This window comes from Dryas octopetala, chromosome 2 (assembly GCF_963921425.1).
Source record: "Dryas octopetala chromosome 2, drDryOcto1.1, whole genome shotgun sequence".
In the NCBI taxonomy this organism is placed as follows: Eukaryota; Viridiplantae; Streptophyta; class Magnoliopsida; order Rosales; family Rosaceae; genus Dryas; species Dryas octopetala.
In genome coordinates, this window is record NC_141367.1 from 5,564,964 (window position 1) to 5,637,052 (window position 72,089).

The 72,089-nt window shown below is 35.1% G+C and overlaps 3 protein-coding genes across 5 annotated transcripts; 2 read left to right on the forward strand and 1 right to left on the reverse strand.

The window, feature by feature from the left end:
* Positions 1 to 1,622: 1,622 nt before the first annotated feature.
* On the reverse strand, positions 1,623 to 9,517 carry LOC147292690 (wall-associated receptor kinase 2-like). The gene is made up of 3 exons (XM_086232301.1): positions 8,614 to 9,517; positions 5,601 to 5,762; positions 1,623 to 2,961 (listed from the first exon to the last, which is right to left on the reverse strand). The coding sequence occupies exons 1-3, from the start codon at positions 9,515 to 9,517 to the stop codon at positions 1,697 to 1,699; spliced, it is 2,331 nt and encodes a 776-aa protein (XP_086088427.1). The 3' UTR covers positions 1,623 to 1,696.
* Positions 9,518 to 16,009: 6,492 nt separating this feature from the next.
* On the forward strand, positions 16,010 to 19,440 carry EMB1692 (Ubiquitin carboxyl-terminal hydrolase family protein). 3 transcript variants are annotated; one of them, XM_086232684.1, is made up of 2 exons: positions 16,010 to 16,138; positions 17,587 to 19,440. In XM_086232684.1, exon 2 carries the CDS (start codon positions 17,882 to 17,884, stop codon positions 19,328 to 19,330), a length of 1,449 nt encoding a protein of 482 aa, XP_086088810.1. In that variant the 5' UTR covers positions 16,010 to 16,138; positions 17,587 to 17,881; the 3' UTR covers positions 19,331 to 19,440. The 3 variants fall into 3 exon arrangements, with proteins under 3 accessions (XP_086088810.1, XP_086088811.1, XP_086088812.1); XM_086232685.1 differs by having other exon boundaries at positions 16,013 to 16,138; positions 17,857 to 19,440; XM_086232686.1 differs by having other exon boundaries at positions 16,022 to 16,138; positions 17,852 to 19,440.
* A 31,864-nt stretch (positions 19,441 to 51,304) lies between these two features.
* On the forward strand, positions 51,305 to 62,995 carry LOC147292692 (zinc ion binding/nucleic acid binding/hydrolase). The gene is made up of 15 exons (XM_086233592.1): positions 51,305 to 51,603; positions 51,699 to 51,888; positions 53,113 to 53,612; positions 53,748 to 53,852; positions 54,681 to 54,945; positions 55,039 to 55,101; positions 55,920 to 55,994; positions 56,086 to 56,204; positions 57,358 to 57,428; positions 57,528 to 57,615; positions 57,720 to 57,860; positions 57,953 to 58,170; positions 60,934 to 61,207; positions 61,344 to 61,574; positions 62,040 to 62,995. Exons 1-15 carry the CDS (start codon positions 51,508 to 51,510, stop codon positions 62,475 to 62,477), a joined length of 2,874 nt encoding a protein of 957 aa, XP_086089718.1. The 5' UTR covers positions 51,305 to 51,507; the 3' UTR covers positions 62,478 to 62,995.
* Positions 62,996 to 72,089: the final 9,094 nt, after the last annotated feature.

Consider the following 72,089-nt stretch of genomic DNA (forward strand, 5'->3'; position numbering starts at 1 on the left):
AATTAGTAAGTTAGATAGTTGGATAGTTGGATAAATTAGTAAGTTAGTTATAGTAAGTTAGTTTAACAAGCAGTAATGATTTGTTGATCTATAATGATTTAGTAAGTTTACAAGCAGGAGGCCAGCCATCAAAGGCTGGATATTTTACAAGCAGGAGGCCAGCCATCAAAGGCTATGTTAAAAAAAAACATGTTTTAAAATTTTTTTGGCCCAAAAATTTAATTGGGCTAAGGCCCAAATAGTGAGCCCAGTCTGAAACAGTAAACTGGACTGAACTGGAACTGTTCCAGTTCAGTTCGGTCCAGTTCTGAGCCAAAAAATCAGTTCTATAGTACTGGACTGGACTGGATTAATTATACAGTCCAATTTACAGTTTGGGGTGAGCACTGGACCGTGCCCACCCCTACTAGCTCAAGTCCGGATCATTTTAAAACGAGCCAAATCGAGTCCAGTTCTAGCTTGAGAAAAATCACAAGCGAAGCTTGAGGTGAGCTAGAGCTCGATAGAAAATTTACAAGCTGAGTTTGACCAGCAGCTTGGCATTATGTTCGGCTCAACTCATTTACCCTCCTACTCAAGCTAAATGAGCCAAGCAAAGCTCATTTAAAAAAACGAGCCAAACCAAACCAAGTTCAAACTTGGAAAAAAAATCAAATGAGCCACCCTAGCTTGAGGCTTGAGCTTATAAACAATCATCGGAGCTTGAGCTTGATAGAAAATATACAAATTAATCAAGCTTGATCACTTTGGAATTCAACTTGGCTCGGCTCATTTACACTGCTTATCTACATCAAAGAAATTAAAAAAAAAATTAAATTAGGAATTTCCATTCCTTCTCTGCCATCAATTACAAAATGCTAAAATAAACCCATAAGGTATATATGCAGCACTTTGAATTATCATAGAATATTAGCACATGGGATGAGGGCCAAAACATTTAGAAGCCTCTGATCATTTGATCAATTTGCTTCATTGCATTATTGAAAATTCTTGGTGCTTTTGTTTCTTATCCATCAAGTGCTCACGTCTTTCATGCTCATATATTATACGTACACTCTGCCTACGGAGCACCAACAATCCCTCTTCCAACCCCTCATCCATGAAGGACCAGCAAAAACAAAAACAACCCATCTCTCCACATCATCATCATCATCCGTTTCCTTTCACTCATCGTCGTTCGTTGGAGTAATCTCATTGTGGGCAAACCACAAAGCATCCAAAGGCTTCGACGAATATCAATATCATAAATGACCCAAAACGCTTTGCCCTCTTCTATGTCTCCAGCGACAAAGCCACCCGAATAATCCTCAACACCAGCAATTTCATCGAACACCTTCTGTACCCTGTTGACAGTGACCACCCCAAGAAGCACGGCAACCATGTCGCTCTCATGCTTCTTAGCCTCAACTTGACCGACGACAACAATGGGGGTCGTCGTGCACTCCTGCAATGAAGAACCTTACAAACTCGATCATAACATAAGTATATAAGAGCAACTTTAAATGACATACAAGCAAAAAATACATACACAACTTTATTTCATCAAGAAAAAAAATATCACACAACGTTTACGATCCACATTACAGCAGTACGTATGTATGCTTACATAGTTTTATTTTAGGAGACACACCAACTCAAATGAAATAAATTAACTACAATTCAATACGAGATCCTTAGTAAGGGATAAATGAACTAATTATCGGCCAGCATCATTAGGCTTTAATGTTTGGACCTGAGTTTGCATGCTTCTGTCGTACTCGAGAGTACCGGTTGGAATACTACTCGAACCACCAACATCCCCTTCACCTTTCACATCCACAACGTAAGCATTTAAATTAGGTGATCCAAGCAAGTGGTCAGTCTCTTTGGGAGATCGTTTGTAATCAATCTTTTCTGCATACTTCTCCATATCTTCAATTAATCCCTCGAGCTCCATGGATACTACTTTCATGGAAGGCCTTTCCCCTCCTTTTAACCTCAAACATCTTTTTGTCAAATCCGCCACTTTTTGCACCAACTCAAAGTTCCCCTCATTGACTATTTCAGCGTCAAGAATTTTACCCAAATTACCCTCTTCCACCGAACAAACAAAGAAGTTTGCTAGGTTTCTCTCTGCCTCAGGCTTTTGGAAAGAAAGTGCCTGTGTGCTTGTTAGTAGCTCCGCTAGCACAACTCCAAAGCTATAGACATCACTTTTTTCTGTTAGAGTGTTTGACTGAAGATATTCAGGGTCTAAATATCCGAGTGTCCCTTGCACTAAAGTTGATAGTTGATCTTGATCTTCAGGAACCAATCGTGAAGCTCCAAAGTCTGCCACTTTCGCCGTGTAATCCTTTTCTAATAGTATGTTTGTTGCTTTCACATCTCGGTGTATGATTTGCAAGGAAGTAGAGTAGTGTAAGTATGCTAGTGCATCTGCAGTACCTGCTGCTATATTCAATCGTTTCTCCAATGAGAGTGGTGGCCGTGGTCCGTCTTTGCCCACTTTTTTATGAATGTGATCATAAAGTGTCCCATTGCTGACGTATTGGTAAACCAATATGGGCGTTGGAGTCTCCAAACAACAACCCAAAAGCCTCACCACATTTCTGTGGTTGATTTCTGAAAGAACAATCAACTCATTAACAAACTGATTACTTTGGGCTGGGGGGGCATTAACTTTGGACTTCTTTATGGCAACATCTGTTCCATCCGACAGTTTTCCTTTGTAAATTGTTCCATACGCTCCTTCACCAATTTTTTCTTGGTAATTGTGTGTGGCCTTCTTAAGTTCTTCTTCAGTAAAGATACTGGCTTTGGACTTCGCAACAGTTCCATTGTAACCAGCTAGATGTTGTTTTAATAGTAAGCCACCATTTTGTTTAAAGTACATGTCTTTGAGTCTTAGGAACTTTCTTCTCTTCATTCCGCAATATATCCAAAAAATTACAATCAGTAAAACAAAGAAGCTCGCAAGGACACCTGCACAAATTGAAATCATAACGAAATTTGATTTTGTAGATCGATTAACTATTTATGTAAGAGCATAGCTAGGGATTGCAAATTTGTATTCCAAATTTAGATTCCAAATTACTTGTCAGTATTTTATTGATTAATATATATATATGACTCAACTTAAGAATTATTTATTTCACAACAAGTAATTAAAACACTAATATGTGTAATAACACATCATTCGAGATTCAAATTTATGATATAATTCGAGATCCATAACATTATTATTTATGTAATTCTATATAATATCCTGGGGTTGGATGTCAGAAGTAGATTATTTTTAAAAGAGACACATATCTTGGCTTTGTTATCTAGTGTTTTTTTTTTTTTTTTTCGGTACAAATCTAGTGTTTTCTTTTTGAGCTTCAAAGGTTTGAAAAGTGATATATATAGACGTACTAAATATAAATGAATATATGTATTTCAGTGAAATTTTCTATTCACACTTGGGTACGGCTTTCTTAATCGATGGTAATTAAATGTAACTTGTAATGCATTCTTTTCGTTATTTCATTGTAAGAGAATAGAAATTTAGTTATTTGGCCCCAACTTATTTATCAATATATATCGATATCTCTAGCACTTTAATTAAAATATAATTTTATATTCTACTATAATGTAAATTGACCAATAGAGACATATTAATTAATAAATAAAAAATCTCTTTTCAGCCAAACCCAGCCTCCATCCCCACAAGCAGCAATAGCCCAGCCCCCGCCAATGGACAATGTTTTTCTTTTCACTCTTTCCTGTATTGAACCTTTAAGTAAGTATTGTAAATAAATTAATACACCAAGATTATATGGCTTTCAGGTTATATGGCTTTTAGTGCAGCAAATAGATTATATGGCTTTCAGGTTTCTGATTCCTTTGTTGAGAGTAATCGAAAAATTAGAGCTTAGCATATGTGCTTATAATTGCCAATTGATTTTGGGTTGGATACTCTAATTCTATCATGGTATCAGAGCTTGGTTATCCGCGTGTAAGGCCCAATGACCACATGTGCTCTCACGTCACCCAATACAATTTGTTCACGTCTAAGGCTCAAAATATTGCCACACGTGTAGGGGCATGTTGAGAGTAATCAGAAAACTAGAGCTTAGCATGTGTGCTTATAAGTTTTGGGCCTCTCCACCCATTGCTAATTGGTTTTGGGTTGCATCCTTCATAAGATTAATACAAAGAAAATGAGGGTGGAGCGATCTGCAGATCGTAGAATTATGATGTTTGGCTGTTTTTTTAATTTTTAATGTATCAGGAAAGGGAAAAAAAAAAAAAAAGGAAGAAGGAGGAACGAGGAACGAGGAGGATGATGTATTTAATTTATTTAATGAAAGTACCTTAATGTTGGGTGGTCATGGTGATCGTGGTGGTGATGGTGATGGTGATAGTGTTAGCCTATTAGGTGTGCTTGTTGGGTATAGAGAGTAAAAATAAGTTGGGTATAATGTGGGTTTTAATAAGGGTATTTTTGGAAAAGTTGTCGGATGTAGTAATAAATTTTTATAATTTTAATTTTGAAATTGGGTGTAAAAAGTGTAGTGGGGATATAAATAAATTAATTGGGTTTAAATAGCGGCACTCAATTTAGATTGTCATCCGATAATAAGATGTAATTTTAATCAACAATGCTACACTTACCATATTTTTATACCACAATTTCATACCATCTTACATGGCATTCATACATTGGACACTAAAAAATAAAAAATAAAACATAAAAAAGAAAAAGGAAATACCCTTCCAATAAAGTAATGACACATCAGATTGGATACAAATGTGAGAAAAAAAAAATGTGGGACAACTAGCATTATTGAATTTTAATTAGACCCAAGCATTAATTAGATTGGCTATAATTTTTGTTTTGGCCCATTTATTTCATATATTTGTAGGTAATTATTAGTTTATGAATATACATGTCTGTGGATTAATATTTACCTACATATTTGTAGGTACACTAATTAATATGATATTATGAACATGTTTGTACGTAGGTATATTAATTTTAAATTATGTGCATTACAACAATGTTCATATTTGTAAGGATGTTAATGTACCTAGTTATGTGCTAAGAATTTAACAATATTGTACCTACAAATATATTAAACTGAAGGACCGCAAAATTAACAAGCAATTTAACACCTGGTTTAATGAAAATCTAATCTTATGGAAAGATGGAAATATAATTTTGCTTTCTAGAAAAGAGCTTACGAGAATTTTGGGTTCTTATTTTTTTTGTTAAAACAAAAACATTTTGTTAGAATTATGGAGTGCAAATAAAAAATAATGGAGTTTTAGACGCAGGCCTTTTGTATTCAATGGCATATATCGTATTACTGTTTTTTCTTAGACAAACTGTTTGACCTTTTCTCATTTAGATCTGTTTTAACGTAAAAGCAGGCAAGTACTCATCTATTTCAGTTCCTTTATTATTTTTTGCCTACTTCTTGTTTTGAAAATCATGAATATATAACTATACATGTAGTACGACTTGTGTGCTGTATATTTCTCATGGTTTCGATCGGTGTTCAATTAATTAGCTGTAATGATATATAGGGTGCATATATGCATGTTAATATGCAAACAATTAGGTAGCTAGTACATACCCAATGAAATCTTCAGCTTCTTTGATCCCTCATATTTGCTGCATTTCCTCGGGTCATCCTCTTCCTTTCTGTACCCACTTTTACATGAACAGGTGTAATTTCCGGGTGTATTTTCGCAGACTCCATTCTCGCATAAGTTTTTAGACAGGCACTCATCTTCATCTGAAAATTAAGAAAGGAAAACTCATATAAATCTATATATCACACATCAATCAGATTAATTAAATCCTTATTTTTGAACCTTAATTTCCAGCTGCAACAACAACAAATATATGTGTTTAACATATCGTATGCATATATATATATATATAGAACATAGCACCAAGTGTTTAGTGACCATTACAGACCACTCAGTAGTGTAAAATTTCTTAGCGCCAAGCAATTTGATCTGGTTTGTCGGCCTTTATGTTAGCGTTTAACTCTGAGTTGTTAAACTCAAACATAAATGCCTCCTAAGATGTGTTTATATAAAGAATATAGATCAACTTGGCAACCATTTGGGAGATATGGGTTTCCTTAATAATTAATCATTTCGATTTGGGGGGTTGACACACTTGTTATTTTCCTTGCATACAAAATTAGAAAAATCGAAAACCATTAATACATTTAATTGTGATTGAATAAATAGATTGTGCATAGTGATTCCGTAAACACTTGAAATGATTGACCTTTAATCAAATGGTTAAACGATTTCTGGTTTGTCTAATTTTTTGCAAGAATGATACTTGTATAAAGACTTAGAAAATAGACTATTTCGATCATCGAATTACAATACAGAGTAGATCCCACAAGTACATCATACCTCATTAATTATGTTTAAGATAAAATATACTTTAACGAAATGAAACTCTATATATATATATATATATATATATACACAAGAATGCTCTAAAACTAACTGGTTAGTAAGTTAATACAAAACTAATCACCTTGTTGGGCCCACCACACAATGTAAACTCAAAATTTGAACCGTCTATTTTTTAGGCCCTACTTCAACGATCATTCTTGTAAAAAATCTCCAAAATCAGAAGTCATTTAGTCATTTGATTATAATAACAACTATTTCTATGCTTTTATCGAAAATACTGATCGTCTATTTATTTGATCTCAATTAGATGACAAAATGATTTCCGATTTAGTTGATTTTTTATAATGATAATCTTTGAAGTATGACCTAAATAATTAATTATTCGGATTATGAGATTAGTTATGTGGTGGGCCCAAAAGTATGGTTAGCTTCGTATTAACTTACTAACTGGTTAGTTTTAGAGCACTCTTATATAAATATATATAAACATATATAGAACCACGTACACATTTTGACCCACTCTTTAGACCCCTGGATCTTTAATGTATTAGATGTGCATGTAATATGTAATATATATATAGGGGTCTTTCAATAAGGGATCCCTCATTTAGTATTAAATGAGGGATTCCCATGTGGGATCCACATCGGTTGTTTTGTGTCAATCGAAATTATCTATTTTCTACATCTTCATTGATATATCATCTCTATAAAAAATCAGCCAAATCGGAGACCGTTAAGATATCTAATCTGGATCAAACAAATAGACGAACAACAATTTTGTCTATCAACACCTAAACTTTGACCGCTTAATCAAATGAGTAAACGGTTTCTGATTTGGCTGATTTTTACAAAGATGATCTATCAATGGAGATATAATAAATGGAAGGTTCAGATCAACACAAAACGACCCGTGTAGGCCCCACAGGGAGATCCCTCATTTAACACTAAATGAGTAATCCCTTATTGGAAGCCCTCTGTATATATATAAAGGGAGAAAGGGGAATAAGGTTAAATTTTTAAATAGTCAATTAGAAAAAATCCCTTTCAAATTCATTTTTTCTACACTAAAACCCATGACATTATTTTTTCGTGTGTTAACCCTTTTGACCACTTGCCAACTCATCATTCTTTATATTTTTAGATTTTTTAATCAGTATTTTTTAAATTTAAACTTTGTAAATTCCTCATATGCCCTCATTCCTATTTAAGACGTTTTTTCCTTAGTTGACTTTTTATTTTTGGTAGTGTCTGTATTTACTCTTTACAATTTTTTTGTGCTTTAAATGTTAATGATTTATTGTTGGAAATTTTTTTGGAATGTCAATCATGAATGCCCATATATACTTTTTTTGAATAATATTAATAATTAAAAACAAATAAATAACCTACAAATAATTCTCATAAATATATAATGAACCTTAAAAAATTATATATAAATTTAATGAATATACACACAATTCTAATGAACTAAATCATTAACAAATTAATGAATTACCTACAACAACTAATTAATGAACCTACATACAATTTTTTTTAGTGATAAATAACCTACACAAATTAGAGAACCTATATGAATTAAAATACCTACATTATAATGAACTTACATATAATTCTTGTTGTAGCTTTCTTATTTGACTCAATCATGGTCTGAAGAAGATATATATTGATCAAAGTAGAAAATATATCTATTTATATATATCACACCATAAAAAGTGTCTTAAATTAAGTATTTTAATAAATTTAAGGAGATTCATTTTCTAATGGGAGAATTAATGACAATTAAAGAGTGACACAATTTGAAAAAAAAAAATTAAATAGTGGCACAATTTGTAAATAGTAGAAATCTAATGAAATATTGTTATCCTACGTGGAGCATAATTTTAAATATGGGCTGTAACTATTAAAAGAAAATTAATGGTGTTAGACTCTAAAAAAAAAAAAAATTAATGGACTTATATCGAAATCACCAATTTTTAAATACCCCCACTTAAAAAAATAGGTACTAATAATATCATTTATTAATTCATGACAAAAAGATAAAATAGAATAATTAAAAATAAAAAATAAATATAAATATAAAATTACACCCTTTATCTTTATTTTAAGACAAATAAACTATTAAAAATTTTAATTGCACGTTTAAAAAGGTGAATTGCACACGTGGCCAAGAGACCAGTATATATGTACAAAGATAAAACACATTACCTTGGCAACCGCCTGGGAGATATGGGTTTCCTTGGTAACCCAGCAAGCACTGGCAAATATAGCCATTCCGATCGGTGGACTTGACACACTTGCTATTTGCTTTGCATGCATAATCCTCCTTCTCTTTTGCTGCATCACATGGGTCAGTTGGGCCGTCTGGGTCATCCCCAATTGCCCAATTGAGAACCAGTGGAAGCACCTCTATCTTTTCCAGTTGTTCAAAACTTTTGTTGGAGAATTTGAACTGGGTTTCTTCCACAAGGAGGGCGTAGCTACATGGGTTAAAGTCCCATACATATTTATGATTGTAATAGCTACTCAAATTGATAGTACCATTTTGGAGTCCTTTGGGGATGGAAGTTTGGCAGCACCCAGCGCCAGAGCAGGAGTCCTCAATCTGACCAAAGCTTTCACGGGTGTCACAGAAGGATATGCATCCTGTTACGAGCCTGTTTTCGCCTCTGTAACCTTCAATAAATGTGTTAGTGTCACAACCCATGGCAATGAACTTGTTTTTGGTGCTAGAGATGGTGTAGGGAGGAACGACCCACAACCAGGGTTTGTTGTGGTCAGAACGTTCGCCCGAGCGCGTATAGCAATCTCTGGCCACATAGTTCTGTATTTGCAGCTCACCCTCATCAAGGGATATGTTAGTAACACGGAGGTTGCCTTTCATCAAATATGCCGATCCGTCAGCCGTACAATTGATGAAAAATGTATCATTCAGGTAACAACCTTCATCCATGCCAAATGGATATGGAATTGTAAGATTACCACAGTGGGTTGGGCAGCCAGGCTTGGCTTGAGGAGGCAGGGCTTGAGCTGCTGCTGTTGTAGTTGCAGCTGCTAATATTAGCAAAGAGAGTTGCATGATAATTAGCATAATCCTCCCATGTAAGGCCATGATCGACAACCACTTAATTCCTTCTGGTGACAATAATAGTGTGAGCCTACTATATATAGTATTGGCCAAGTTTTATGAGTAAAGTAAGTGGTACCAACTAGCAAGCAAACCTGGCCATTGGTCAAGCACAAGCTGTCAGCTAGGGAGATCATTATTTAATTCCAATGTTCCTGTCCAGTGTTCACATCACCAGGTCGTCTCTAATCTCTATTAATTACTTAATTATTTCCTATTTATAAGTAAATGCAATGGAACATTACCACTTGGTAATACACTAATAATATTCAACAACCCTACAACCCCACTTGGTAATAGTCAATAAGCCAAGGAGCAAAGTCTTTCTTTTTTCTTGGTAAATAGGCGCAAAGTCAAGCACAAGCTGTCAGCTAGGGAGATCATTAATTAATTCCAATGTTCCTGTCCAGTGTTCACATCACCAGGTCGTCTCTAATCTATATTAATTACTTAATTATTTCCTGTTTATAAGTACATGCAATGGAACATTACCACTTGGTAATACACTAATAATATTCAACAACCCTGCAACCCCACTTGGTAATAGTCAATAAGCCAAGGAGCAAAGTCTTTCTTTTTTCTTGAACAAGCTGTCAGCTGTCAGCTAGCATAGTCAATAAGCCAAGGAGCAAAGTCTTTCTTTTTTCTTGGTAAATAGACGCAAAGTCAAGCACTAGCTGTCAGCTAGGGAGATCATTAATTAATGTTTTAACTAAAGATTATTAGTTCACATGCCAAATTGCCCATGGCGACGATCGGTCCTTTTTTATGCCATAATCTAATTTATTCTACTTGAGAGGCAGTGACGAATCAAAATGATGTCACCAATTCAAGATTTATGACATCTATAGAACATATATATTTTCGTGTCTCAGCCCTCCTAAAATACATAGACCAATAGTTATTATTGGGAATAAAAATACTACAAAATTTATAGCAGCCGGTGATTAACTGCTTGGTAAATTGTACCAGGTCAATATATACTCTTCAATATTTAAAGAGCATTGCTATTATACTTTTTAAATTAAGCATCAAATGATGTGAATGTTTCGTTTAATCAAATAAGGACTCGATCTTTATGTAATTTATTAATTTTTAATAAGTAACTTATTAGAAAAATAAATCTGATAAATATGATGGATCATGTATGAATCATTGTCCATGAACGCCCAATTTAAACTATAAAAAATAAAAAATTTCTTCTTGGATATTAGATATACTCATATACATATAAAGACGCCCTCATCATCATAAAATTAAACCCCAGTCTCTTGCTTTCAGTATCCGTTTCTCTTTGCTGTCAAATAAGAATGGAGGGTTTTTGATACGTCGCTTTGGATTCCACAATCTCCATTGTTGGAAACTCAAGCCCATAGTGGGTATGCAGGGTAGCCGACGAGGATTTGCTGATGTCACGGCCAACGATGAGGGGGTGAAGAACAAGCTGTGTCAGCTGTCAGCTAGCATAGTCAATAAGCCAAGGAGCAAAGTCTTTCTTTTTTCTTGAACAAGCTGGACAGCTGTCAGCTAGCATAGTCAATAAGGCAAGGAGCAAAGTCTTTCTTTTTTCTTGGACAAGCTGTCAGCTGTTATTCGACAAAAAAAAAAAAAGCTGTCAGCTGTGAGCTAGCACTACAAGAAATCTGAGCTAGGGAGATCACTAATCAATGTTTTAACTAAAGATTATTAGTTCACACGCCAAATTGCCCACAACGACGATCGGTCCTTTTTATTCCACTTGATAGGTAGTGACGAATCAAAATGATGTCACCAATTCAAGATTTAGGACATCTATAGAACATATATATTTTCGTGTCTCAGCCCTCCTAAAATACGTACATATACCTAGGGCTAGGTTGATTTAACCGAAAAACCGAGATTATATCCAAAATTGCTTTAACCGATGCCGAAAATAAAAATACCGGAGAGAAACCGTACCGACATCTCGGTTTGTCAACCGAACTGGTATGTTCGGTTTCGGTTCCGATTCTCAGATCCTAGAACCGCTGATTTACCAAACCGAATCGAGTATATATAATATTTAATTTAAATATTACATTTTTATACATTTCTATATCCTAAAATACCTTTCTATAATACATTTATATAAATTTCTATAATTTATATAAAAAATTATATAAATTTATAAACCCTAAACCCTTTCTATACCTTAAACCCCATAATTAATAATTTATATGTTTTTTAATTTATATAATACATTTCTATATAAAAACTAATTACAAATACCCTAAACTAATATTATACCATATTCTAAACAATTTATATCATATAACTATAAACTAAATACTAAACTCTATATCCTATTCCTATATCTCATACCCTAAACCTTAAACCCTATTGTGTATTTTAAAATTTTTAAATCATATACATTATAAGGCTTATTATATCCTATACCTATATACCATATACCCTAAGACTATAATTGATAATAATTCAATAATTTATAGTTGGTATATAACTAATAACTATAGTCTATAGAAATGTTTAGTATGGTATAATATGATAATAGTCTATAACTAATAACTATAGTCTATATAAATGTTTAGGGTTTAGAAATGCATTATATAAAATATTTTATATAAATTATAAAACATATGTAATACAAAGTAAAAACTCTAAACCCCAAAGTCCAAACCCCAAAATACCCTATTGTTTAAATTTTTAATGAATTTTTAAAATATTTTATTTTTAGTTTTTAATCATCTCTTCCCTCTCCTACCAACATTCCCCATTTCTCTCTCATTTCTCACTTTCCCTTTCTCTCTCCCCGACGTCGCGTTCTCTCTCTCTCGCCATGCCTTTGATCGGCGATACACTGTCGTCCGGCAGCTAATGGAGGCGAGACCACCTCCGAAATGCTCGCCTCTCCCTCCTCTCTTAGCCCATGTGTTTTGTTATTCCAGAAAGGTAAGGATTGCGGCAACCTGAGCTGGGGCAGAGCCGATCCCTTTGCCGGCAATCTTTGTGCTCCGACGGCTTCGCGACTTCCCACCACCCAAAACTCATTCCTCTCATCGAGCTGGTCATTTTGGTACCTTTCCCTCACGTCGACGACTCCCCAAGGTGGCGAATCGAAGCCACCCAGTTCGACCTCCGATGGCATCTCTCTATTCCCTTGCTCTTCTCCCTCTCTCTCTCTTTCTCTCTTTCTCTCTCTCTCTTTCTCTTAACTCAAGCCGGTCAAGGCCCATACCGAGCTGAATCGACCCGAAATGCCGGTCCGACCGAGTGCCGGTTTACCGGCATTTCGGTTCCGAGCTCAGTAACCAAAAGGGGCATCCGAGGGGGGTCCGGTCGGTTGCCGGTTTGGGATTCTCGGTCCGGTAACTGGACCGAACCCACCCCTACATAGACCAATAGTAATTATTGGGAATAAAAATACTACAAAATTTATAGCAACTGGTGATTAACTGCTTGGTAAATTGTACCAGGTCAATATATACTCTTTAATAATTGAATAATGCTATACTTACCACATTTCTTATACCATCTCATGTGTCATTACTTTATTGGACAGAGTTTTTCTTTTTCTTTTTGGGTTTTTCTTTTTATTTTTTAGTATCCAATGTATGAATGCCATGTAAGTTGCCACATAAGGTGGTATGAAATTATGGTATAAAAATGTGGTATATCTAGCACTACTGTTAATAATTAAAGAGCATTGTTATTTATACCTTTTAAATTTAACCATCAAATGATGTGAATGTTTCGTTTAATCAAATAAGGACTCGATCTTTATGTAATTTGTTTATTTTTAATAAGTAACTTATTAGAAAAATAAATTTGATAAGTATGATGGATCATGTATGAATCAATGTCCATGAACGTGAAATTTAAACTAAAAAAAATTTCTTCCTGGAAATTAGATATACATATATATATAAACGCCCTTATCATCATAAAATTAAACCTCAGTCTCTTGCTTTCAGTATCCGTTTCTCTTTGCTGTCAGGTATGAATATAGTACATATAATTTTCAATTTAAGTCAATTCACCCATTGTCAAATTTAGTTTAGGTTGATCGTTTGATCAACTGTTAAGTAGTGACACGGCATGCATGAGGTCATTAATTTTTTTCTTATGTGAGAACCCAGTTGGCACTATGAGGATAATAACAACAGATAATAATCTAGAAATAAATTGAAGGAAGGTTTGAGCAAGAGTACGTGGATTTGCAAAAGAATGAGAGAGCTAGAGAGAGAGAGTGAGTGATCGAAGAAGAAGAAGGGATTGAGGGGTGTGGATCAGGCCAGAGAAGAAGAATGAGAGAGAGAGAGAGAGAGAGAGAGAGAGTAAAAAGAATAAGAAGGGTTTGATGGGGGTGTGGATATTCAAAAGAAGAGGGGAATGAGAGAGATTCAATCTTATGTATTGAGTCTACATGAGCTGAGAGGCGGACCCACAAAGAGACACCTATTAACGGTTGATTAACCGGTCAAACTTTACGAAAGGGTTGCATTGGCCGCGTACATTGACTTAAATTGAAAAAATTGAAACCTTAAAAATGAAGGCAAATTTGGGAAGGGTTTGTAATTAGCCCTAAAATTAAATACTAAAAAGAAAGAAAAAAAGGGACGATGCAAAACCCTTCCCCCACACCTGACCCTTCCCACCCCCACTCCAGTTGGCGACCCCCCGGCCCCTCCCCCCTCGATCAGGCTGTTGGTGACGTTCCCCTATGCCATCTACCTTTCCCCACTTCTCTCTAGCTATATATCTCTCTCGTTGGCACCCCTTTGGTTCGCCATTGGCACAAGGTAGAGAAAAGTAGAGAAAGAGAAAGAAAGAGAGAGGAGGGAAGAGGGATCGCCGACACAAGGTGAGGGGGGTTGCTAGCCGGAGTGGAGCAGTGACTCAGTGAGGTGGAGTGGGGGTGGGGAGGGTTGGGTGTAGGGGAGGGGTTCTGCGTCCTCCCCATTTTTTTTAAGTTTTATTTTTCAATGTTTTTATAACTAATTTTTATACTAAATAAATGACACTTTTATCCTTAATAATTGTAATGGATTTAACTGTCTATCCTTATTTGAGTCAAAACTAAAGTTTAAGTCATAATTGAAGTCAAAATGAAAGCCGTATCCTAAACTGTGAGTAACATATAAGTTGTAGTCCCATTGATAAAAATTTCCCTAAATCCTATTGGTTTGGACACGAATCCTCTCCTTTTGATGTGCTGATCCTGTGATGATAAAAGAGACTGCGCGCCATTTTGTTTAGTTACTGAATAACACTTTGGTTTCATTTATATTATATCGTGCCTCTGGCTTGGTTAATTAATTTCTAGAAGAATAAGAAATAGTGACGACCATGACTTCACTAATACATCTTAAAAAAAAAAAAAAAATCAATAATAACCTACAAGTTGTTTATGCCATATATGAATGCATATTTTATAAATTAAACTTGGTGAACAAACATTCATGTCAGTATTTTCAAACATATTTAGATTTTCATACATATGTAAAAAATATTATCCTTCAATTAAATTTTATTAGGCCTTAAATCAACATTTTTATAAATCTTCTGAATATTTTATAACCTTTTAGCACCTGCGGCATCACGTGGGCACGATTTCTAGTCAATAGCTGTAGCCTAAGTGGTATACATCCTATGAAATGCCTCTGCCTATACATAGCAATTGAGGCATGGGATATGTCTGCATGTTTTATTGACTTGTTTCTTAAAAATGTGTAGCCGATCAGACATACTACACAATTTGAATGTTGTCTCTTCTTTTAGCAAATAATCACCATTTATCAAAGAAACCATTTAGAGCCATACAAATGTGTTTTTTATATGACAAATAAGTTCCAGACCTTGAAGAATCACTATAGATAATAGAGATACAGTTGAAAGTTCATATCTTGTTAGAACTGTTTAGACTTGAGCAGTTAGGTTTCATTGCAAGTGCATAGAAAGCTACATATTACATCCTTATACTTTTGGATATAACACATTAACACAACCTTCTAATATGGACATACAGTTGTATAAATCATCATGTAAAATATCAAAAGTGGTTCCTTGATAAGCCAACTTTCCTTATGAATCCTTTTACTCCCATTAAATCTAAAATATGTTTAAAGATGTAAAATTTATGTTGTCTCTTCTTCAAATAAATAGCAAACTGTGGAAATCAATAAATCACCACATCCTGAAAAGAAAATCCCCAAAAACAAAATGCAGTCACCCATAAGGTATATATTTCATCTGGTGTTTCTTATAAGATGAATTTTTAAGCTTCCTATGAAGAATAAAAAGTTCAAGCAGGGTCCACCATCTAGTGTAAAGTGGATTTATTAATTATTTTCTGAAAATAAAAAACGAAAAGTAATTAGGGCATTGAGAAAAGAAAGTCCTAAAATCCTAGAATTATTGTGAAAAATGCTGAACACGTGGCGTATCCCAAGCCTTCAGCACAGCCCAAATTAAAAAAAGAAAATTCAAATCAAATCCATCTCTCTCGCTCTGTCTCACGCTTTACTCTCAGTTCTCACTTCTCAGTCTTCGGCTCCAAGTCCAACCAGTGAACCAGGGCTTTCAAATCATCTTCTATTCTTCTTCAATCTTCATCTTGAGCATGAGCAGGTATGTCTCTTCCCTTTGTTCTTGTTTTTAAGTTTAATTTATGTTGTCAATTAGGGGTTGAATTTAGGGGTTTAATGTAAGATTAAATTTTGGTGGTTTAAGCTTGGTTTAAATTTTGGGGTTTAACTTAACAAATACAAAAACCAATTTGGGGTTGTGTCATTTTTAGGTTAATTTATGTTTAAACTATTTGGATTTTGGGCTGATTATGGAGAATTGGAGATGCTCATTTGGTAGGGCAGATCAATTTTCTTTCTTTAGCACTTCTTTGGTTGATTATACTGCCAATCATTTTGTAAGAGTATGTTTTGGATTTTAGAGAGTGTGTTTCGGATCAATTTGCTTTTATTTGGTCAATTGTTTCTTAATTAGCAGATTAAATATGAGAAAAAAGAAGAGAAGAGAAGATAAAATGTAGGAGAAATTAGAAGAGATGAGTGTGATTCGAGTTGTATAGAGAGCAGTAGAGTACAATATGATTCTTTTTTATTTTTTAATAGAAGCACAATATTAGTCAATGGTCTAATGATTTCTTTTTCCCCTTTGTGAGAGTTGTAACCTGTGATTTTTTTATTAATAAAATTGAATTTCCAAAAAAAAAAATTATGTTTTAATAGAAGCACAATATTATTCTGCTTTTTTCCTTAACTGTCATTTTGTTTTCCTTGACAACCTAATCTCAATTAATAAAAATAGTTTTCTCCCTGATTTCTGCAAGTACTCTTTGAATATTAGGTTTTGTTTTTCTCAATTGCAACAATTTGGTTAAGATACCTAATCATTATATATTTCTTTTTTTTTTCCCAATACAGAAAGTTTTGGGATAAAGAAGTACTTGGTTTCAAATACCCACACATTAACCTACTGTTGAAGCTGAGGAAAAACGAACAAATCCGTTTTTTAGTGTCACAAATTTTATTTTTCTGGAGTTCTTATGTATATGTCAAAGTACCCTTTTGATTAATCTTTATTTGGTGGCCTTTCTTGTTTGTACTCTGTATAAGTGGAGCATGACAATTTGATGGTTGGGTGATGGCTGGGATTGAAGCTTAAGACCTAGAAGCAATTTCAAATTTAGTGTAGATAAATCCTTGCCTAGTTTTGGTTTCATTTCCAATGAAAAATGTTCTGGATTTCAATAGGGAAGTAGGTTCCTTTACAGAGAAGAATTCTGTCTTCTGGTGCTTAGGTTGAGTGCAATGTGAAGTAAAGTATTGCCAATTGAGAGTTCTAATTTTGCTACACATACTGTTTTTTCTCTTTCTAAATGCGGCGCATGCCGTGTTCATTTTTTCATAGATATCAGTTTCCTAAGCACACTTTGCTATTTCCACTTTTGGTTTACATTGTGTTTTCTTATATTTGTGACTGAACTTAAGTAGATGCATGTAAGGTGAACCTTTATCCATGATCTTATTATGTGACGCAAAAAAAAAATTTGTTTATAGGTATGACATATATGTTCCAGTAAAGATGATAAAAAAAAGTTGCAACAAGATCTAGAATGGTGCTGGCACACTATTATCTATGGTAGATAAAGTGGGTAGCATCTATACATACTTGGATGGTTGTGCTTCTTGGTGACAGTTTTGCTTCATTCGGCTCATAAGAAACCATTGCGGGAAAAGCTTTATTCTACTCTCATGTGGATAATAGTGAGACTGATGGTATTGTTATACTCATCATAATCTTACCACAAAATACATTGGTCAGTGCAGGGTTTAAAGCTTGTGATTGTGAAAAATGGAGTTGTCTTTGCCTTTATCATCGCAAAGGAATTGTCCCATCACTTCTCTCAGTTCCAACTTCCTCCCTTCGAGTCCTCCTTGCTTATTTGGTAAAGTCAACAGAAACTATAAAAATAGTAAGATCTCGAAAACTATCTCTTTTACAATTTCATGCTTGTCTGTCAAAACTGTCCGTAGTCCTTCACTAGACAGGCATGTCATGAAGCAGAACAAGATTCGTTTTGTCCTAAAGCTACAAACACTGCTCCTTTCCAAACCAAAATGCTATATTCCAGTTCATATTCTTTATAAATGTCGATCCTATCTTTCCCTGTCAAAGCCTCGGTCTATCCTCTCGATGATCCATCGTTACCCTACCATTTTTGAACTCTTCTCAATCCCAACAGCACCCCTGCCATTCAATGCAACTAAGTCATTATCCCAACTCTGTGTCCGTCTAACCCCAGCTGCAGCTGCCCTTGCTGCTGAGGATTTGAGTCTCAAATCAGCCATCTCTGACTCCTTGGCCACCAAACTCCAGAAACTTCTTATGCTCTCTTCTCATCACCGGCTACTTCTGTCAAAGTTGGTTCACCTTGCTCCAGATCTTGGTCTTCCCCCTAATTTTCGGTCACGTCTCTGCAATGGCCATCCGGACAAATTCAAGACTATTGACACCTCATACGGCCGTGCACTTGAGCTCGTCCAGTGGGACCAAGACTTGGCAAAGCCTTTACCCTCTCCAGAAGTTCAATCACTTGGGCTGATAGTAGACAGGCCATTGAAATTCAAGCATTTGAAACTTCGAAAGGGGCTGAATTTGAAGAGGCATCACCAAGAATTTTTAATCAAATTTAAAGAAATTCCAGATGTGTGCCCATATAATACCCCTGTCTCGGAATTGCCTAAAGAGTCGATTGAGGCAGAGAAGAGAGCTTGTTTGGTGGTGAGAGAGGTGCTAGGGATGATGGTTGAAAAGAGAACTTTGATAGATCACTTGACTCATTTTAGGAAAGAGTTTTGGTTGCCCAACAAGTTGAGAGGGATGATAGTGAGGCACCCAGAATTATTCTATGTGAGCTTGAAAGGGCAGAGGGATTCTGTGTTCTTGGTGGAGGGTTTTGATGAGAAGGGTAAGCTTTTGGAGAAGAAAGAGACTTTGGTGATAAAAGAAAAGTTGATGAAGTTGGTCAGAGAAAGCAAGATACTAAGAAGAGAGAGGAGGAAAGCTCGCAATAACAACAATGAGATTGGTGACTGTAATAATGATTTTGAGTCTGATGACAACGATGATGATTATGATGATGTTTTTGAGATTTTGTTCGAGTCTGAAGATTTGTATTTGGATGATGACGTTGATGTGAAGAGGGAGCCGTTGGACTACAGGAAGAATGGGCAGTTTTGGACTGTAGATGCCCACCATGTTTTTAGCGGCAGGGATGGGCAACATATGGAACCTTGGTAGCAGAGAATGTCAATATTGTACATATCTTCCCAGAAAATGATCAAACTGAGGACTGTTTTTTGCAGTGATATAAAATTATGAATGAATGGAAAGAGAAGTATTATTATGTATATATATATATACCACTTATGGGCCATTCAGGTCATGAAGTTGCATGCCCATCTATTTGATAACACATTAAGTGAATCAGATTTCTCCAAAACAAGCAGTCAAGAGTGCTTATAAAGCTATACAGGCCATGAGATTTTGAAAAGGGTATTTGATTGAGTAATTTTATTGAATATACTCTTTTAATACCCCTCTAATTATTTTGACTCTCCAGTCTAAAATAACTTTTATGACCCTTTTGCATATAAAATGTCTATAATGCCCTTCATATAAAAACTAAATTTGTTGTGCCTGTTGCAATTGTTTTTTCTCCCTCCCTCCCTCCCTCCCTCCCTCCCTCCCTCTCTCTGCTATGCCAAAGCTCCAACCAGAACATGTTTGAAGATATTTTGAAGATATCAACTAGGGCTCACCAAATAGCCCAAGGCCCGAAGCCCACCCGAAGCCCGCCCAGCCCATTGGGCCCGAAGCCCGATTTGGCCCGACATTTGGGCCGGCCTGGCCCGGCCCGAAAATTTCTTGGGTTGGGCTTGGGCCATCCCCTTGAAGCCCACGGCCCGCCCAAAGCCCGGCCCGAAGCCCAAAGCCCGTTTAATATCTTCAATAAAAAAAAATATAGGATTTTGGCTATGTTATGAATTGAACTTGAGACCTCATAGAACAAATTTCAACTCTCAACCAACTGAGCTAACTAGTTTATTTGTCTAATTTGTGAATCATAACATATTTAATTGGTTTTTCGTTTGTTTACTCTAATAAATTATTAATATGCTTATTAAGTTATTATATAATTCTATAATATTAGTAAATAGTAATAGTGTAAAGTGTAAACTATACTATAGTATATAATACCATAAATAATAAACTTTGAAAATTATATACAACATTACAAATTTACAACTATAATAAAACATAAATGTATATGTATATATACAACTTTTATAATACAACTATAATTAAAGTTATTAAACCATGATTGTTCATTAATTTAATAATTTGAACCGTTTATTTTATATGTTGATAGTCAAAGATTATCCTTACAAAAAATTGGCCAAATCAGAATTCATTTACCCATTCGATTATCATTAAAAAAACCATGATCATTCATTAATTCGACCATCGTTACGTCACTTTTACATATAAATACACTTGAAGAGTTGAAGAGTATAATTCTAATAACTTTCTCGTTGAAACCTTATTGTTTTCATAATTGTGAAGACCACAACGTGATTTCAACAATCTGAGCCGTTCATTTTCTATATTCATTGTCAAAGATCATCCTTACAAAAAATCAGCAAAATCAGAACTCATCTACCCATTCGATTATCATTAGAAAAATCACGATCGTTCATAAGTTGGACCACCATTATCTAATTTCTACATTTCCAATTGAACTAATTTTTTGCAGGGATGATCTTTGAGTGAAAAACTAAAAAATGAACGGTTCGGATCATTGAAAACTTGGAAACACGATCGAGATGTGAGTTTCTACATATAAATACACTTGAAGAGTTGAAGAATATAAATCTAATAACTTTCCGGTTGAAACATTGTCGTTTCCATAATTGTGAAGACCACAACGTGATTTTAACAATCTTAGCCGTTCATTTTTTATGTTAATAGTCAAAGATCATCCTTACAAAAAATTGGCTATATCGGAATTCATCTACCCATTCGATTATCATTAGAAAAACCACAATCGTTCATTAATTCGACCACCGTTATGTCACTTTTACATCTCCGATTAAGCTAATTTTTTGCAAGAATTCTCTTTGAGTGGGGAACTAAAACTTGAACGATTCGGATCGTTGAAAACACGATCGATATGTGAACTTCTACATATAAATACACTTGAAGAGTATAATTCTAATAACTTTCCCGTTGAAACCTTGTTGTTTCCATAATTATGAAGACCACAACGTGATTTCAACAATTTGACCCGTTCATTTTCTATGTTCATAGTCAAAGATCATCCGTACAAAAAATCGGCCATTCATCTACCCATTCGATCATCATTAGAAAAACCACGATCGTTCCTTAATTCAACCACCATTATGTCACTTTTACATCTCCGATTAAGCTAATTTTTTGCACGAATTATCTTTGAGTGAGGAACTAAAATTTGAATGGTTCGGATCGTTGACAACACAATTGCATCGTTTGTTTATAAAAATATGTAATAAAATATATAATAAAACATATGTACATTTATGTTTTATTATAGTTGTAATGTTGTATATAATTTTAAAAGTTTATTATTTATGGTATTACACTATTACTAACATAATAGTATTATAGAATAACTTAATAAGCATATTAATAATTTATTGAAGTAAACAAACGAAAAAGCTATTAAATATGTTATGATTCACAAACTTAACAAATAAACTGGTCAGCTCAGTTGGTTGAGAGTTGAAGTTTGTTATGTGAGGTCTCATGTTCAAATCACAACATAGCCAAAATCCTATATTTTTTTTTAACATATATATGTGTCTAAACAGGCTTTGGGCCTATTTGGGCCGCCCGTTTGGGCCTAGCCCGGCCCGGCCCTCCAAGCCCGCAAGCCAAAGCCCGATGGGCGGGCCTTGGGCTTGTGTATTAAAGCCCAAGCCCGGCCCGGCCCGGCCCGAAAGCCCTATTGGGCTTCTATCATTCAAGCCCGAGCCCGGCCCGAACCCGAAAAATTTGGGCCGGGTACCCCTAATATCAACCTAGAACACGTTGCTTTTTGAAGATATTTGCATCAGATAACATATCCAACATAAGGGAGTGGATTGCATGAAGATATTTGCAGACAGATCCAGTCACGCTCTCGAGTCTCAAACTTCCGAATTCGCATGCCATGCCCAAAAGACCCACTGGTCGGCCACTGCTACCCACGATCCAGGTGCTTGCTGATCGGAAACCTTTCCCGAGAAAGATCATTGAAGGGCTCTTCTACTTCATTTTTATTTACTTATTTTTTTATTATTTTTCCCTCTGTTCTTTTATTATTTTATTCCCTTCCATCATTCCTTAAGTCCCATACGTTTGATCCTGTAGAATCTGATCCACGTTTCTGAAAGGAAATTTTAGAATATAACCCAACATCAATATACTACAGTTATTAATATAGAGATATGAAGGCAAATCCAAAGCAAAGAACAGCGCCAAAGCCAATCCCAATTTTTTGCAGATTAAAGTGGTATAATTTTTTGTGCTTTGCAACAAATCCAAAGATCCACCACTTCACACATCTGTGAGGATGGGACTCCTCTCTTTTTTGCACCAAAGATTTGCAATCAAATCTCTGCTAAAACATTTTCAATTTCAGATCTGATGGAGAGAGATAAGAGAGAAGAAATGAAAAACCTAGAAACACGGTGGTGCTATAGCACATGATTGAATTTGTGAAATTTGTGGTCGACACATTGTGAAATTTGTGGTTGACACAAATTGACTCGTGGCCACCATGTGGCGATCATGTGGCAACATTTTCACATAAAGGGGTATTTTGGTCTGAAAAAAAAAAAGTTATATTTTAGGCTGGGGGGTCAAAATAGTTTATGGGGTATTAACATGGTATATTGAATAAAATTACTCTATTTGATTCATAAGTTATGTGTATTAAATAATACCAAACAAGAAATAAATGAATTCACATAATTCAAACACATTGAACACTTGAATAAATTTGGCAAAAAAAAAAAGAACAATTGAATAAACCCAAAATTAGTCTTATGTTTTATGCACTTTCTTAGCAACCAAACGAGAAAAGAAATATACTTTTGATACTTTCTCAGCAACCAAACAAGAAAAAGAAAAGTAAATTTACAGGAAAAGATGTATGATTCCGACCAAAGATCACCAATGAGAGATGTGAAATCAGCTCTGCATATTGAAGATGAGAACAACACACTACCATGTAAATATGAAAGGTTATAGAAGCCCTAAACCAAGTAAAAGACTAAACTATCCTTAAAGAACATAAATAAGTAAGATAATAATACAATATACTATTCACAAGAGATCGGAAGGAAACCTCGCATCTATAGTGAACAGAGCTCAAAGCTAGAAAAGCTATATCTAGTAAATGGATCATAACAAAAAGTGGTAAAAGAATGGTATTTTCAATTCCCACTTATTTAGGGACCGATTTGTGGCTAAACCATTTTATGGTTATCCTTACACTAAAACCATAATGGTATATAAATTTTGAGTGAGGCTCAAAAATATTGTCCAGGCATTTTTATTTCAAAACTACCCTATTATTATCCTAAAATTAATGAGATTTAATTTCTACATATAATGATTATAAAGTTTACTTTTAGACTTTTAATGATAAAGTAACCCATCTATTTTACCCATATGATAAAAAAGAGGTTCATCTAATTAGTTTTAAACCCACCTTTTAAAAAAATAGGTTGTCCTCTCTCTCTCTCTCTCTCTCTCTCTCTCTCTCTCTCTCTCTCTCTCTCTCTCTTTTCCCTATCACCCATCGTCGGAGGCTTGAAGGAGGCCGGCGAACTCCAGATCAGAGTTTTTTGACCACCGATCTGGAAGTGTGGAGGTCGGGGTTTGTGAATCGTGCGATTTGGAGGTACTGTAGCGATTGTTACTGTCCAACAGTAACTATTGTCATCCTAGATAGTTACTGTTGGACAGTGGCAATGATTTGTTACTATTGAAATTAGGATTTTTGACTCCATAAGCTTAAATTTTTGTATTATATGTTTGTTTATGATTTTTTGACATGTTTATAGAAGAAAAAGATAAATGATGTCATGTTTATGCATTGTAAGAATAGTCACCGTTCAACAATAACTATAATTGACACTGTTTAATAGTCGCAATCATGTAAAACTGTGGCCAGGGTTTTCATATTGTTATTGGGAATTTTCATATTGGGTTTGATTGCGACTATTGAACAGTGGCAATCAAACCCTAAATTATAATATTATCCTAATATTATCATATTATATTGGGAATTTTTTTCCTTCATGACACATACTTATGTGTCAATCGTAATTTAGGACACATATTTAGAGGTACATTAAAGTAGGACACATACTTAAATAGTGTATTAAAATAGGACATTTGGTGGATTCCGTCCTGACATACGTTAAAAAATAACACGTGCCAAGCACGCGACCTTTATGCATGGGCTAAAAGGTTATTTCCCTTGTGCAAACCCATTTGCCTAACACCTGCACATCATCTTCGCGCCACTCCTCACAAGTTCCCTCCATTTTTATGGGTATTCCCACATAATCTCTCTATAAGATCACAGTTAATGGGAAACCCATGTCCTAGATGTGATTGGAAGAAGGAAAATAATAGGGGTTAGGGTTTGAAGAATACACCTTGGTGTGGGACGATGGAACTAGTGGGTCAGATGCAGTACGTGCTATTGTGATGTTCCGGCAAAGAGGGTCATTTCATGGACTGATGCAAACCCTGGATGAAGGTTCGAGGGTGTTCCAGGGTAAGTTTGTTATAATCTATGTGTTTGCCTTTTTTTTGTTTTAAAACATATATATTGCTTTGTTTTTTATGCAGGGAGCTAGGGGAGTAGGATACGGCTTCTTTCGATGGGTTTATCCTCCCATTTGTGTCAGGGAAAGACAAGTGATACCTGGATTGCTAATGACACAAAAATTGCTGGAAACAGAATTCAATGTGCTTCAAGCAAAGGTGAAGAAGTTGCGGATGTGGTTGATCATGTCTTGGGTGTACGTTTTTTTTGTCTTTTTGGGTTAATGGCAATTAAGGTGTAATGAACATGGTTGGCTTGTTTTGTGTTGATTCCTACGAGAAATGTAAAATATTTGGGTAAGGTTGGTTTCGGGTTGTCTCTTTAGGGTGAAATTATATTGAGATGACTTTAAGTGTAGTGGAAGTGTTTATGTGAAATGAAATGAATATGGCTTTTTTTATGTTGAATATGGCCTTGTTTATGTGATGTCACTCTCGTATTGCCCTCTGTATTCAATATGTCATTTTTTGTTGAATTTTTATCATTGGCAATTTAAAATGGGAAAATGGAAATTTGGCATGTAAACAAGCCATGAATTTTTAGTCTAAAAAATGGGAAAATTGGTCATGTAAATTGGATACTTGTTTTGCAATAAATACAACATAAATCCAAATGCATCATAAGACAAAAAATGGTCCAAATAAACTTAGATAAATACCATCAATTTCAATTCAATCTACACACCTAAACATGACACTTAATCCTTTTTCGTTACATTATGCATATCACAAAAAAGAGGACAACTCAAAAACACCATGCAGATGTCCTATTCTCTGCAGATGCACAAAAAACTCTGCTTCCAACAGAATAAACTCAAAAAGAGTTTGAAGCAATTTAATACACAATCAGAGTTTGAAGCAATTTAAACCTGCAAAACAACTACAATTGCCCTTCTCCCAATTAATATGCAAAACACAAAAGCTTCTGCATTGGCTTCATAGGAACCTCCAAGGTTTTTTCTTCTTGGCAGGTGATTTGAATCTTTTGTTGGGAATAGTTGATGCATATGGCTGTGTTAATAACATGGGTCTCACTTGTGGCATGATGAATGTTGGCTGAGAGATCCAACAACTGGAGGCTGAGATGACACTATTCTAGGCTGAGATTATGGTGGAGGTTGAGCCCTGCAGAAGGTCTAACAAAGTTTGCAGGCTGAGATGGCCCTTAGTTTGACCTAAGAGAATCCCTCATTGATCTTTCCAATGCATGCCTTGACTTTAGTTTTTGAAATCCTGGCTTCCTTTTCACCTGCAAATAAATCTCAAGTACATACTCAGTTGGATATTCATATTTCCAATCAAACATAGAACAAAATTCTTATGGCAAAAACAGTTTAGATTACCTTCTTGGCTGGCTGATCAGGGTGCTGGCCTTGCTCTTGTGCAACACAACCTTTATCATTTCCCCTTTTTTGCAAACAAAAAACCACATAGTTAGATTTCAGTTAAAGTACATCTTGATCACTTAGTCTACATATCACTGAGTTACACATATTCACATTGGTACCTTTTCTGGTGCACTTTTCTCCTTCCCACGGGTCCTTGAATTGTGGCCTTCTTTTTCACATTTCTTGTATTTAATGACTATGTCAAACCTTGGGAGTTTTGTTACTCTAAACCATTATCCACATTTCGTTTCCACAATGCATTTAATGACTGTTGATCATCTAAACCATTATCCACAGGAGCACGACAAATGTACACAACAGCCACTCTCTGGGGTGTCTGGAAACCTACCAACCTCAAATACAATCATCACTTACTGATCGCATTCACCCCGTGTATTGTGGATGTCCCGGTTCTTTGTAGTAGTACACAAGTTTCTCATTGTACCCCAACAACTTGGCAAGACCATCCATTTTCAATAAAGACATGTAATCGATGCTGGCATAATCCCCCCAAGTGACATTTCCACCAATATAGTCCTTTCTACTGCCATCTTCATTTAAGATGATTAGCTTTCCACCATGGTGAAATTCAAGAGGGAAATGGTCTGGATACCTGCCCAAAATAAAGCTCACATGAGTGGTTACATAATTGTAACAGTAGCTTACAAATGCAATTGCACAATTAACATAGTGTGTGGGAGATTATTTTCTTGACCTAGCTCATGTATAAATTCAAATATTGAAGCCCAATCAATCAAATTACATTTGGACTAAACCCATAGGAATAATTTAATCAAGTTTGAGTTTGTGAGAATTATCTTGGCGAAAGGTCCAAAATGAGGTTGAGTTATCCTAGTGACTGAATTCAATTGAGAACGTGGGCGTGAAGCGTAAGAAACATCACACGAACATCATAATGAAAGATGCACGGAAGGAGATACTTGCGCATCCACTACAACAAATCTAAGCAAAGGGCATGTCTTTTTTTTTTTTAAACTAATTTGGAAGCCATTGCTATTGTTGTGTTTTTTGGTCAAAATTCACTGTTCATACTTTGACTGACTAATGTAACCCCTAAACCACTGCTCATTAAGTAACTAATCCTTAATGGTATTGCTTTATTCGTTTCAGCTCTGTTCAGCAACAAAAAACCCCCAAAGTTGCAAGCTGTGTCACTTATTCAGATATCCCTTAAAGGGAAGGTAATCGAAAATTGTCAAAGGCAGCTAATCCCATGCCATTACAGTCACCGATCTTCAAGCTGTTGTTGCCTACACCGACGGAAATAGTGTGGCTGGGCACATCCTCCAACCTCCATCAAATTGAAAACCCCAATCCACCTCCTCTGCATCTGGGTTGCTTGGGTATAATGGTTAAATTAATATTGTGAGGTCTGACAATTGTCTTGCTGACGACTAAATTGAAATGTTTGAAGGTTAGTATCTCATCTCCTTGCACCAGTATGCCTAATTAGTTGAAGTTATTTTAATGCATTTTTCTGTCTATATTGCAGTGGTTGGTTTTTCAGTTATTTAGACATTCATCTGGCACCTCATCTGCTCGTGGGTTAAGAAGGAACTTGAATTGCTCTGCACATTATGGCTTAAACAACCACTCAAATGTGAGTTACTTAAAAACTTGCTCTTCAAATTATAGAATTTCTAGTTTGGATGATGTGTATAAACCCAATGAGCTTGATGGAGATGAAAATTGTGATTCATAAATTTTATCTTCTGCGGGTGTGAATTTTTATCACTTATTAATAGAATTCTTATGAAGTAGATATCATATCCAATATGCAGGTGTAGTAAAGTTTAAGCTATTTGGTGACTTTGATATGAGTTTTGATATATATGAGTCTTATATGGGCCAAATCCATATTCTAGATTGAGCTTCTAAGAATTTTGGGTGAATTTCATATAATTTATTAACATGACATGAGCATGAAAGTAGACAATATTGGATATATATTTATATAGATATCACTATTGTAGTTTAGCAGTGATATATTTGCAGGAATATCACTTATGTATTTAACAAAGAAGATATATATAATATCACTGATATATTTGCAAGAATATCACTGCAAATACCACTTATATATTTGCAGGAATATCGCTTATGTATATTGGCAGTGATATATTTGCTGTAGTTTAGCAATGATATTTATATAAATATCACTTATGTATTTAACAAGCACAATAGCCAACTCATATATTTGCAAATCTATAAGTTTGCTTGTATTAAATTAGAATTGCGAGCAAACAGGTAGGTTAGATTTGAACTTTCAGTTTGTTTATTTCCTTTACAAAGTTGGAACGCATTGTAGGAATATTTGCACTTTTATATAAAAAATTAAGGCTTAATTACAAATACACCCACCAACTATAGGGCGTATTTCAGATTGGTCCATGAACATAGAAATTTACAAATTACCACATCCGTTACAAATTTCGTTAATAAGGACGTGAAATGCCAGTGTAGACAATGCTGACGTGGATTTTTTAATGATGTGGACACCAAATTTAAACCACATGGATTAATGATGTCATATTTAATTATATTTTTAGAGGGTTTAAAAGTTTTGTTAGTTTTTATTTTTTATTTTTTAATCAATATGACATTATTAATACATGTAGAGCAAATTTGGTGTCCACATCATTCAAAAAATTCACATCATCATTGTCCAAAGTGGCCTTTAACTATCGTTTTTGATGAAATTCATAATTGATGTACTATTTTGTAGCTTTCTATTAGTTAGTGGACCAATATGAAATAATTTTTTGTTCATGGACCAATCTGAAATACCACCTTTAGTTAGTGGGTACATTTTGTAATTAAGCCAAAAATTAATTATACAACCAGCAAATAATTGTGCTTTTTGTTGTTGTTTTTTGTAGGCTTTTTTTTCAAAGGTAACTATCATAGAATAATTGAAAAGGAGATAAACCCACTTGCTTTCTACCATAATGTGCTACCACTTGGAAGATTGTACAATGCCAGACATCATAGATAAGAGTTGGGTTCGACTAGATAGAAATACTGAAGAGTACCAGACCCACATATGTCATTTATTGGATCACAGTTTCGAGCATATGTTGCAATTGGTAACACAGTTAAGTGTCCGTGTTGATTGTGCTACAATCATTTTTGGAGGAATTGAACTGATATTTACAACCATATGATACTTGATGGTATGGACACCCGTTAAATGGACTTGCCATGAAAAAATCATGGGGAGACCATTTTAAATCCAACGATTGATCAAGGTTAAACAGATTGAATTAAGTCCATTACATGATTACCATACTGGCCCTGACATGCACTGCTTGCTGGATGACCTATTCTGGAATGCCAATATTGAGATTGAGCAAGACAACATTACCAATCCACCATCCAATACTGGATGCACAGTTGAAGCTGAGAGGTTTTTCAACTTCATATGGGACGTTGATGCCCTACTTTGGCTAAGCTGTGAATCCATGAAGAAACTCCAATTCATTGTGGAGCTATATCATATCAAGTGCTTGCATGGGTGGACTGATCGTGGTGTTTCTGACCTACTATCCCTGCTGAAACGATTATTTCTTGAGGGGGAGACTCTGTCGGCCATTTTCTACTACACTAGGAAGCTTATTAGTGATCTCGGGTTGTCATATGTGAAGATAGATGCTTGTCAAAATGATTGAATGTTATATTTCAATGATCGTGCAGCTAATATTTTTTGTAGAAAGTGTGGTGCAAACCGATACACAGAAGAAGGCAGTTTAAATGGTCGCAAAGTTGCAGCTAAGGTGTTATGCAACTTTCCACTTGTGCCTAGATTACAAAGGCTTTTTATGTCAAGGCACACAGCAGACCATATGACCTGGTATGCCACAAGCCGTGTCAACAATGGAGTAATGAGACATCCGGCTGATTCACCTGCCTGGTTGGAGTTAGACACCAAATATCCTGAGTTTCCAAGTGATCCACGAAATGTTAGATTGGGTCTTGCGAGCGACGGTTTCAATCTATTCGGTCATATAAGCAGTGCACACAGTACATGACCCGTAGTTATGTCAATTTACAACCTTCTCCCATGGATGTGCATAAAGAAGTCTAATTTGTATTCCAGGGCCCAAGGCTCCGGGAAATGACATAAATATATACCTGGAGCCATTGGTGGAAGAGCTTGGTAAACTATGGGAAAGTGGCGTTCGAACTTATGACGTTGCCAAATCCGAAAGCTTCAATATGCAGGCTGCTTTGTTATGGATGATTAATGATTTTCTCGCCTATGCCAATTTATCCGGGTGGAGCACCAAAGGCAAATTTGCATGTTCATAGTGCCATGGACTTACAGAGTCTCAATACTTGTCTAAGGGTCACAAATACTATTATTTGAGTCATCGTCGGTTCCTTCCTACAAACCATCATTTCCGGAGGAAGAGGTATGCATTTAATGGGGAGGGTGAACATAGGACAACACTAGTTCCCTTATTAGGCTCTTAGTGTTTGGATCAATTATCCACTCTTTCCTTTAAGTTTGGGAAGAAACAAAGAAAACCAGTGGCTCGAAAATGAATGAGTGATGGCACTTTGATTGAGTATTCGGGTCCTTGGAAAAAACAAAGTATTTTTTTCAAGTTACCCTATTGGAAATACAACCTTCTCCAGCATAATTTAGATGTGATGCGCATCGAAAAACATGTGTGTGACAGCCTTGTTGGAACCCTTCTTAGCCTAGACGGAAAAAATAAGGATGACATCAATGCTAGAGCGGACTTAGAGTTGCTACAATTGAAGCCCAACCTTCATCTAGTGAGACATGGCAATAAAACTTTTCTGCCATCTTTGCCTTCACCTTGAATAAGTAAGAAAAAGAGTTGTTTTGTCAGGTTTTAAAGACGGCTAAGATCCCAGATGGGCTATTCATCCAACATTGCAAGTTGCATATCTGTCAAGGAAAGGAAAATCATGGGGCAAAAGAGTCATGACTGTCACGTTCTCTTACAGCACTTGGTTCCACTAGTTGTTAGACGCATTCTGCCAAAAGGGGTGACTTCAATTATTCTTGAGCTATGTAGTTTTTTCAAGAATGTTTGTGCCAAGTCATCCACTAAAGATGACTTCCTCGGTTTGAATTAGCACATCACTCTAACATTGTGTCTATTGGAGCGTATCATGCCACCTACATTTTTAGACGTCATGGTCCATTTGCCGATCCACCTTGCCAATGAAGTTGCTATTGGGGGCCTGTACAATATAGGTGGATGTATCCGATAGAACGGTAATGCAAATCTCTCACTTTTAACTCACTACTAAATATGCATCATGCTGAAATAGGGTGTTGTTATGGATACTTTACACTCACAACCTCATAATATATTTCCAGGTATTTGTAAACATTAAAGAATTATGTTAGGAACAAGAGCCGATCAGAAGGTAGCATAGCTGATGGTTACCTTGTCGATGAATGCTTATCATTTTCCTCTATGTACTTAAAAGACGTAGACACACGTCGCAACTGTGTGAGTAGAAACACTTATGATGGTGAGAATATGGTGCGTGAAGGGTTTGCTATATTTCATAGCCAAGGTGAAAGCAGGGGTTCTGGGGCACCTTTTTACATGGACCATGCCTTGTGGGAGCGTGCCCATCGTTGCACCTTGTTTAATTGTCATGAAGTAGATTCATATGTGAGGTATATAATATACTCGGTTAATACACACTAACTGTCTTTGCATAATCTGAGGCTTTTATTTATCTTATTTATTTTTGCCATCTCCAGAGAACATCGAGCTACTGTCCGTGCTACAAGATCTCGACGAACAACACAATATGAAGCCGACTGCCATGCAGATAACTCTTTCACCACACATTTCCAAGACCATGTAAGTGTGATCAAACTTGAGTGTTGTCTATTACACTGAATCACTTGTTGCTGATCTATAGTTCTAGTTATTCTTTAGATCAAGCAGTTGTTGGATAGTGGTGAGCAGATTTCTGCGGATTTGGTTGCACTCTCAATTGGTCCAAGTCAATGGGCGGCAATGTATAAGAGTTTTTTTGTCAATTGTTTTCGTTTTCGAATTAAGGAGGTAGATGTACGTAAGAAGAACCAAAATAGTGGAGTTTTTGTGGTGGCTGACACTAATAGCTATGCTAGTCCTCGGGACCGCAATCCTAGAATAGAACCTGTTAGATATTACGGTGTGTTGATTGACATTATAGAGCTACACTATGGTGACGATCGAAAGGTTGTGTTATTTGATTGTGAGTGGGCTGACACGACTACTGGGGTTAAAACAGATGAATTTGGCTTCAAATTGGTCAACTTTGATAAACTTATGGAAATCATTGACACATTTTTTCCCGCCCCTAATGCTTTGCAAGTATTTTACGTTCTTGATCCAATTGACAGTGTTTGGCAAGTAGCCGTTAAAACTCAGCCGCGTGACATGTATAACATGAATACTGTCAATGCTGGAGACGTTTGTACTGACCAGAGATTGGATGTTGGTGTCGAGGAATCATCAATCCAACCTCGGGTTGACATTGAGGGAACAACAATTGATCATCCATTATCCCTACTTCATACCACTTTATGATTTGCCCCTCTAGTATTGCATACCAATGACTCTGGTAAGCATAATTTTGTCAATATTACTAATACCAATAGAAATAATTGGTCTGTTTGTTCTTCTCATACTTGGTCTCTACACAATACCAATAGCTTAAAGAGGAAGAGACACATCAAGAGAATTATGTTGCAAATAAAAAAGGTACTAGTACTGCTTCCACCAAAAAGCGCACATCCGAAAGCAGCTGCTGCTGCTAACAAGAAGAAATCCAATACATTAAGTGACATTAAGCACCAAATTTCTTGAAGAGGAAAAAGTGCAATTTTTCTATGGACAAATTGAAGAGTGACATTGGCAGTACTACCTCAAGTGAGGTGGATGATTTGTATAGTATTGATTATATGTGTATAATAATTGTTAATTAGAAACTTGCATGTTGTAGATAAACTTGCTAGATTCTTCAAAGATAATTACAAGTCATGAGCCTCTTTTTATTTGTCTGCTATGACTTTGTACCTAGCTAGTACAGTATCTAGATGATTAATTACTTATCAAATCAGTTTTTGATATGAAAATAAATAACTATATGTCACTATTGAGGGACAAATCATGAATGTGATTTAGATTTTAGTATGGCTCTAAATTAATCTTAATGAACAATTTATATGGTTTGAATTTTGTGACGCTAAAATTTGAAGATGTACGCACGCATTAGCTGAAGTGACATAGATAAAGTGGTGTAAAGGAATAATTTTAGCTTCAATTTTCCTTATTCAGTATTTTGTAAGCAATTTATGTATGTACTAGTTATTTGATGGGTAATTTTTGTTTTAATTATGAGTACAAACATATCTAATGTATACATTAGCATATATAAATCAATAAATTAGTTTTACCTTTTGGGTTTGGACCAACATCACACCAAATTTCTTAGTTGTGTTACTTTTTCATGGGTGAGTTTGAGCCTGAATATGCCAATTAGTCAATTACATCATGAATTGTGATTTTCATAGTACCAAATTGCACATTATATCACACAAAATCACTCTTTAATTTACATGATAGAGACAGCTCGAAAACAATCAGTAGTACTTGAGAGTTGAGAACTTTAAATTAACAACAAAAGCTTGTAGACCCCAATGCATACCCTTTCATACTCATAGCTACATATGTTGAGAACTCATAGTTATTATTGATATATTATTTTGTAAAGCAAAATGTTGAGAACACTTATGATGTAAGGTAAAGGTTGACATTTCATATATATATGAAACTTTTTTTGATTGAATGTTGAGTTGATATGCATATATGCTTTGTAATATAGATAATCTTGAATAAGTTTTGTTAGTTTCATAAATCCAACTGCATTCACATCAGGAAGCAAAATGACAAGCAAGATTAGTTTCAAGATTAGTTTCAAAATGACATGCATCTTTTTTACTGGAAGAACCCAAAGGAACATAAGGCTATAATAATGATTATCCCATGTTTTTTTTCTTTTGTTTCTTTTGTTCTTTCTTAAAAACAAAATCTTGCTTCTCTTTGTGGTTAAAAACATATTTTATTAAATATGTTAAATCTATTATATAATAACACATATGTTAGGCTCAAACTGTAGCCTCACACTATTCAGATAAACCACCATACCGTAAAGCTACTCAAATATTGGACTTGGCAATTTGTCATGTGTTTGCAAAAAAATTGGAACCACGCACATTCACCCCTTGCAAAGTTCATGTGCATCAAGGGAATTGTCTTCTTCTGTTTTTGGCTGGTATAGTTCCACAAAGTGCTTTTGCCATCATGCTTGCCTTGACAAAGTGCTGAATTGACAAGATTCTTTTCACAGAGCAAGAATCAGAATCTTCCATCACTTTGTTCATTTCTTGGTCAATATTGCACTCAATTGGGTCATGGAAAAAACCACTCAATGTAGGGAATTTTTTAAATGTACAAATACTTATTGTCTCCCACCTTAAATGCATTGTTAGAGTGTCATCTCCCTCTTAAGAAAGAAAGACTATTCCAGCTACTGCCTCCCTCTTAGGAACTGTTTTTCAGTTTTGCAGGAAAAAAGATGCCTAAAAGACGCATTATAAAACCGATCAATCTGCATGGATACCGTCAGCTATGGTTTGAAGAGCCCCGTTATGAAATGCCTCCAGAGGATGCATGTTCACAAACAGACTCCAATCCAACCCCCCACCAACTTTATGATTTCATTAACACTTGTGTTAACGTTTGAGTGCCTATGAATCAATTTACAGTAGGTGATCCTCAGAATGGACCTGGTGAGTTAAATTATTCTCCGGTGCACCTTAATCCTATGGATACTAACTTGAATAATAGGAGAGTAGAGGTTGGTGGGAGAACTCCACAATCGAAGGTTAAAGACATCGCACTACCAGGTAGCATGAACTTGTCATGCAAGGCAAATATCGTGATCCTAGCACAATATGACCACGCTGAGAATAACATAGCTCATATTGGTGTTGCTCCCCAAAGTACTAGAGCCATGGCTAAAATTTCAAATGATGCAAGGGCAAACATTGAGATAGTACATGAAGTAGAAGGCAATCCAAATGATGTAGACCAAGCAGCACAAGATGCTACCTTTTGAGATGATATGGTTGCACCAGATACATATGAGTCTTTGAGCACAGATAGCTATGGCATAAAATGGTCAACATGATTGCGGAGAGCTAAAGGACAATTGTCACTAGGCGTATGGTATGCCTCAATGGTGGTTAATCTTCAGCTTAAACCTTTTTAGCACAAGATGTAACCATGTACTATTTTTTATTTAGGAAGCAATATGTATGCTACAAATGTAATACTTGCACTATTTTGTGTTCCTACTGCAAGTATTATTAAGCATGAAATGTCATTTTCTGGGAAGCTAGTTAGGACATTTTCTATATTTTTTTTATCTAAATTAATGTCTTTTATCCTATGTTCTAGCAAATTGACTATTAAGAAGTCTTAATTTGAATTGACTTTTATACTGCTTCAAAGGTTTAGCTATTTTAAGATCGTTTAAAATCTCTTAGTGTTGTAGATTATATGGATGCTTACATAAATTTGACTTTTAGCTTCAGGTGAATGTGATGCCTTGGTTAGATGCTAGCAACAAGGATGTCAAGTTATATTTCAAATATATACGTACAGATTTTTGACAATAATTATTTTTTAAATAAATAGACCATAAAGATATAGATTTACAAAGGCTTTTTATCATGTTACCCAACTGAAAGTTGACCCGTTGATCATTGTCAGATTTCTCATCCAATTCCGTCACATTTCCTTTTTAAAATAAGGGTATTTTGGTCTTTCTATGTTAATTTATTGTTCATCATCTTCAACCTTAAGCCTTATGTTTTACATTTTTAACTAATCAAAATCAACAATTTTATATTCATTTCAAGCTATGTATCTCCTCTTTACAACCGTATAAAAATAATTCAACAAGAAGCTATGAAAAGCGAGATGGTTGATCACAAACTAGGCTACCCGAAAGTACCAAATTTTTCAAAAACAAATTACAGATTTTCCTAAATTCACCCAACTTCAATTTCCTTCAAATTCATCACCCTGAATCAATTTTTTAGGTTACTAGAATATGTGTATAGCTTTTAAATCAAATATCCAACCTCAAATCAACCTATTAATCAAATCTATATCAAGAACATAAACCTACAAGATAAGAAATCAAAATCAAAATCAAAATGTCATTTGAAATCATGAGAATTAAGGTTGAAGATGATGACAATAAATTAACATAAAAAGACAAAAATTTTGATTTTGATTTTTAAAAAATGTGACAGAATTGGACGAGACGTCTCACATTGAAAATTTTAAAAATTCATGTGGCACATCGAGTCAAAAAATTTATTAGGCGGTGAAGTGAAAAATGGATCAAAATTCAGGTGGGAAACATGATAAAAAGCCATTTAAATATAGGTGTTTTAAATTTGGATACATAAATTGTTAACAATAAGTAGCATTGAAAAATAGTAAAATAATTTCAACAAACTTGGTATATATGATTCAGCTGGTTGGATAAATGTATATAGGTCTTTGTGGTAATTTATTGGATAACTATAAGGCCTTCTTATCAAAATATAATAGAATCTTTGATGGTTCCAATGAGCTGATATTTATCCCGCTTATTAGTGAAGTCAATCAGGACTAACTTTTTCTATCCCGCTATGTTAGTGCGGCAAAATCAAAATTTATTAAAAAAAAAAGTCATTTGCCGTTTTATCTAATCTCTCACTTTTATTCCAGTATGTGATGAATTGAATTATTCAACAATTCTCGCTAACACAATATTGAAACGCAAACTGCAGACCCAATTCCATTGGGATCAAATTATCAATCCAAATGAGAGGGAAAAAAAAGCCTTTCCCGCTATCAAATTGGCTGACTTGCAGCTACAACTTGACATGATGCCGAGGAATGTTACTTGGCCCAATGCTCTGACAGCTTTTACCTACTTCAAGATTAGTTGATTTGAGGGATATGGCACTTCTTATACATAAATATGAAAGGGAGATAAGCATTTCACAAACACACTTACCTTCTACTTCTCTCAGAGATTGGAACAACTGAAAGAAAAATCGAATAGGAGACTGAGAGTGAGAGTGAAGAGCACCAAGGACGTCAACAGGTTTGTCCAGTGTCTTTTGTATGAAATCTCCAGTTTTTGCTTCTGCTTGAATATAATTTCAGACTTCCAATTTAAATTTTTGTTTCAAATTTACAGTTTTAATTATTTATATGATGTTGCTTATATCGTTCTATACAAAGATAAGTATAATTATAAGTTAACAGACCATTATTAAATTTAGCATGAATTTTTTCTGCTTTGGGCTTGTTTAGTCAGGATGTCTATACAAATTTTTTTTTCCTTTCAACATTTTCAAATACCCACACTGCTAGGCTGAAGGAAAATGGTGTTTTCCATGTTGTATGTTTACCATGATTGCTATAAAAGACAACTTGGATTGTGTGTGATATAGTAACAAATTCCATGCTATCCTATATTAATACATGCCAATTAAACAGATGCTGTCAATTGCATTATGTTAATTAACAATGATTCTTGTTTACATGTTGTTAGGTTGAGCAAATATGGATAACTCACAAGCACAAGGGATTGAGGATATTGACCTTAGATCGGGGACTCAAGAGGAGGTCCATGTGGAAGGTCACATTGTCATGTAAAGGATGGGACTCAAAAAGCTGTTATCCCTCCTGAGCCAATTGTTGTGACCAATATCAATGAAGAACTCTCACAGGGGGATGTTGTGCATGAGGCAAATGAACCGAATGTTGCCCCAAGGCTAGTAGCTGACATCCGAGCATGTAGAGGAAGGAATAGACCAAACTAGGCTTTAAAAAGGCCAAAGTTGATGAGGTTCAACAACTTTGGACAAGCGGTTACTCCCTAAAGGACAGTAGCAAGATTTGCAAGGTTCCTTGGCCAATTGGCAATTGATAGAACCCTGTTTGCAATCAATGTATTTGATTGGAGGAAGTTTCGAGGTCGTGAAATGGACCGAGCTTGTGCAAAGATTGAGGTACACATGTACTTTCCCACTTATGTTAGTTAACAGATGGCATAAAGTTCTAATATGGGATACTCCACAAATTATATAAACATTGAAAAATTTTAACAAAATGTGTAAAATATATGATGTGTTTTGCAAGGTAACCATTGACTGGTCTGAGGAGAGGACTTTTGCATTGAAGCAAAAGATACGCTATGTTGCTAAGGCAAAAATGAATGAGTGGTGGAAACATCATAAATGCTTGCTGCGTAAGGATTGGTATAAACCTTTTGTCTCAAATAATAGAAGGTTTGAATGTGGGGATCCCCATGTGGATCCTGATCAATGGATTCACCTAATTCGTCATTGGGATTCTCTGTTGGCACAGGTAGGCTATCAGTTGCTTTCTCAAGTGATTCTTGATTACAATATTTGTGGATTTCAAAGTAGGAAATTCCTTTTACAATATAAATGGTTGATTTATATGACCATCAATTCCATTACATGTCAGTAACTAGTTGCACATGTGTTGTGAATGTTGTTTATTAGGAGTGTGCTGTACAGAAAGCTAACAACAAAGACAACTGAGGGTGATGCATACCTCTGGCACGAAGTCCTTTGCGCAAATCCGGGATGAGTATGTAAGTGTTCTATGACCTACAAGTAAATTTGGCATTTAAGGGTTTCACTAACTAGCTTGTAATTCAGAGCTCTTAAATTATTTATTTAAGTCTGAATGCTACATTAGATAATTGTTATCAGGTGGAGCAAAGTTTAAGCTTGTTTTCTGTGTATCAAATCGTAGGCACATGACCATGGAGGGGTAAAAAATCATTCTGCATCATGTCAATTTTATTTACTAATTGTTCAAGATTTGTTCCTGATTGTTTAAGATAGCAAAGGCTTTTATATGCCATGCTTGTGTATCAAATGTTTGTATGCAGGCTGATCTGGAATAGAGGGTAACTCATTACGAACATCTCCCCAACACACCCCCAATTATCATGGAAGTCATCAATGGACTTTTTGCAACAGTCATGGGACCCGAGACTAGTAGTGGCGTTAGGGGATATAGGATTGGAGTGACCCCTACTGACATTCCAGGCATGCACACTAACCGACAATGTGGCTGCGGAATTACATGCCTTAAGGGAGTCGTATGAGATGCTACAAAGGGAGGCTGCAAGATTGACAATGGACCATCAGGAAGAGATGGAACACACCTAAATGCTGATGGACCAATACCATCTAGAGGTGGAAAGGCTTCGACTAATGCACAATGGAGAGATCATGCAGCTCGAAAGGCAACAACAACTTATGGATGTTAACTTCAATGGAAGAATGTCACTTGCAGTTGACAACTATATCCAAGGGTTGTTGGGTGCCCCTAATCTAAACCAAATCCTAGCAAACAAATGCATACACGCAAGCAAAGCAACAAATCATACTATCTAATTTCACTCACATCGCTCTTGAAAATTTCCCAGTTTTAAAACTATTTCTCAAATCCTAGCAAACAAATGCATACACGCAAGCAAAGCAACAAATCATACTATCTAATTTCACTCACATCGCTCTTGAAAATTTCTCAGTTTTAAAACCATTTCTCAAATCCATTTTTAAATCATCTCAAAACTGTAAATCGAACTCTGAATAACAAATAATACTCTCAAGCTGTAAAACTATTAAAATGTCTGAAATAAAATGCAATGCCATACTGAAGCTGTCATTTAAAATGTTTACAGATGAAAAATTATTTCTCAAAATACTCCATAACTGAACCTCACGCCACACTAGTACTCGGGGAACTGCTGGTTATACACTGAGGTAATTAAGCTCGCCACATCTCGTGCATATACACTAGTAGGCAGATAACTAGGCTCGCCACTTCCCGTGCAGAGCGAATCGATGCACGGGCAGGCAGGTATTCTCGCACAACCTCAATCACAAAGTTCTCGAAACTAACTCATAACTATCATTGTTTAATAATATATTAATGCCTCTTGTATTTCTTTTCAGATTCATCTCTACATATGCATTATCATCAACACTTGTTGTGAGAAAATTTATTCTTAAAACATTTATAAAACAAGATTCACTCACTATTTACCCAGAACTATACCGAATCTTTTCCGAAATTGATTCCTACTCGCAACTCCTCACTTGTTTCTCACTCAAATCATACCAACACTTCCTCAATAAGTAACTTGATTATTCTATAAAATAATTGCCTAATCATCATTCATTAATCCTCAATAATAAACATTTCTTCTCTAATTCAGCAATTATTCTCAGGGCAACTCTATAATTCTCAATTAATTACTTAGCCTCAAATCCTCGTCAATTCATTCTCATGATTCAAATCTTTCACTTAGGCTTCAAATGGTACATGCCAAATTTGAAGAAATTAGAATGAAATAGTCCGAGTCATTCTCCGAGTTCTATGAAAGGTTGGAATCCCTCACAAATGAAGCCATGTCCTTAGGTAAACCATATGAGAAGTCTACCATTGTCCAAAAGGTTCTTAGATCTCTACCTAAGAGATTTCAATCTAAGAAACATGCAATACAAGAAGTCCAAAATTTGGATGAACTCAAAATTGGTAAATTAGTAGGAAAGCTTAAAACTTTTGAGATGAAGCTTGAAATGGATGAAAGGGACAGCAAGAAGTCAAAGGATATTGCTTTGCAAAGTGTCAAAGAAATGAGTGAAAACTTGAGTGAAAAATCATCCATGTCTGATGATAAGGTTGCTCTTTTTGTCAAAAGATTTAGACGAATTCTTAGAAATAAAGGGAGTGAAGCTAGAACTAGTGGTAACAACTTTAAGGAGTTCAAATTCAAACCTCAAGGAGAGAATTCATTTGAGAGAAAACAAGAGAGGAAGTCTAACTTTAAGGAAGGAAGAACAACCAAGAGACATGTGAAATGTTACACTTGTGGTGGAATAGGTCACATAGCAATTGAATGTGCAAATAATAGAAAGAATTATTCTTCAAGTAAGAATAAAGCCATGAAAATCACTTGGAGTGATAGTGAGAGTGAGGACTCAAATGATTGTGAGTCTTCTTCCGATATTGAGGATGATGAAGTTGCATTTGTTGCATCAATCAAGGAGATTGAACAAGTTGATGGTGGGTCTGACTCAGAATATGCTCCTAATGATGAGTCTTACACTGCACTCTGTGATAAGTATGACTTACTTTTCACCGAAACTCTTAGCATAAAGGAAGAAAATCAGAAACTAAAGAATGCTAAATTGAAATTGTGTGAGAAGATTGAGTCATTAGAGAGTGAATTAGAAAGTGTGGCTATCTTGAAACAAAATTTTGAGAGTCAAGTCAAAGTGCTCAAGGAGAGCAACATCTACTTTAAATCTTTGAATAAGAAACTTTAAAAAGAAGTACATGAAGCAAATGAGAGCATTGTTGAGCTCACCATTGGGGCTGAAAAGGTTGATAGGATGCTTATGATTGTAAAGCATCATGGGGACAAGATCGGTTTGGGTTTTAGTGAAAATAATCCTAGTATATCCAACACAAAGACCATTTTTGTCAAGTCAAAATCTGATCATGGTGTCAAAAAGGGTCTAGGTTTCATTGACATTGGTCAAAATGCATCTCATTCTAAGTCAAGTCAAGTCAAGCTACATCAAGTGTCACACAAATTGATTGTTCTACTTCACTTAGAAAAACAAAGTTTGTCCCGGTTTGTCATTATTGTCATGTCAAGGGTCACATTAGACCAAATTGCAACAAACTTAGAGGAAAGAAATCAAGTGAACCAAAGAGAAATATTTCTCTACAAGAGCAAGTGAACAATCTACTCAAAGAGGTAACCAAAATTGCCTTACTTGTCACCCCACTTCCCAAAAATAAGTCAAGTCCACATCAAAGATGGGTTGTGAAGAGCTCCACTAAATGTCTAGTAACCTTGAACGCTTTTTCAGCCACTAAGAGGAACATTTGGTACCTAGATAGTGGGTGTTCCAAACATATGACGGGAGATAAGGAGGTCTTCACCTCACTTGCTCCTTATGATGGTGGTAGTGTGACTTTTGGAGGAGGAGAGAAGTCCTATGTGAGTGAAAAAGAGGTTGTACACATTCCCGGTATACCCGAATTGAAAAATGTAAGACCCGAATTGAAAAATGTAAGATTTGTTGATGGGCTGAATTCTAATTTGCTTAGTATTAGCCAACTTTGTGATGAATGGGGTGGTGAAGTGTGTATGTCCAAGAGTGGATGTAGAATTGTTGACTCCCAAGAAAGGGAGATCTTGAATGCCCCTAGGTCTAGGGATGATTGCTATGTGTTTGATGGCAATGTTGGAAAAATTGAGAATACTTGCAATAGAGCTATTGATGACACTAGCTCTCTTTGGCATCAAAGACTTGGTCACATTAATGTTCATGACCTTTACAAGTTGTCTAAGCATGAGGTTGTTAGAGGTCTACCAAAGATAGGAAAGCCCGAAACTTTTATTTGTGGTCCATGTCAAATGGGGAAACAAACCAAAGAACCACACAAAAGAGTCAAAGACATAGGCACCTCTAGGACACTTGAACTAATTCACTTGGATTTAGTTGGTCATATCCAAACCTTGTCAATAGGTGGAAAGAAATACATTCTAGTCATGGTAGATGATTTTTCTAGGTACACTTGGGTGTCATTTCTTAAGGACAAGTCGGAGACATTTCATCATTTTGTCAAGATTGTGAAACTGCTGAAAAGTGAAGGTATGTCAAGTCTGTCAACCCTGTCCATAATTAGATCAGACCATGGAACTGAGTTTGAAAACTCTCAATTCGATGAGTTTTGTTGTCAAATGGGCATCAAACATGAATTATCTGCTCCTATAACACCCCAACAAAATGGAATCGTTGAGAGAAAGAATAGGGTTTTGATTGAGATGGCAAGAGTGATGTTGAATAGCAAAAATCTTACTAAACATTTCTGGGCTGAGGCTGTCAACACAGCATGTTACATCATAAATAGAGTCGACCTTAGGCCGGGAACCAAAAAGACTCCCTATGAACTGTAGAAGGGTAGGAAACCCAAGGTTACACACTTTAGAGTGTTTGGGAGTGCATGCTACATCCTTAGGGATAGAGAACATTTGGGGAAATTTGATTTTAAGAGTGATGAGGGTCTGTTTTTAGGCTATTCATCCAACAGTAGAGCTTTCAGAGTTTTCAATTTGCGAACAAATTCTATGATGGAGTCCATAAATGTGAAAATAGATGATCATGATGCATCTATTGAAATGGCTGCAGATAAGGATGGATTGTTCCCTTAATCTGATAAACATTTCTGGGCTGAGGCGGTCAACACAGCATGTTACATCATAAATAGAGTCTACCTTAGGCCGGGAACCAAAAAGACTCCCTATGAACTGTGGAAGGGTAGGAAACCCAAGGTTACACACTTTAGAGTGTTTGGGAGTGCATGCTACATCCTTAGGGATAGAGAACATTTGGGGAAATTTGATTCTAAGAGTGATGAGGGTCTGTTTTTAGGCTATTCATCCAACAGTAGAGCTTTCAGAGTTTTCAATTTGCGAACAAATTCTATGATGGAGTCCATAAATGTGAAAATAGATGATCATGATGCATCTATTGAAATGGCTGCAGATAAGGATGGATTGTTCCCTCAATCTGATCATAAAGAGGATAATTTGGTTAAAGAAGAGTCCAAGTCATGCAGTGATGAACTTACTGATGACTCAAAAAATGTTGAGTTTGATAAGTCAGAGAGCGAACAAAATGACAAAACCTTGAGTGACAGATCTGAAAAACCAAGATGGGTGAGGTGTAACCATGGTGAAGATGTAATTCTAGGTTCTTTAGACCAGCCAGTTAGGACTAGAAAACAAATGGCAAATGAACTTGCTCATGTGTGCTATGTGTCCATTGTTGAACCTAAAAATGTCAAAGAAGCACTCAATCATGAGGAATGGGTGAGTGCAATGCATGAGGAATTGAACCAATTTGAGAGAAACCAAGTGTGGACTCTTGTAGAAAGACCAGCCAACACAAATGTCATTTGAACCAAATGGATCTTCAAAAATAAATCTGATGAATTTGGGAATATAGTTAGAAACAAGGCTAGGCTTGTTGCTCAAGGGTACTTTCAATTAGAGGGTATTGATTTTGATGAGACTTTTGCACCCGTTGCTAGACTTGAGTCCGTTAGGTTACTTTGTGCCATTGCATACCATCTTAAGTTCAAATTGTATCAAATGGATGTTAAAACTGCATTTTTAAATGGTTACTTGAATGAGGAAGTCTTTGTGGAACAACCAAAAGGTTTTGAGGATCCTCACATGAGAGATGATGTTTATAAATTGAGGAAAGCCTTGTATGGGCTGAAGCAAGCTCCAAGAGCTTGGTATGAGAGACTCTCTCATCACTTGTTGTCCAATGGGTATCAAAGAGGGTCAATTGACAAGACCCTATTTGTAAAAAGGTTAAAAAATGATGTCTTGATTGCTCAAGTTTATGTGGATGATATTGTCTTTGGTTCAACTTCAAATTTTCATGTTAAGAGATTCATTGATGTAATGTCTAGTGAATTTGAAATGAGTCTAGTTGGTGAAATGAATTTCTTTTTAGGGCTGCAAGTTAAGCAAGTAGATAGTGGGATATTTATCTCCCAATCTAAGTATGCTAGAAATTTGGTCAAAAAGTTTGGGCTTGAGTCTTCCAAAGTGGCTACTACTCCAATGAGTAAAAGCTCCAAACTTCATAGGGATCCAAGTGGTAAGCAAGTGGACCAAACCTTGTATAGAAGCATGATAGGAAGTCTCCTCTACCTAACGGCTAGTAGACCAGACATATCGTTTGCTGTAGGAGTGTGTGCTAGGTTCCAAAGTGATCCAAAGAATCTCATTTGTTTGCAACAAAGAGGATAATCAAATATGTTTGTGGGACTCTTGACTATGGGTTGTGGTATACTCATGACACCAACACTAAATTGGTTGGATTTAGTGACTCCGATTGGGCTGGGTGTAGTGATGATTTGAAGAGCACCTCGGGTGGTGCTTTCTATGTTGGGAATAACTTAGTGTCTTGGCATAGCAAGAAGCAGAATTCTGTCTCTTTGTCGACTGCTGAAGCTGAATACATAGCAGCAGAGAGTTGTTGTACACAACTCATTTGGATGAGACAAATGTTAGCCGATTATGGAATTGATGAGAAAGGTGTGTACTCATTTGGATGAGAGCCGATTATAGAATTGATGAGAAAACCTTTCTCATCTATTGTGATAACATGAGTGCTATAGATATCTCCAAGAACCCGGTGCAACATACTAGAACCAAGCATATTGACATAAGACATCATTTCATTAGAGATCTTGTGGAGAATGGAACTCTTACTTTGACTTTTGTTCCTTCCGAATAGCAACTTGCAGACATTTTTACAAAAGCTTTAGAGAATCCAAAGCACATTAGTCTTCGGAAGTCAATTAACATTTGTACACATGCATGCATGATCCCTTGTCGTTAAATGTGCTTCATTGTTTAAGTTTCCTTTCTTTGGTTTAAGTAGTTTCATTTTTTTTTAATAACCATTTTGAAAGGTCTTAACATTACTTGTCACACTCTCTTTGATATTCAAAAAGGTTCTTGCATCACATGTGTCATGTCAATAAGCATAATCCTTTCTTCTTGTCCAATGTTAGCTTTGAGATCTCTTTCTATTTAACACTTTGTCATGGTCAATCAAACTTGTTAAATACTTTTCAAAGACAATTTGTTTGAGGATGCAATTTAGCCCTTCAATATAATTCCTCCTTTGTGACCCATCTTCAGCTAAACTTTCCTCATTTGAACAAATGTGCACCATACAAAAATAACAAAAAAAAAAAAAAGTGTGACCAAAGAAGTCACGACCCTAGGGAGAAATAAGGTGTTTTCATGGTGTTCTAGGGTAAAGAGTCGCAAAATTGGACCAAATCATTGCACTTATTTTGGGATGTGCCTAAACAAAACAAATGAAAATAATTTTCTCATAGCCATTGTCATGAGTTGAAAAAAAAAAAAAAACTTTGTTTTCAAGATTTGTTCCCAAAGTAGATATTCTCTTGAGTGGCCAAAATCTAATCTCTTTTTGTGGATGAAACTTATTCAACCTCTTTGGTCGTCTTTGACATTGTTTTTCCATCTAGAACAAGTCTTGAATGCTAGCATTGACCTCCCTATATCCCAAATATGCTTATTTTCTTGCACAAAATTTGCAATCTTCATTTTCCATATCTATTAGAGTGTTGACATTGGTGGTTAATTCTTTTCAATTGTGTTTGTTGTTTTGTCAAATTTTTTTTGTCAAAAATAAAATCCCTGAAGCACATCTAACTCATAGATTTTTCTTGTGTGTCATTGCTTCCAACTCTTCCAGGATTCCTCTATCTTTTCGTCAAATTCCATGACTGGTTTATGTCCCAGTTCTGTTCTGTACGAACTTTGTCCATTTTGACTGGTCTGCAGTCGTCACATACAGTCATTTTAACACGACCATTCAGCTCTTTGGGTTACTGTTCATTAAAGGGCATTTCAGTCTTTTTTGCATGCCTATTTTCTTCTCTAGCTGCCCCTCATATTATATGTCTATATTCTGCAAGCCCGGTATTGAGATGCTGCAGCTGCTGCAGATTATCAGCTTTAGGGGGAGTTAACATTTAGGGGGAGTTCGTCTTTAGGGGGAGTTCAAATTTCAGAGAAGTTATGACATTTACTTCAGTTCCTTTTTGGTCATGTTGCCATTGATTTTTCTTGCACATTTTCCAACTCTATGCTCTCTTGCACTTCACTCTTCTTTTTTTATGTATGTCCTTTTGTCTTTCCATGACAAAAAGGGGGAGAATGTATTTGTTTAATCTACATTGCTTGCTATGTTTAAACTGCATTGGTTGTTGTACTATCATATTTTTGTGTTGTGCAAGTACTTCTTCTTGCAGGTACATTATAACATAGTGTTGGGCTAAGTGTTGAGAGTCTTGTGAGGTGAATGGATTGATGTTTTGTCAAGAAAAGCCAAAGGGGGAGATTGTTAGTTTCTAGGATTTGTTATATTGGCTATTTTCCTTGTCAAAACCTTTGTATTTAATTTTATTAATCACTCACAAGCTCTAGGCTAGATTAAGGACAAGATCAGTTGTATTGAAGAAGTCAAGAATGAACAAAGACTCAAGGTATACTGCACTTCATTTAATTCATGAAAATATCAGTTTTGTGTCCATTTGACTAGTCATAAAGAACAATGTTTTTCACGTACAGTGGTTGATACAGTGACAGACACTGTAGTGGGGCCATTTCGGGTTTTACTTTTAAAGCTCATTTCATTGAAAGCCCATTTTCTGTTTTTTACTAAACATGCATGTGTATTGCACATGACTTGGTTCCCCCACTGTATCAATCAGATCTGATTGCATCTCAGTCATTCACGCCACACACTTACACACACATCAGCACTATTCATCATCTTCCCCATTTCTGATTTTTGCAAAATAAAGCAATTTTTGATTTTACAGCAACTTATTCCTATCCTTAGCAATACTATGATACCCCTCTAGGAAAAAAGGAATATGCCCTCTTTCCATCTCTTGTGGACAGCCATTGAATGGCTTCTACGTGGCTCGGGCAAACATAAAATTGGCGTGTGTGTGTGTACGGGTATATGAGGTATCGGTTCAGATGTTTTTTTTCGTGTGTTCATAAGCTATTTTCACTAGGTATTCTCGGGTGTTCTTATCTGGGTATTTTTGGGGTGAGTGCTTATCTTTTATCAAGTTAGAAAATGTTTTTTTTTTTTTTCAAAATCAAAATGATTTTCTGAACTTGTTTGTTTCATCTAAAAATCTGAATGGGCTTGAGTGTTTAAATCTTTTCATATATTTTTCAAACACATTCATTTAGATTTTAGTTGAAGGATTCTGTATCAACCTTTTCATGCCTCTTGCTTGAGAAGGTTGATTTTTTTTAAAGAATCCAAAATTTGCATATCATGTTCATACATTGATGAATCTATGGGCTTGGTGTGAATTGATGCCATGAGTTGATGAGCTTGGAATTGGAGCTGTCTTCTTCATGAATGACCGATTGCCTTGCTTATGGAAGTTGCACAAAGGGGTAAGAAAGCTGCCACTTAGTTTAGGACTTAGTGATTGAGCTTGTGTGCTGTATGCTCCCTTTGTATTGAACTTCTTCTTTAGTGGATTGCCCGGTCAGCTGAAAAAGACCCCCAGTTTTTACCCTTTGTGGTTTTTCTGGGTGAACATCTTGTGTGCATTCGTCTCCCCTTTTGTGTTGGTATGCTTACTGACTCACTCAACTTATAAACACAAATTTGCACTGTAGCTATTTGTTTAAAATTGATATATGTCTTATAGAACTATCTAGCTAATCACACACCACTGTAGTTGTGGATAACACTGGGATGCCTACTGTGATGGGTCCTCTGAGTGTATAGGATGTCACTTGATCCTTTGTTGTGTTTGATTTGTGTTGTTCACAAAAGTGATTTTTGGTTTTAGAAGTCAATCTGGAGTTTCAGATTTTAGTTACTGAATCGTCTGAGTTGTGTCTGTTTGACTAGTTCCTGAATGATCATATAAATCAAAAATTGGGGTCCGATCACTAAAAGTGAAATTAATCAAGTTTATTAAGTGAATAGATCACCCAATACAAACTTTCAATGCCTTTTGCATATTTTCTCATCATTTTTCGTCTCACTCTAGGGGGTTATGTGCAACAGTTTTGAAACCTCAGAGAGTGTATGTATAATTTTTGAAACCCCATGGGATGTATGTGAAAAGACGATAAACCTCAAGGAGTATAAGTGTAAATAACTCCATTTAGGACTCCCATTAACTGTGCTCACCCAACCCTGAATTACTTAGTCAACATCTTTAGTCCTCTTCTACCCATAAAGACATTAAAAATGCAGAAAATGCTAAAGATAGATGTGTGCACGACCTAGCAATTTTAATAAACAAATGGGTCACAAATGTCAAAGACATAAAAAACAAAAAACAATAGAACACCACACATGGACCCAACAAAACAAAATCCAACATAGTCATTGATTCACACATAGAAAGCCAACGAAACACACCCCACAAAGAGATTATTGAAAGAGTCAAGGGGACCACTTACTGTACTTGGGTGGATCTCCATCTTCTCTCAGAAACTCTGTCATTTCAACTCTCCACAGAGAATATCACTTTTCAAAACAAGGAATATCACTTTTGCAGTGATTCAAAAGCCAAAAGAACCTTTACGTACTCTTCAAATCTCCACAAAACGCTAGCCTTCCTTCATTATCGCAATGATTGGAAAGCCAACAGTCTCCTGAACACTTTTTGATTGAATGAGTGGATCGAGATTTTCATTTTTTCTTTTTAAATTGTGGGCATGGGTTTGCATAGGGGAAATAAACTTTTTGCCCCTGCAAAAAGGTCACGTGCTTGGCACGTGTTATTTTTTAACGTCTGTCGTGATGGAATCTACCAAATGTCCTACTTTAATACACTTTTTAAGTATGTGTCTTACTTTAATACACTTCTAAATATGTGTCATAAGTTACGATTGACACTTAAGTATATGTCCTAAATGAAAAAAATTCCCTATTATATTATTCTAATATTATCCTAATATTATAGTAATACCCTAAGTCTCATTCTTGCACATAGTTTGTCGGTTGCATATTAAGTTCTAAGCGTGAGATTCCAGACCTAAACCCTAACATGTAGCCTCCACAAGCCACATTCTACACCCTATACCCTAAAGCTAAAACATATATATTAATAATTACCTAAGCGAATATTATTTTCAATCATTTTAAATTAAAAAACATGAAAAATAGATTTATATTGAATAATTTTTCTAATTAAAAAATGTGCAAATGAAAGATGTCCTAACAAATATTTTCTTCCATAATTCTTAAAATTAATTCATATTAATTATCTTAATTCTAAGAGATAATATGATCAAAATTTAAAAGATTTAGGGTCCAATTTTTGGACCTTATCCTAAAAAAAAAAAGATTTGAGTACAAATCTAAATAACTATATGGTTTTAGTTTGAATGCCACTCCAAAATTGGAATTATGCCTAATTTTCCGATAAACAATTGAAAAAAGGTGTGGGCCGAAATTAAACATACTAAATGTAGGGGTTTAAGTTTTAAAGTGTGAGTGGTAAAAAAACAAGAAAGTGTGACTTTTTTATGGTTTAACACTAATTTACTTAATGTTAAAATGTCCACTTAATAATATATCATCTTTTTTAAAAAAGGGTGATGTATGAACAGTATAGAGCGCTAGGTCCGTTCTTTTTTTTTTTTTTTTTCGTACTAGATAGATTGACACTGTTAAACAATGTCAATCTTATATTGTTACTATTAGACAGTAACAATTAATAACATCTATAATTACTACTAAAATTATGATAGATGAAATTCTATAAGCTTGAATTTTTTGTTGTTTTATGTAAGTTTGTTATTTTTTCACATATTTGAAATAAAAAGACATAAGACATATCTATAAATATCATTTTTATGTGATAAGTAATAGTCAATGTCAACAGCGGCAATGATATTTAACATTGACTTGGTGTGTTCCATATCAAGTGCATATTTTTATTAATGTGAGATGGCCTATCATCCGTTTTTGGGAGTGATATCATGATATTTTCCACAATGATCTTTACAAAAAGAAAAAAAAAATTATTTATTAATCAATTGAACTCTATATACAATACATTGAGGTTCCCTTAAAAGCTTTATTAGCAGTGAATTGGGATTTGACCTAGTTGCCGAGGACCACTCCCCCCTACACACCCGGATTCGAACCTTTCTCTCTCTCTCTCTCTCCCAGTAAAAAAAAACTCCATTTGTATTGTTGTGCACCAAATAATTCTGGCTTGGCGGGACGTTTATATTTTTCTATTAGAATAATGCAGAATAGGGCAGAAAAATGAAATATAAAGCGCTTCTTCAACCTCAAGCCGCTATTTTCACAACGGCGGGAACAGAAACAGTCGTTATGTGAAGATGTTGAGAGGAAGAGAAAGCTTGATCCGATTGGTCGGCAAACGCAGGCGCTTCCTTCCCAACCGTCAATCCCTCGTCTCCGCCCCTACAACCCAGGTACTCTCCCTAATTTTTGTTTTCATTTTGTAATGTTTTATTGTTTTCCCATTGAATTATAAGTGATAGAAATTTGTGGGTTTGTTTGGTTTCAGAGCTCATTGAATCTGTGCACTGATGAAAATGGTAAAATCGTGTCCATTGATAACGTGGAAGGATCGTTGATTCAAGATGAAGAAGATAAAAAGAGTGTGGCGGGCGCTGTAGATGAGGATGAGAGAGTTACTTGCCCTGTTTGCGGCCACAAAGTCAGTGGCGACAACAACATCATCAACTCTCATCTGGGTATCTTCTTGTTTCCATATATTTTTGTGTTTACATGTTTTTCAGTATTGCCTACAACTATGGGAGAGACTACAATAACTCTAAGCCTCACTACCCAGAACCCAAGTGCACCTTTTACTCTCTCAGACACAGACACTTTCTATATACATTAAAGCACTCTCTGATTTCTCTAATATCTGAATCACTCACAAGTGTTAATACTCTACTTTTATTCTATTTTATGATATTTTTATTATAGTTCTCTAATATCTGATTGTAAAGGAACTTTGGGTTTGGTTGTAATTTGCATTTATGATTGAGGGTGATAGTATGGTTGATGGACACCTTGTTGGACAACTTTCCTTACTATTAATTTTTTTATTTTATGAAGCAAAACTGAGATATTATCAGTTTCTAAACTATCCTACAGACTTTCTCATTGTTTTTTCCTTTTAGAAATTTACACTCTGGCTGCGTTTGGAGTATCAACAGTCCTTTACTGTGTGAGAGGACTGCACCTATTTCTTTTTGCATTAAAAAACCAGCTTCGCAGTTTTTCCTTGTATGAGATAATGACTGCTCAGCAGGAAAGTAGTGCTTTTACATATAAGATACTTGTATGCTGTAGTACTATTTATAGAGGGAGATTCAAGTAAGGATGTCCTCATTTTAAGAAAAATAAGAACATACTCTCTAGGCACTGACAATGTAGTTCAATAATCGAAACTGTCCATTTTTTAGGTCCCTTCTTAAGGATCATCCCTATCAAAATTAGCCAAATCGGTAACTGTTTGATCATTCAAACTGTGCAAACAAATGTTTGTCTGATGAGATTGAAATGATGTTGATGTTAATCAAATGGCTAAACAGTTTCTAATTGGGCAGATTTATTGCAGTGATGACCTTTGAAGGAGGTCCTAAAATATGGACGATTCCGATCATCGAATTATAGGATGGGGATAGAATGTCCTCATTTTTCTTAAGTGAGGACATCCTCACTTGAAGCTTCTCATTGTTTATATTTAAATTGTATTGAAATAATTAAAAGATTTTAATTGTTGATTTTCTGCACTATGTAGGTTGTTTTGATCCTACAAAGTCATCTATTAGATTTATATAGCCCAGCTTTCTGTTATGGGACTTTAAAGAATTGTATTATGTTGTAATTCTACTCTCTTTAATTAATGTTGTAGTTTCTTGTCTTTTCAGTAAACTGAATTGGGTTCTTACATTATTTTCTTGCAGATATGTGTCTATCTAGGGGAACCAAACGGAAACTGACCCAGCGCACACTTCTAGAGTTAAACTTCTGCCCAGAGTCAAAAGTTGAAACTCGTTCCTGCGACTCTGAAAATTTAGGAAATGGTTTATTTCAAAGGGCTCATGATGACAGTCTTCTAAAGGATGTGGCTCATGGATTGTCTGACTTTAGTGCTGTTGAAGAAAGTGACAATAATATGTGTAGATCACTATTAAGTTTAGTGTCTGATATGAAAAATCAGGTTGATGGTCCATCTGGAAACCCAAACAATAAGGACAGGATCAATGCCAATGTTGATGCTCACTCATGGGTCCCAAAGAATGAGGTGCCGGATTGTGGCATTAATGAGGATGACATATCTGGGGCGATTTTTGAAACTTTTATCGTTGGCCGTAGGTTTAGTGATGAAACTAAGTTATATCATGGGTCACACATTTCTCTTTTAAGAGACCCTGATAATGTTAAAGATCCCAATGCTATTAAGGTTCATTCCCTTTTTCTGTGCTTTCTTTCCCCAAGGATTTGATTTTTACTTAAATCATTATTCTATTTATCTGTTGATTTCAATTTCCTTTAGTTATAATTTCATGGCATTGCATGGTGTTTTTTTCTGGGCTAGGTTATATCTTCAGATTCAGGATGCCCTAAAGTGCTTGGTTTTCTCCCCCGCAAGCTAGCTCAGTATTTGTCTCCTCTGATTGAGAAGTACTGCCTAAACTTTGAGGTAATATATTTCTTAAGCTGGACAAAACATACTGCCTAAGCCTCTGACACAGTTACCTTGCTTGCTTAGTCTTATTTTCCAGAGGTTTTCTTTGGGTATTGCATGAATAAGGTAAAATTCTAGTCTCACAGAATAACCAAAGGAAGACAACAACCTCCTTTGGTTTTTAAAACCGTGAATTTTAACTTTTTAAAATTCTAATCCTTCTAATTGTACTATGACATTATATAATTAAAAAAATGTACTTCCAAAGAATAAAAAAAAAATAATGGGCATGTAATGAGAATGCTGAAGCTTTAAAACTCCGTCAATATTTACAGAAAAATCAAGCACATTTCCTTTTGTTGGACTTTCTTTTTTGTCTATTTTTTAATGTTTTTTCATAGATCCATGTGTTTTGTATAAATTCCTCAAAAGATTTAAGCAATTGGTTATGCATGCAGTTTTGGCACTCTTATAGAGATTTTATTTGATAAACTATTAGAGAAACTCAAACTTTTATTATGTAAAAGTATTCTATTAAGAGTTAATTAATGATATAAGGCTAATTTATTTTGAGAAATAAATGAGTGTTAACATCATGAAAAATATCTCTCTTATTGAATCCTAATTGTAATAAAAAAAGTCAATTAAGAATGGAGATATAAATGTGTAATTGAGAGAGAAAATAGTAGCTAGGGTAATTTTTCGTCCATTTACTGCTATCATAAATGATCTGTAAAACATATTTTTCTGAAGGCGATTACCATCCAGATTTTGTGTGAATTTGCAAAATATTGACCTAGTGGATAATAATTTTAATATTCATTCATGTGGGATTCATTTCAGGGATGTGTCACCTCTGTTCCAAAGCATTCTATTGATGTTGTCCCAATACAGATTGTGTGTCACAAGACTAGTCCGTGCAATGCTAAGGAATATTATAATGATGAGGCTTTCAAATTTTTATGGAAAAATGCTCAGCAAGTAACTGAATCTATAAAGTCCTGTCCACCCAGTGCAATAAAGTATCAGGAGAACTTTTGTGTTTTCATGCATGAGGTTTTGAGAAGCAATTCTCTCCTCTTGATAGATGATGAAAAGAATTTCATGGGTATAAATTCAAATTCTTGTTTTATGATTATATTATTATTTCCTTTAAATCATTCGCACAACTTATGACTGTTATATTTATAACTGTTGGCAGAGTCATTTACTTCACTGTCAGATGATAGTCAGAGGCTGTTTGTTCGGCTTTATGCACGGAAAGGTTTATATCTTTCCAGATTACGTTTTTTCAGGTCATAGTTTTAGCTTTTCTGGTATGGTTGTATTAGTTATTTTGTTTTTATTCATTATGCCAACTACTGTAAGAGATCATGGTCATCATAAGCTAGCCTCTATATTATGCACAATGTGGCTTCTGGTGGTACCTCCTAGTTATTCCATTCATAATCAAAACATGCAGAGTAATATCCTGCACAACGTAGTGAATTTTGTTCAAGTTTCACACATGGGGGAGTAATTTGTAATTCGAGCACTCATGGAACAAGCACTTTTCATAAGGCTCCTTATCTAATATTCTCTTGGAGACCTAATCACTCCTTTTAGATGCCTAGAGTGTGTCTCGATTTTTCCTCAAGGTTACCGCTAATCAAGGGTGTTGGAGTCTCGTGTTGCATCCTGTCCATGAACATCTCATATGCTCGAGCTGACATATACGTTTTGCATATCCACCTTTCATATATCATAAATGTGCAATGCACATTATCTAATTCTTTTTTCTTTTGGACTCCCAATGTAAGACAAGATTGATGTCAAACCTAATACTTAGCTGGAATTGGGTAGTCTGTAACCTCTAGTCATATGCATCCTCTCGATTGCTTCCTGCATAGATGTAATTTTAATGGGGTATATGGTTCCGTAGGCTTCTTGAAGTTCCTGCTTTCTACAGGGTAGTTTTTCTCTTTACTGTTTGGATTAACTTGCTATGGCTCATGCAATGTGTAGTGCTGCACCTACATAATTCAAATGAAAATGTAAGAGATTTTCTTCCAAAACTGATTTATTAAGTTGGTTTTTGAACAGGGCCATGGTTTCGGCTGTCTTCTATTTTATACCCAGAAATATTGGATCTTCAACAAGCAGTGAAAGGCCTAACTGGTAATATAAAACTATTGATTGGATATGCTGTATGTTTTCTTTTTGAACATATGGATTAAGGTTGATGAAAAAATTGTTTGTCATTCTGCAGCATCAGGATATACATCTTGCTTTGAAATTACAAATGAACTATGTCATGATGATATAAAGGAGATTTTGGATTTGCTCACTGTATCTGAACTACGTGAAATTTTGTGCATGCTTAAGCAGGTTGGCATCTAATGATATTCCTATATAGATTTTTGGTTTATTTGCATAAATTCTTCAAGAGAACATCTTCCTAAGTGTATATGTTACAATGCATTATGTAATGCACAAGTGACACTTTCTAGACCTTGTAGGTTATTAAAGAAGTGATTGTTGATACGAACTGATATGCCAAGCAACATAGTAATTCCTTTAGTACAACTTGTCCAGTTTTTCTTTGTCATTTCAGAACTTTGCATCTTGTCTCATCTCATCCCCAAGTTCTTGTAATATGATTAATGGTTGGGGGAAGGAAATGCGAGTTGGGTAATGTCAGCTGGGTGCTCTTCTCTGTTTCGCAAAAGGCATCATAAGTTGTTTTGTGGTGATAAGAAGGCATAAGCTTTGTGTTGGGCTGCAGTGTGCTAGGCTGCTAGTCGAGGAAGGCTAAAAGTCAAATGCCCAAATACAAATTACCATATGCATGCCGTCCACCGTGAATGAATGCATTCCCCAAGTTCTGAGAATACTGCATTCACAGACAATTGAAGCTTAATTGAAGTTATCTAATCTACGTTCTGTATCTTCTTCTCTAATTTATTATAGGAATAATAATTGTTTTGGTGTTAATTTTTGTTAAGATTATCACTGAAATTTTGGTTGAGTGAGCATTTCATTTAATCCATCCAGTATTATCTACTAGTGAACCCAAAGGCATAACCCTAAATTTTTTATGCATTTAATATGCATCATTGATAATAAATGGAGCGTTTTGGGTGGATCATTCTAAGTTTGATTCGATCCCTAGTTTATGCTCCTAAAGTGATGAATTGGCTTTCGATGACTACATAGTAAGAGCCTACTGTGTGGACAGATACGGGTCAAACATTTTCTTTATGGTGGTGCATTCAAGTTACATGATAGTGTATGTTTGCACACATGCATTCATGTGTGGATGTAAATTAATAAGTATGAACATTTAGTTCTTGGTTTTATATGTATTGAGCAATTTTTTTTTCAACCTTTATGTTGAGGAATCTTGCCCTTGAAGTAACTGGTGTCTGCACTTTTTATAATGGATTCACATGCTACTGCTCTTTTAATTGATGTAATGTGGTCTCACAGCTTTGTTATCTGATGGGTTCCCTGAAATTTTGTATTTCTACCGAGGCTACAGAATTACAATCGTGGCATGAGAAAGCAGGATCTTATTGCATCTGTTATTTCTTTGTACCAAGAAGAGTTGTGGTATTATTATTTTCTCTTAATGTTATCTCAATGTGCTAATAATGTGACTTCATGAGCACATTTTAAGTTCTCTCTTTCCTTGTTATTTGCAATATGCAGCTCATTACTACCTAGTATGGTTTTGGATAGAACAGGTGCCTGTGTTAGGATATCTTCAAAAGCAGAGTCGCTTATCTGGCGTGCGGAGGTGCTTTCATGTCTTCTAATGTTTGATTCAATATACCACAGTAATCATGAAAATTCTCGTTATGCCTAAAATTTTTCATTATGATTCTTTTTTGTTCTATGCAGAGGCTTTTCTTTCTGAATGGAGAGCAGGATTTGTCGGCATTTCTACTGGTGGATTTGGGAATAGTCAAGTACCCAGCTTACAAGTGCATAATTTCACAACAAATCTTCTCAGGTCGAGATGGCTTGCTTGCTTATGAAGAGGTGTTGATTTGGGAATAGTCACTAACTGTCACTATGAAAAAAATATTGGAGAACTTTGTTGCCTTTGCCTCACTAACAGTCTTGTCTTGCAGGCCATTGAAGTGGCACAAATAATTGATGAAGCTCTTGATGGAAGCAACATTGGGTTGGTGTTAAAATGCATAAAGATAGCTGATTCCTCTATATCCAGTAAAGAAATTCAATTGTCAACCTCTGAATCAATGGCTCCATTTCTTTCCTTCTTTTCTGCACCGTTTGTCTACTCAAAAGTGGTTTCACTAGGAATTTCCTTTCTTGAGCGTGAGCATAGGTATGGATCTTGGAATTACACATCATTGGCTATGTTGATGCTTGTACTGCAAATTACATGTTGACCTCTGTGTCTGAATTTGTTTTAGTTAGTATCTTATGTTAATCTCATAAGCATGTTAGCCATACGGCCCATACCTCACTATGAATTGTTCATGTTTTTTCATGAATTGTTCACTATTCTGACTATTTATGTGGATTAATTAACATCTCTATGTAATAGTGTATTCATATTTTAATATTATGAAACACTGCAAAATGTTGAAGAAGGCCAAAAATACATTGAAACTCAGCATTACTGCCAAATATGTTAAAAAAAGTGTTGTATGCAAGCAATTTATTTTCTCTTTTAGATTATTGGGCGATCTAATGTTTCATTCTTCTTTAGGTTATCACTATAAAACACTTTGCATTTTACAATCTCATTGGTGCTTCTTTATTATCTTAAAAAAATATTGATATTTATTATTTAATATAAATATATTTTCTATTATGTAATTGATATATGGTCAACATATCATATCCCAGTTTTCTATTAACTGCCATATCAACGTTTGTAACTGTTTAAAGAGAAAAGAATATCTGTATCAACGTATCAGTACTGTATCATATCTATATCCTATATCCATATTGGTGCTTCCTAGTTGGGATTGTAATCAAAACAGTAAATTCGTGATAATAATGAATTTTAAAGATTAACTATAAGCTAGCCATTTATTTGACAAAAGGATTTTAGAAAGTAAAGCAAATGGATCCTTTGTTTGTCTTAGCATTACTTGACTTTAAATCTACATTACAACTCCAGACTGCCATGTATCTTTGACTTCCACTAATAAAAGGAAAGGCAGAAAAGGTAGCTCTTCTACTTTTGATGTAAGGCTCTGATTGAAAGTTAAAACAATGTCAAAACAATCAAAGAATCTATATCTAAAACAAAAATGTGTATAGTTGTTATAAGTGGTGTGGCATTTGACAAGTTTCGTAATTACCTAGATGTAATATTTGAGGACAAGAAAAGTTAGTCTAGATTTCACAAAAACTTAAGGACAAAAATGAAGGGACAATTGTTACAAAAAGCTATTTAGGGGTTATTGCGATTTATTATGATAGCTTTGGTATGATTTAGGTGATTTATGATTTATGAATTTTGGATACATTGATGTAACTGTCACTTAGTAGTGCAGTTATGTTAAATGTAACTGCGACGGAGATACAATAAAATGGACAGTTGTGGTGTAACTGCCACTCATTTACAATAGTAAGGGACCTACTCTTACGAAAAAAAAAAATTTGGTTGGATGTTTATAAATAAGAAAAATGTGAGGAACCAATAATTAAATGCCTCTAAAGAATTTTGTGTAGGATTCAGAGCAATGCAAAAGAAACCTTTCGATTAACATTGTTTTTCCTTGGAAATAATAATATAGTATCATCAAGAAACATTTTAAATTAATGCGTATAAAGGGAAAATCAATTTTTTTCTTTCAAAAAGATAATAATACATATATTAACAATATTGTTTATTAAAATTAAAGAAGACATTTAGAGAAATAATGAGATTTCATTTTTTTAATGTTAAGTTTCATTATTAAAATATTAATTAGTTGAATACAATTGTAAATCAAAATTATAGAAGAAAAATAATTGAAAATTTAGATTAGTTTGTAAAATCATTCCATTTTGACAAATTAATGCTTGTAAGGTTTCCTTGAATTTTGACCAATTTTCAATGTCATTTTAAGTTGAGTGTCTACTAAAATGTTTGCTATGATATCTGGAATGCAGTTATATTAATGGAAATGGTGAATTAAAAAGGATAAAAGTTGTTTTGATTACTTTTATGGGAGTTATTCTACTGTACTGAAAAGAAAGAAAATCAGAATTAGGACTTAATGGTCTCGTAAATATATCATAGGACTTACTGGTATGTCAAAGTGTCTAGTCCGTATTGCATATGTAATGGTGACAAGTTTTTTTTTTTATAGCTTGTACTGTTTTGTATGAATCATATTTTGATAACTTGTATTGTGCTGTATCTCACTATGCGACTAGAAGAATTCATTAATGTAGTCTCACCATTAAAGAAGCTAACTTGTTTAAATTTCATTAATCACAGTTCTTGCATTTTCCATTGCCAAAGACTTGCTTATATATGGGCTTAATCCTATTTAGAAAATTATTTTTATAATAAATGAAAAACATAATTAAACCTATTAATCACAGTGTAATTGTCATTGCAAAATACTTGCTTATGTATGAGTGTAATCCTATTTGGAAATGTATTTTTTTATGGGATTTAGAGAAGTATTTTCTAATAATAAACCCAAACAAGTTTGAATAAACTAAGGTCACTGAAATTAAATAAAGTTGATCCTTGAAAAATATCCTAACATGTATTATCTGAAAACAATTCAGTAAACTAGCCAAGTTTTGGCCTCAAAATTTTCCATGGTCAGATATGCATCAATTGGACTTTGGTTTGATTGTCTTTCATTAGTGAACATGTATGTATACACGCTTGCTAAAATATTTGAAATTGAATCAAATATATGCTATTATTCTCTTTCCAATAAATTATCAGTATACAGTTGTTGCTAAGCGCTTTGCATCACTAACCCATAAATGTGTATGGAAAATTGATGTTGATTAGTTTAGACCTGCAAAGCAAGTATCACGAGAAAGTGTTATATGGAAAAAGTCTTCAAATTACATTTGTCTAGTTGTGCTGTTTAGCACGCTGAAGAAACTTAATTCTTCCACTCAGGTACAGTGATGCTACAGATTTACTGAAGCGGCTGCTAAAGTGTTTCACTTGTGATGGTAGAAGAGGATATTGGACACTAAGGTTATCAATTGACTTGGAGCACATGGGATATCTGAATGAGAGCCTTTCGGTTGCTGAAAATGGGTTACTGGATCAATGGGTGCGTGCTGGTTCAAGAGTGGCACTTCAAAGGAGAGTCCTTCGCTTAGGAAAACCACCAAGGCGATGGAAAATTCCTAGTTTTTCAGAGTCTGTCAAGAGGAAGATCATGGAGGTAATTGCTTAATTGTAATATGGTTGTTAAACTCTCAAGTCAAAAGTTCAGATTTAACCTTTGTTTTTTCAAATTTTGTTTACATCTTACAGTATCACTTTTCATATTGACTCAGTTTTTCTTACCAACAAGTTAGGTTCATGTTCAAGGGAGACCTTTAAATTCTGTGATAGGTATCAAGAGCAGGTTCTATGGAGAAGATGGAGAGCAATGTGGGGTAGAGCAGCTAGCCTTGCAGTATTATGCTGGTGAAGGAGGATGGCAGGGTGTTCATTCAGAGAGTGGCATATGGTTGACTATTTTTGGGCTTCTTATGTGGGAGATTATTTTTTCTGATATACCAAATGTCTTCCGCACCAAATTTCAGGTATGTTTTAGACTTTTACCAAGTGTGCTGCTAACTTTTAATAAGAGTGCTGCTAAGCTCTCAACTTTTTGAATTTTTCTATGTAATAAGCATCCATGCATGCATATGTATGTATGCATGAACAATGCAGAAAGATAAGGGATTAATTTTGATCCTTTATCTAAATCTTTTGCAATTGGAAGTTCTCTTGGAGATAGCTATTGTAATAGCAGTTATAAATAACTTAAAAAAGAATATTCCTCATAAGGCTGTAACATCAAGAACTTTGGCTGGGGAACGAGAAGAAATTGAAGGTACAATAGTTAATATGACTTTCCAGATGTAATCCTTTTTGACGCTTGTAAATCTGTTCCTTGACACTTTTCATGTCCAAATTTTGATGTGCATGTGGTCTTTTTGTCAAACCATATGGCTCTTTCTCATAAATAGATGTAGAAAAAAAAAAATGAAAATCCTATTTTGCAGACTGGTCCCTTGGATTTGGAGACTGACAGCTTTTATCTAGTGAGAAAGAGCCACATAGAATCTCACCTACAGAAAATTCATGATGGCATGGCTGAGGAGATCCTCATCACTTCATGGGAATTACATGAGGGAACAGCATGTAGAGGAGTTAACTGGGACCGACATTCTCTCTCTGAGCTTCGGGCAGCTGTTACATGCATTGGTGGACCTTGTTTGGCCTCATTCTGTCAACATCTTGCACAAGATTACCGCAGCTGGTCAAGTGGAATGCCAGATTTGCTGCTGTGGCGCTTCCATGGGAACTACAGAGGTGAAGCCAAGCTTGTTGAAGTTAAAGGCCCAAGGGATAGACTCTCTGAGCAGCAACGAGCATGGCTACTGCTTTTAATGGATTGTGGATTCAATGCTGAGGTCTGTAAAGTGAGCCCTATCGTGTGAAATCATTATGCTGCTTAGCTCTTTGATTGGGAGAAGCATGAGAAATACTTTGAAGATGGCACAGGCAATGGGAATTTATAATGATTGGAAGTACTTCATTGCCCAATGCAGCTTTCTCCTAGGAGATAGTGTACCATGGAAAGAAGTTGATAATAAAGTAGGCAATAATTGATTCTTCACAGGTTGGGTTCAAGCTTTTGTCGACATTTGAAAAGGATGGCCATTGAGTTGTTGGATGACGATAAAAGCCATGTGCCGCCGGAGCACATATATGTCTCTCCATTTTACTCTAACCTTTTGTTAGAGAAGGCCATATTAATTATTGTTTTAGGGGGGATAATTTTCCGGAAATGAACTTGTTTATGCTGTTATTAAATGTTGATCATATGTATCAATTTTTGTAATTGTGTAAGATACAGTTTCCCGAAACTTGATCAACTGATTTAATGACATAATTTTTTATCAAACAATACTGAAGGAGGGGTTTGAGCTCGAGACAGTCGAAACTTTTTTGTCACGTAAGCTTTATCTTAAGAAATAAAATTGTCACGTCTCTATTGATGAAGGCATACTTTTGTGCCAGTCAAACCCAAGACCTGTTGAACTCTTTCTTTTTTTTTGGCCAGGACCTGTTGAGCTTTCAAATGTACCACAAGGCCAACATTTTACAGTGGGGCCACCCAATGTGGATGATTGTATAAGTTTCTTAATTCTTATGATATTATGGTATAATATGGTTAATGGTTTGACTCTGCTCCAAATTTGAGACAAAGCAGTTTCCTCAGCTACTACCAGTCTTATGGTTAATGGTTTCTATGATTTTGGACATAATTTTTGAAAGTTTGGCAAAGAAAAACAAACAAGATATTTTTTAGGTTAAAATTAGAGAAAAGTCTTGTAAGTGAAAGACGTGGCAGCTCACATTTCTCCAATTTTAACCTGAAAAATATGTTAGTTTGTTTTTCTTGGTCAAACCTTCAAAAATTATGTTCAAATCATAAGAAACCACTAACCATTACATTGGTAGAAAACTGACAAACCTGTTTTGTCTTAATTTTGGACCAAACCAAAGCATCAACCATATCATACCATAACATCATAAGAATTAAGAAGCTCATACAGGAATCATCCACATTGGGTTTGGGCCATCACACCAACTCCTTAGTTTAATCCCTTAGATCAGGTAAAGTACCAAAATGTGAGTAAATTATAACAATCCAGATAATATCATATTATGACATTTCATTTATATATATATATATACACCAGAAGCAGATAAAGACGTATTAGAGAAGGATCCATTTTCTTGCATCTTTGGGCTTTCGAATTACCTTGGAAATACTGTAGATCCTTACATACCTACTCAGTACTCACTCGATTTTTTATTATTATTTTTTTTTTCATTTTGCTAATACTCATCGAATTGTTACTTGGTTCCATGTCGATTTTTTTTTTCTTTTTCCTTTTATATAAAAGCAAAATAAAACAGTTACTCAGTTAAGATTTGAGTTTTTAGAGTAAACTGTTAATTGGAATTTGGAAAAGTTATTTTTACGCTAATAAAATCCACCTATAAATTAGACTATTTGAAAACAAAATGGATTCCAACTACTAAGTTGGGGGGTTTAAAATTTTCTGTTTAGAGTAATTGACATGATGTATTTTTTTTTAATATTGGACATATAGATGTATTAAAAATGAATAATGTAATATGTAGCATATTTACATAACTACATTGTTGATCACGAGAAATTATTGTGTGTGATCGTAACACCACGTGTCGGTGTAACCAATCCATTAGAATTATAACATGTGTACAACTATTAATATCTAAAAAATCCCAAATACTAAATTTATAAATCCGTCGTCCACTCATATTATGATATGTGGATTAAGTAACACCACGTAGCAGTATTTGGTCGCATACTATATGTGATCAACATATAGTCTGCATATGTTATCCACTTGTAAATCCTACATTTGTAAGAGATTTGAGTAAATATAATTCATGTTAATAAACAAGTTATGCTCTCTCAACCGAAAGTGCATTCTCCAAACAAGTTTCACCATGAACACTTGCATTATAACGATCATGCCATATTCGCCATGCCACAAAACAAAATTGCGATACCTCAATATTAGATAAATTAGAAGCCATAAATTCAAGCAGCACTATATAAGAAGTAATTTGTCTCACCCCTTTATATAAGAAGTAAGCAGCACTATTCAAGCAGCTCTTGACGGAATAATGCCAAATCCATTATCCACTTGTCAGAATGGTGAGGTTGCCCAAGAAGGATAGATTTAATTTCCTGGTATTAGCATCGATATCATACAAAATAATTTGAATAAATTAACATTCTAAGAACTATTAACATCAATGAGCGAGGCAACATAAGTAAATATTGCACTAATAAAAAATCTAACTTCTCACAGCAATTGTGCAAGAAGTAAAAGAACAATCACTACATTAGATTCTTTGCTTGCCTTCAAAATTAAAAAGTTAATATGATTAATCCAAAAAATAAAGGGTGCCGCTATTTTGACCCAATTTTTTTATCAGTAGCCCCAACACACTCTTTATGTCCAGCTTCATTTTAAAAAATGTTAAAACTTATTAGTACACTCAACATGTTTTCCTAAACTACCCTTACTAAAACTCAACAACTAAACCAAACATAACACTCATCAATTCTACTTACTATATCCAATAAACACACCAACGACACCATCATCACACCACCTCCTAAACCCAACCCAACGCCATCAACACCACCTCTCAACCCCAATGACATCACCACTGGAATCAAATTGCAATTAATTAAATGGCTTCGGCGAGAAAAATTCTACTCTCTGCTAGGTTTGAAAATAGTTTGAGACCGTTTTAAATCAAATGCATAGCACAAAACAGTTGCCAAGTTTTGTAAAACCAGTCGCATGCTCATACTGCTTTTGCAATACAGTTTTTCGAACCCAAGTTCAGAATCATACTTGTTGACCGACCGTTAGGGCCAACTACACTCTCACAAAAACATAACAAAATCCTGCAGTCATTTGACCGAGATAGGGTAGCAAAAGTGGTCATTTCATGGTTATACTGTCTAGACGAGGGCTCACTGCTAAAGTGATATGTTCATAAATTCACATCCTTTTATATTCCTCTTACTTAGTTTTTGTGAGTTTATTTGATTAAAAACTTTAAATTTCATTTAGTTTTGTGTTTTTGGCTTCCGAGCAATAAAATAAGAAATTTCACCATTTATTCTCTTTAATAGATTTTAACATGAATCCAATTGGAGATAGAAGCTAACACATTGAAGTTATTCCAGGTTCAATTTCATGACATTTGAAGACGATTAGTGCTATTCCGATCACCCTAAAATTGCTAAGACGACAGTTCTCTACCGAAATATTTATGGTTATTCGACAGTTATCTGCTGAACATTGGTAGATTATTCGGTGGATAACCACCAAATGAAAATGAAAAAAGGCATTTGACAGTTATCTACCGAAATATTTGTGTTTATTCGACACTTATCTGCCAAATATTGGTGGATGTTTCAGTAAATGACCACCGAATGAATCTGGGTGATTTCATCCCGTTTTTGCAATAAAGGGTAAAATAGAAAAAAAAGTTGGATAAAATATGATAGGGTGGTCAACTCAGCAACTGAGGGTGGTCTGCATAGCCTCACTCTTTGAAGACTTCTAAGGTGTTCATTTTGAATTTCAAAGTCAACCCAAAACTGCATCTGAGGAGAACTGAGTCAGCTGCATTGTGTGGGGCATAACGTTTTGGTCCGAGCTCGGATTGAGGCATATAATATATGGTTGGAAAGAAGACATCCAGGGCTTTCTATTGATATATAAAACATAAATTTTTGAGTTGGTTAAGGCCTCCAAATGCCTCTCTAAAGACAACTCAGAAATCCTGTCAACAAAAAGACAAAGTGGTCCCAAGGCATCTTTCCATTTTGGGTAATTGTCTATCACATGTTCTCTTTCATTCCCTTTGTTTGCCCATTCTAAGAAAAATTTAGAAACCACAATGTGAAGGCTCTAAATGAGGCAAACAGAACATCTACCTATCTCAACATCCTTTAAGGATCATCCATTGAGGGATAAGATGAAATATTCTCATTTTTGAATTAACCAAACCTTATCCTTTCATTTTCTTTTAATCCTAGCCACATATTATAGACATAACAACTCACCCAAACCATAAAACACTCTCTCAATTTCGAGCTCCCATCTCCATCCTCTCTAATTTCATTCATATCATCATTCATTCCATTATCTCATCTTAAAAACACACATCTCATCTTCCATCTTCCAAAACTCTAGCTTTTTCTCATCTCTCTTCATCATTTCTTTTCTCCATCTTCTCTCCATCAACTCTTCCTCTCCAAAAAGCCAAACACCATCACAAGACCCATCTACCATATTCACCACCATTATTGCAAGAGGAGCTTGGAGGCACTTGGGACAAGAAACTATTTTGGGCATCTTTGGAGAGTGACACCCCTTGGGAGTTTGGCTTCAACATCTAGAATTTTCTCTTTTCTTTCTTGTTTCCATTTATGTTTCAATTTGTGATGTTGTTTGTAACTTTTATGGCTAGTGAGTAGTTTCTTGATTTAGGGCTAGGGATGTAGCTCTAGCCCAACCATGTAATCACTTTGTGATTTGTGATATAAATGCCCTTTTGGATATATATGCTCTTATACTAGTTTAAAGATCATGACTTGTATGTGTGAATTTACCACTTATGCATATGAGAAATGTTGTCATGTAGAAATTGGAGATTGGTAACCTTTAGTTTCTAAAGCTTGTTGCATAAGAGCATGGTAATTTAAAAGCACCTTGGTTGGATTGTTTTAATTGTTTGGATTCCTCATCCTTAAAATGTTACGCACCTAGGGTTTGCTATGACATTAATCTTAGGTAGTTACCTATCACCTTGGTTGGGATAGTTGATAACATGAAAGAGAATGTGTCCTAATTTACCTTGATCGGGGGTTAGGAGGGAATCTAATCTATCTAATTTGGCATAATCACTAATTGCATTGTTTGTTACATGGGAGGGTTAGTGTGGACCCCTAATAACCTCAAATCCTTCATCATCATTGAATTTAATTTGTACTTGAATTTGCTTGCATTTCCAATTTGTTAGTTTCAAATTCTAGTGTTCCTTATCATCAATCAACCAAACAACAACTCAACACTACACATTTGCACATACAATTATGTTTAGTCTTGGCTTTGCATAGTACATAGTAGGTTATTTGTTAGTTTTATAACCCTAAAATGAATCTAGCTTGTGGTTGAAATCTCAATCCAATCTCTTGGGTACGACAAGCCCCTACTTCCATTTTCATACTAAAACTTAACAACTTTGCACTTGAGGTAAGATAACAACATAAAGTGGAGCCAATCGTCCGTTCGTACAACCCCTCATGAAGTTTAGGGGATCGTAACCCAAGATCTACCGTAAGGGACGTCTTTTCACTCTCAAGTCAAAAACAATAACAATCTCACGGGAATATGCATAACAGTCATTATTACCATCATCACAAAAACCATGCAGATATGCCAATCATAAACATGCAACTTTATCACATAGTATTTACTATATATAATACATGCAGGAAAACCACTAGTCAATGTGTGTTGCCACGCCCCAATCCGTGATTAAGAACTAATTACGGATTAATGTGTGAATCACACTCTAATTATAGAATTAACTTTTATAACCAGAGTATGATGGAGAATGATAAAATAAAAGAAGAAACTGCATACTATTAATATACTACACTGCATTCAAGCTTAGTTTACAACACATAACATGTCTCAGCAACTTAAGTTTAACAGAACTTTCAAATAAAACGAAAATAAACTTCAAAGTTTGTTCACATTTATTTACACAAACTTCTTCTTGTTACCTCTTCTAAGGGTTCTGATCTTCAGTGTTTGAACCTGCAAAGTCTATAAGGGTGTGAGCTCTAACCAACAACTCAGTAGAGACAATCAACCTTAACATTGCAAAGTTAATTATATATAAGCTCTTTGAAACATACAACATGGAGCAGATAATATATATAATAATATTATAGATGCATGAATGTTATGCTGCACTTCCTTAATAATAATTTGCAACACGTCTTCACTTTAATTTGCAATTAAAGTGCAAGACATCCTAACTTCGATACGCAATCAAAAGTCCCAATACGCCTTAGGAAAATAGATCGTTTTATCTGTACACAATGGAAGAGGCTTCACTCCCACGCACGCACTACAAAATTTAAATTTAACTCTCAACCCCTTCTCACCACCATAATCTTTATTTCTCAATGAATCATGCTTCACGTTTAAATAAAAGTCACATTCAAATAAATGTATATAATTATATATAATAATTAAGTAATTCATATCATGCTCAAATAATTCAAATAATTCATATAAATCACATATTAGCACATATATTGCTTTTTTAACAAAAATTCCATATAATCAAATTTGTAGTTTAAGGTTCCCCAAATCGCCCTACCTCGAATACGAACTTATTCCGCCATTAGAAATAGTCTCATGTCTTCAGGTCGTTCTCCGAACCTAATCTCGTACAAGAAAATCACAATTAATTACGGAATAAAAGTTGCTCACTCTTTAATTCTAGTGTGTGTAGTGAAAACACTAAGTTAGGGGTCTCGGATCGTAAAACGGTGGCAACCATCGGACTCGAACTCGAAAATGCAGCAGGGAGAGACTTTCCCCGACGACTGAAGCCGCCGCCACGTGCCGGTGGTGTGAGTGGTAGTCCGGCGGTTCTATTCATCGTCTTCAACCTCCAACCCAGGTTTTCCTTAATATTACTCAACCTTGGCTCGATCGTTGTTTACCCTATCAAACCTTCACCAAATTGAGCAAACTTATACTCATTTTAAAGCTCTACAACTCCTCTTTACAACCATACAAAGAACACTCAAAACGGAGTTCTACAACTCAAGATATATGGCCTCAAAGTAGGCTACTCGAAAATTGCCAAAAATTGCAAAAAAAATGACAGATTTTCCCATTTTCAACCAACTTCATTTCTCTTCGATTCTCACCATCCAAATCGGTTCCTAAGGCTACTAAATGATAAATTATAAGTTAAACTTCAATTAAATTCTAAGAAAACATAACCAAATAGATTTAAAAATCAAAAACTAAAAACTGAAAAATTGCTCAGTACACCCAACCCGAAAACTCCTTAACTTCTCTTTCAATTTCTTGATTGTTTGTGACCCTATAAACACTTCTAAACATCCAAATAACCTCACAACAATAGAAATCAAAGCTAAGTTCAAAAATTAAGAAAAAACAGAGCGTTCACAACCAAGTGCTTAACTTTACCTTTAATTCTCCTTTTCTCTTTCTCCTCCTTCTCTCTTTATTCTTTCTCCTCTGTCTCTCTGTCTCTCTCCCGTTCGGTTTCCTTTTCTTTCTCTGGGTTTTCGGGTTCTCTGCTAGCTGGGTTTGGTTATAACACACACACACAACCACCACACTCACAAGCACACACCTCACTCCACCTCTTCTAAAACCAGTCAAACTAAGTTTTGAAAAAAAATAACAGTAGAGTGTAGAAGCTGTTGGGTTTTTAAACAACCAGCCATTTTTTTCATAAAGTAAACATAAATATAACTATAAAATAAATATAACTATAACTAATTAAATAAAACTTTATTTAATTAAAACTAGGTTATCCCATGTGTTGTCCCCCTAACTGATGTCCAAATCTCTTGCATGTTCTTGAGTACAAGTCACAATTTACCACGTCACAACCATCACTTTCAAGTAACTGGAGTTCCTAGTCTGACAACAACTGGTGTTAAAACGATCTTTACGTAAACCGATGACCTTGTCTGTTAAGACCAGATATAATTCAGAGGTTTGGCATTTGCGTAACTGCTAGATTTTTTTGAATTCTTAATCTAACATGACCTTGAACCCCGAGGCAAACAATCATGTCAGTTCGTGTGGTTTCTAGATTCATTTTAATTTATTGTCAAGGAAGTTGATCATATATGAATCTACAACGTGACCAGATCAGTGCATAGGGAAACTGAGAGAACTCTGGCTCAGTACCCAACGCATGTATGCTCATGGACTGACCTTAGTCATCACGTCGTTTAGTTACCATTGATATGACCTCAATATTTATTTAGGCTAATTTCAGTTAAACAATTAAGCAATGTTTCGTCTATAACCACAACTTAAATAACAACAGATTAAATAAGCTGACTTAAGGGTATACCTGAAGAACGACCACTCACGGGTAGAGTCTCGAAACTTAGTGACTTGCTAAGTAACAAGATTAATAGAGTTTAATTAACTAAAGAATAAAAAGTTTGACAGAACCTCAACTAGGGTTAAGGAATTACCTAAGTCTTTCGAGGTTGAAGCTTAATTTCTGCAGAGCTTCAGCTTGGAAACCTCTTAGATGGTAGAGATTGTCACCACAAGCACATAGGCAAAAACGGACCAATCGGACCTCTAGAACTCTAGTTGTGATCAAAAGAAAAAATTTTCTATTTGATCCTAGAGGGAGAAAGTCGAGTTAGAGAGAGAAGCTCTCTAACTTAGAAAAGAGGGAATTCTATAGAAAACTCTTAGAATTCAAGTTTGGTTTGAATGTAAATGATGGAGTGGAGGGATATTTATAGGTGAGTGAGGGTAGACTATGATTGATTTAGGATGGATGACTAGGATTTAATGGAAGGATCTAGATAAAAAAATAATTTATTTTTGAATTAATTAATTCAAAAAATAAAAGATCTATAGTGCTCTTTTTGTTGGGCCATTTGGACTTAAAAAATATAATGGACTTTCCAAAAAAAAGTGGGAAGGTGCAGTCCAAAAGAGAGGGACACGGGTTGGGCTTGGGTCAAGGCTCGTCGTCCAATCACGGTGCGCCACATGGCATCGACTTAACTTTTCTTTATTTTCATAACTTAAAAAATAGCTCAGGACTTGAAAAAATACCACGAAAAATATTATGGACTCGTATGTACTATTACTATTTAACTATGAGGTCAAATTACCAATTTGTCCTTGGACAAATTTCAGAAAATTAAAGCTCCACAAAATAACTTAAGGAAAAAGGAAATTTATGAAAATTCATAAAATAATCTATCGGACTCGAAATAATACGAGATTTGCACCGTTAGGTCCATGGGTAAAAGCACTACATTTCTAAGATCTAACTCGGGTCAAAACCTTAGTCAAAGTTGGTCCACAAATTAAAGTCAAAGGTGGAAAAATTAGATTTTTTGCCAAATAAATTTAAAAAAAATTCTAAAAAATAATGAAAAATCCCAAAATCAATTTGGAGAATTTCCGGGTCTCGTAGTGACGATTGAAGAACCCCACTTCACAATGTCTTGTAATAATAACCATACATGGGACCATTTGAAAGATTTATACCGAGCATATTCTTGATCTACCTATACAAATGATTCTAAAGAAATTAATAATAAAGTATACATACAACATATTTTTTAATTAATTCGTTAAATAGAACTCAGCAAATTGTCATCATTGACGCTGCTAGCACACTCTCTATGAACCGCA

Excerpts from the sequence above, each read along its gene's own strand:
- LOC147292690 (XM_086232301.1), bottom strand. The coding sequence starts at position 9,517 with ATGGCCTTACATGGGAGGATTATGCTAATTATCATGCAACTCTCTTTG. Across the intron at positions 5,763-8,613 it reads TCTCCCAGGCGGTTGCCAAG|ATGAAGATGAGTGCCTGTCT; the intron begins GTAATGTGTTTT and ends CTTAATTTTCAG. Across the intron at positions 2,962-5,600 it reads GAAGCTGAAGATTTCATTGG|GTGTCCTTGCGAGCTTCTTT; the intron begins GTATGTACTAGC and ends CAATTTGTGCAG.
- EMB1692 (XM_086232684.1), top strand. The coding sequence starts at position 17,882 with ATGGAGTTGTCTTTGCCTTTATCATCGCAAAGGAATTGTCCCATCACT.
- LOC147292692 (XM_086233592.1), top strand. The coding sequence starts at position 51,508 with ATGTTGAGAGGAAGAGAAAGCTTGATCCGATTGGTCGGCAAACGCAGG. Across the intron at positions 61,208-61,343 it reads TCAAGAGGAAGATCATGGAG|GTTCATGTTCAAGGGAGACC; the intron begins GTAATTGCTTAA and ends CCAACAAGTTAG. Across the intron at positions 61,575-62,039 it reads TCTTCCGCACCAAATTTCAG|ACTGGTCCCTTGGATTTGGA; the intron begins GTATGTTTTAGA and ends CCTATTTTGCAG.